This window comes from Thermobia domestica, chromosome 4 (genome assembly GCF_964235325.1).
Source record: "Thermobia domestica chromosome 4, izTheDome1.hap1.1, whole genome shotgun sequence".
Lineage (NCBI taxonomy): Eukaryota > Metazoa > Arthropoda > Insecta > Zygentoma > Lepismatidae > Thermobia > Thermobia domestica.
Genome location: NC_137457.1, coordinates 192,060,689 through 192,132,777, shown reverse-complemented (window position 1 = coordinate 192,132,777; position 72,089 = coordinate 192,060,689). Strand labels below are relative to the sequence as shown.

The 72,089-nt window shown below is 35.3% G+C and overlaps 1 protein-coding gene across 2 annotated transcripts; it reads left to right on the top strand.

Moving 5' to 3' along the window:
- The first annotated feature begins 27,425 nt into the window (after positions 1-27,425).
- LOC145683837 (uncharacterized) lies at positions 27,426-56,106 on the top strand. 2 transcript variants are annotated; one of them, XM_081755431.1, is made up of 5 exons: positions 27,426-27,483; positions 43,486-43,634; positions 46,067-46,285; positions 49,458-49,614; positions 53,174-56,106. In XM_081755431.1, exons 2-5 carry the CDS (start codon positions 43,509-43,511, stop codon positions 53,641-53,643), a joined length of 972 nt encoding a protein of 323 aa, XP_081611557.1. In that variant the 5' UTR covers positions 27,426-27,483; positions 43,486-43,508; the 3' UTR covers positions 53,644-56,106. The 2 variants fall into 2 exon arrangements, with proteins under 2 accessions (XP_081611557.1, XP_081611556.1); XM_081755430.1 differs by lacking the exon at positions 27,426-27,483 and adding an exon at positions 31,097-35,229.
- Positions 56,107-72,089: the final 15,983 nt, after the last annotated feature.

Sequence of the window (72,089 nt, the reverse complement as noted above, 5' to 3'; positions counted from 1 at the left end):
AAGAACACTGGGACGAGGTATTAGTAATGTGCTGCCTCCCCAATCGCCGGACTTGAACCCAATCGAACATATCTGAGATGTGATTGAACGTAACGTCGTGAGGAAGATGGCCTACCTCCGCGGAATTTACGGTAATTTCGTAACCTATGTGTGCAATTGTGGTCACAACGCTTTCCAGCGACCCAACAAGGATCATTGCGTCCAGGCAAAGAGACGTAATCATTATTATCCGTGCCACAGGTGAACATACTGACAAGTAGGTAGGTAGTCAAAATGTTCTTGCTGATGTTTTCGTATATTGTAACTCGTATATTTTGTTTCGACTCAAATTTCAAGACTCTTGTCTCGAATTCGAGTCGAGTCGAGACATGAGTCAAAACAAATATATATTTTCGAGTCGAGAAACGAGTCGATGCATCGTTTTCTCCTGACGAGGTCGAGACAAGCTTACATCTCAACTCGACTCCAGTCGTGTGATCCCTATTAATAATTCTAACAGGGAGAGTTGAATAGCCAAAAAAGCGGAGAGAAAGTGTCTTAAATTTTTCGACACGCCTCATATATCGTATGACGCGTAAAATTATAAAATGACGGCGTGGCATTGTTAGATGTATCTGCGACTCACTTGCAAAGAATCCCGGGTTTGGTTCCCACCCTAGTCAACTTTTTGGTTTTGTTTCAACCAATAAAATACAAATTTGTAACTACAAGTCAAATATTAATTCACCATATGTTTATAAGAAATAAAACAATAGGAATTTTCAACAGTGTTCTATATCTGTTGCCGCTCTTCGAATTAAAAAAAGGGGGAATTGAAACCTCATTGGTAATACCGGATGTTGTCTTAACCAAAGGAGATTTTCCCCCATGTCAAAGAACTATGTTCTATGTAACTAAATTACTACGAGTTGTTCTCTGCTGTGTGTATGAAATAAATTATTTTGAAATGCAACAATAAGGTATTAATAATAAATGTGATCAGATGGGGATGTATTTTGAGAGAAAGAAACGAAACGGTAAACAAACATAACCGTATATTACTTTATAGAATCTAACTTAACCGATGGTAACTAACTATAATAATGTACGAAAGATTCAAGAAAGCAATTAATAATAATACATATCAACATATAGAAATATATTTTGAAAGATAAATGTTCCCCCAAAGTAACCTTGTGAATTTAGGAATTAGATTTCTAGGCTTTCGGTATCTAAGATCATTTAGCCTTTCGATTTGAGGGATGACGTCCCTGGGCGAGCACACTTTCTAGTGAAAGGGAAGGAAGGAAACGACCTGATACCTAAGGCATTTGCCTGGTGTGAATGTGGAAAAGCAAGGAAAACCTCATTCAGGGTGGCTGGCCTGTGAAACTTTTAAACTTTTTTGACCGAATGACCCCATCCGGAATCGAACACGGACCAAGAAGTATACATGTGTGTTTGTCTTTGCTCCAAACGAGAAAACAATGGTTAAATTTGCTGAAAATAATGGTTAGAAAGTGATAGAACTGGCATTAAGAAAAATTGTATTTCTATAACATGATTTTTATACCTAGATATAAACACGAGACCTCGGAATGAATTCTTATGAAACACTGATCTCGATGAATGGTTGAACATTGTACTTGAATCTGGAACAATGTCACAAAATATTTAAACTTGAATCGAAAAGAAAGCTGTTTGTAAGAATCATTTTTTACAGAAAAAAACTTTCGGTATTCCGTCTACTTTTAGGACAGTCCTCATCTGAAACATTAAACGCTGGTATACTTTCGAAAGCAAATAATTTATTTTTAGTTAATTAAATTTTAAACAATTTTAAAAACTGTGTTTGCGTTTTTGAGACAGGAGTCGGGACGAGCCACTTAACGAGACGACTTTTCTAGACTCGAAAACGAGATGGGACAAGTAGCCTTTCTCTCATCAAAGGGGTCTGTCTCGTCCCGTGGCAACTCTAGTTGAATGAAAAAAACAAACATGTAAATATACATATATGCCCATACACACGGATAAAGTAGTCATACATGTGTTTTAACCTTGTGATTACTTAACCCATATTTATTTGAGATAATCTATAAAAATTGCAAGAAAGCAATTAGTATTAAGAAGAAATATAAACATATAGAAATGTGTTTTGAAAGGGGAAAAAAGGAAACCATACCAGCTGTATATGAACCTGGGTTGCCCACCCAACAAACCGACGCCTTGCAGAATTATCAGCGGCGGAACTTCCGATGTGTGGTTTTGAAGCTTTATTTATACTGTGTGTGTTTCGTAACAACGTTACGAGATGTCATTACTGGTGCGACCATCTCTTTCAGGACTGGTGTTGTAGATTGATTCAGGAAAACAGAGTGATTTAATAAATGTACAAAACGGAACTTCTATATACAGGGCATAACAAAAATGTACGGCAGAATTACAGGGGTTGATTCCTTAAAGGTAAACAAGCAAAAAAGTTCAGATAATCATATATCGGGAGTGCATCGGTATGAAGTTACGTCCATTGAGCCGCCTAATGGTGTGAAATAGTCACATTCCAATGGTTCTTTAATGTGACTCAATTTAAACCTCAATAACGCAAACCGTAATTAACCTAGAAAGATAATTAAAGTAGGAATGTGTTCCCGAAAAATGAAGCTTTTCATTGATATGCACTTAGTATCCCTAATCACACCCCCAAAATCCTAATGCAAAAAACAAGAAATTACCCTACCTTGGCCGCAGTGGTGCTCTCCACATATATAAAATATATCTGCATAAAGCGTCGTCCTTCAGAAATGCATAGATACCAAAATTATCTTTCCAGCTTAATTAGGATCTGAGTTATTGAGGCTTAAATTGACTGACATTAAGTAGCGATCAGAATGTGACTATTCCACCATTAGACCGCCCAATGGCCGTAACTCTGTAAGGATGAATTTCCCGACCAGTGGTCATATGAATGGTTGTGCCTGTGTAACTATAAGGCATCCACCTCCGAAATCTTTTTGTTACACCTTTTGTATATGTGTGCATGGTGCAACAGTAAGTTCCATAGAATATTGATTAATTCATTCTTGATTTTAATATAGAGAACAAAGGCATTTTATGAAACCAAGGGATGTGCGAGCCAAAGATGGTTAAATGCCGTCAAGAAAATTAAAGTTCTGAATTGAAGAATATCCCATGTCCGCCGACGTATTTTTTTCATTTTTAGAAGAAAGACAAGAAGATTATACTTGAATAGGTATTCTTTTCAGCTTGAAATTTTTTTTATTTTTATAAAAGTTTTGATTTGAATTTACGTATTATGCAGGTGAATATCTCTAAACATAGGTGATAACATTAAAGATGGAAAACGAAAAATACGAAGATAAATTGTCGACTTGGGATGTTGCAATACAGGTCTTCAATTCAAAGTTCAAATGGAAATCGCAGAAAATGGCTGACTTAACAGCACGTTGAATAATACCGGGTATAATCGTTGATTTCATAACATACTCGATATACTTGATTCAAGAACTTACTTGGCTTGTGTAGCTAAGTAGACAGCGTGTATGACCGTCATTCTAAGGATCCTGTGCTCAAATCCCAGCCTGGATTAACCCTTTTGGGATCTTTTGCTTTTGGGCTATTTTTTAGACTTTCAGTCAAGCAGCTACTGCATCGTCACTATTTATGCTAGGATCATGGTTCATATCCCATTCTCTTCAGAATGGAGCTGGCTTTCAAGTAGTACCACGCTCATACCATATACCAGAAGCGGGAAAAAATGTCCAAGTGAAAATTTCGGAGGGAAATTTTTTTCCTCGAACTTTGGCCCCCCTGGACCCCCCCCCCTGTGTGAACGTAGCCATCTAAAAAATCTGATAAATAGTACTTGGTATACTGAATATGTGTGCCAAATTTCAAGTTTCTATCTTGAATACCAAGGACAAAAGAAATTTTATCAGGAATTCCCACCATGCCCCAAATTACCGTAAAACACTATGATCTCAGGTAAAAAATTTCCTGAGACATCCCTAAATAACCTAGGGCCATGTTTCGCCCATCATTCCCTTCAGAATAGAACTGCGGTATGACTCACGTGTCTCCATCATCTATCTAAGGCGGGAAAATGCTGAAAAACGGGATTTTTTGGGTCTAAATATGCCCCCTGGACCCCCCTGTTTTAACGCAGAGATCTGAAAAAAAAACTGGTAAATACTACACGGTGGGCTGAATGTTTATGCACAATTCCAATTTTCCAGGTGCAAAAGTAAGCCCGCCAAAAAAAATATACCGACAATGTCCAATATTCCCGTATACAGAGGGAAATTTTTAAACTTTCCCTGAGACATCACTAATTACCCTAGGGTCATGTCTCGCCCATCATTCTCTTCAGAATAGAACTGCCTTTCAGGCAGTACCATTCACTTGTCCCCATCGTGTATCTAAGGCCGGAAAATCCCGTGAAAAGGATTTTTTGGCAAAAACTTCCCTTTTTCAAGATTTAGCCCCTCTGTACTCCCTATTTTAAGGCAGAAATCTGATTAAAAAATCTGGTAGATACTACTCGGTAGACTGAATGTTTGTGCACAATTTCAATCTTCTACGTGCCAAAATAAACCCGTAAAAAATAATACCGAAAATGTCGAAAATTCCCCTGTACAGAAGTATATTTTCGTAAAAATTCCCTGACACTTCCCTAATTACCCTAGGGCCATGTGTCGCACATCATTCTCTTCATAATAGAAATGCCTTTCAGGCGGTACCATTCACATGTCTCCATCATGTATCTAAGGCGGGAAAATGAGGAAAAACGGGATTTTTGGGTAAAAATATTCCTTTTTTCAAGTTTTTGACCCTCTGGATCCCCCCTGTTTAAACGCAGAAATCTGAAAAAAAAATCTGGTAAATACTACTCAGTGGACTGCATGTTTGTGCAAAATTTCAATCTTCTACGTGCAAAAATAAGCCCGCCAAAAATACTTTACATAAAGCCCCCAAAAGTATTACACGAAAATATAAATTTTAGACTTATGATGTCATCACCTCCTATGTCTCGACGCAGGAAGGTGTGAAACCATACGTAATGCCTTCTACAATGACTCTGGGCTTGAAAAACAAAAAAAAAAAAAAAATACCGGACGAAAAACCTCAAATAGGAGAGGTATAACGCAATGTACATGAAACAGACCGTATGGTACAAAATGTACCATAAGATCCCCAAGGGGTTAAGAGTTACTCTTTGGAAGGAAATGAAATATTGTAAATGAGGTTCGCGATTGATATTCAAAGAGACTCATCCCTTAAAGGTAGAAAAACACAATAAAGACGCAGAGGAGAAACGCAGACTGTTTTCCTTAGATGTTACAATTTATTTTTCTCGGTGTTTTTCACTCTTTCAAATCCCTCTTTCCTTCTTTTCTCATTTTTTAGCTCTTAACACCAACACAACTTACACCTACACTGAAAAAGATCCTCGAACTCATCTTAGTTCAGCGTGTACATACTCACTTCTACCACAATCAAATTCTTCTACACCAAACTGGTTTTCGTCCTAACTACAGTCTCTATGATAATCTATTTAAACTTACCACTATTCTTACCAATCATTTCAATAGCATCCAACCTTCCTGTTTATAATTATTTAACTTGGAAAAGACATTGGTTTCTGTTTGTCACGATTTGTTACTTTACAAACTCCATCTTTTACGACTACCATTCGCATATATCAGACTAAGTTATTACTAAATTACCAATCGCATAGAATATGTGTGTGCATTAATTAATCTTTATCTTTTCCTATTTTCCCACTTAGTGGTGTACTCCAAGGGTCAGCGTTATCGCCACTCCTATACTATATATTCGAGATTTGCCTGTTCCTCCGACCCTATCGTCCCATTTACCTTTGCAGGTGATACTGCGTACATTGCCTGTAGAAAATATATTCAGCATATCAATACTATACTTTGAGAGGCAATAAATAGGTTGTGTGACTGGTGTAATACATGGAGACTCCGAATCAGCTCAACCAAAGCACAGACACTTGTCGTCATACCATCTGGAAACACCAGTCCGATTCGACGCAATATATATATTTTACATCTTACTATAGCTGGTACACGCATTTCCGTAACACGTACGGAGAGTAATTTGGGCGTTACCTTTGATTACCGTCTTTCATGGTGTGGACATCTAGTTCATCTCATAACACATAGAAAATAGAAACAAATAGAAACAACGCTTCGGGAAGGTTTTTTTTAGCGTTTTTGAAAACTTAGGTCTGATGCACTTATTCCCTTCTTCCAATCAGTGATTCAATTTACGCATTTGGAACGAGTAAATGGAGTCTACGTTATCAGTACTTTTGTGCGCTATTTCCTACAAGTTACGATGCTTAGGGAAAAAATATGTATGTAGCTGAGAAAAAAGTTTGCTGGATTGTTTTTCAGTCTTCCTTTCGTTAATTTCGTCCCTGACTGACTGAAAGCATTTCATTATACCATGGTGAAAAAAAAAACTATGCATAAGGACAATGATACAGTCAAAGCGTGTATTCCTATTGTTTCACCATGGCTTTTTCACAGCAGATTTAACTGGAATACACAATGCTAACTGCTCCAGAGGCATATTTAAATGCAGTCAAATACAGGTCTCGCCATTTCTTTATCTGATTTCTCCATGTTTGCCGCGGTAAATGTCTAGCAGCTGCTGGAATTATAACATTCATTTTCTTTTTCATTTTTCCATTGCACTTGAGTTTTAACATGACCAGTAATGGTGTAGCTCCATTATTACTGTCATTATTTATAGTGTCATAAGTTTCATAAGTTTTGACGTCCTTTTTATCTGGAAAAACAAGAAGAAAATATACGTAAAACTGACAAGAGCAATTAACATTCCCCATAATATTGAACAGTCATTCTATTGACGTTCCTAAAAATCACCGTAGTTTACGTACGTTTTTCCCGCAATTTTTTTCTCAATGCAGCCATCAAGGGAGTGATCTCGAAGGCATCACAAATGTACACTAAGGAAGAAGGAAACTTTTTCTTCCCCGAGTCTAAATTCAGTACAGTGTACTGGTACTGGTGTTTCCATGGAACAGTGTTCTGTCAATCAAAAAAATGTACAAAATTTAGCGTCATCAAGTACTGCGCTCAGCAAAAAATTGCTTTAGGAAAATCAACTTTAAGTATTAGTGCGTCACCCAAGTCAAAGGTGTCTATGTAAAAATACCCACGTTTTTCAAAATAAATTACTACTACTATTGCAATATCCTCTCACTGAACTTCCGGCGTTTCCCGGCGGGATGTCATGTGGTTCGTATTGCGTGTTAATGTGTAGGTTCCTTCTCATATACCGTCGCTGCTGGATGGACGTTAAACTCAAAACCATCTTAACTTCCGATGCAGTGAAGTAGACTAATATTCTTGCAATAAAGTACAAGTTTCTAGTAACCCTCCAGTGGACTGGAAGTTGCCGTTGCCATTAAAACTGTCGCAAAAATATTACTAATTTTAATATCTTCAAATCACTTCCTTCCAACTGGCCTCAGTAGCAGCGTACCAAGGCTTATGAGTGGGGTGTATGGTAACAATTAGTGAAGGCCACAAAAAAGAAAAAAAACAATAAACACAAAACAATTCCTCAAAAACTCACAAAATCATGTAATACTGAGGGGACAACTCCTTCATCTTCCCCTTTGAAACTTAACAATGTCCCAGACTCACTATAGATAGTTAACACTACTACTCCAGCTGCTTATATACATTCTCTAAATCAATCTCAGGTTAATAACAAAGCTATTAATGTTTCCGCAGATAGCTACACAAAGCTTTTTTTAGAGTAGCTGTAACAAGATTATATCGAGTAGTCACATTTTAAAAGATATTACTACCGTCGGGTGCTCAACTAGCATTTTAAAAATATTTTATAGAAGTAGATATGTCTCAACAGCACATATACCTCAGGGATTTCAAACCTTCTAATGGACTAAAAACTTAGTATCGGTACAAGTTTCCTTAACTAACTACCACTAATCCATGATGAAAAATTTGAATTCCTCTTATAGCCATTAGTTCGTATATATCCGGCGCATTTTTACCAAAAATATTACTACTGGATACCCTAAAACTACTTCCTGGCAAAAAGTTCAACAAAAACAAATATAAGAAAACGATAACTAAAAACTCTTATCAAATCCCTCCGTGTGTAAATCACGTAGCACTACCCATCTTAAACCACAAAAGCAACGCTCCATCTTAACCTTACAGCAGTTGCGTCGCCTTGTGCAGCTCGCAAGAGTACGTGAACAACTAAATATCGTGCGCTGTATGTTACTCCTTAAAACATTTAATTATATTTAAAATATTTTATACTGTCGTTTCTACTCCTCACTTGTTTTACCGCTTGCGTATATGCATTTGATCATCACATCACGTTCACATCAAAGCAGCGAGCGTGTAAAACAGAAGGGAAAGGCGGGCAGTTGATGGGAGGAACTGCGATCTCCTGACGTTAAAGATTTGAACGACCAGCGTTGGAAGCTGCTGTAGACTTTCTTTCCGCAATGTGTCGCTTTAAACAGAGTAAGAGAATGAACTTCTGCGTTGTTGACTAATTTCCAGTAACGTGGCACTTTAAACAAAATAAGAGGGATAAACAGCAAATTAAAAAAGAAGAATATATTAGTAGTATATAACTAATTGTTTCTTTCCGTTATAGTCCTTTTCATGTCAAGTTCTTCTAATGAAAATACACTATTGGAACATAGAAAATCACGGCTTTTGAGGTCATACAAACGGGAATGGAAGGCTTTGAAACCTTACCTAGAGATTTTTAAGTTAACACAAAACAAAATTAAATTTACATTTATTACAAGGCTTTTTAAACGTTTATAATCTCTAATTTTTCTTTAGGTTACGGTTCTCCTGCCTAAATGAACTAAAACATTGTAGGAAAAACGAATTGGTTATCAAAGTACTTCGTAAAATTGATACAATGGTAAAAACCTTATTTTCTCAACTGTAGGAACCTACAGGAAATTTCGGAAATTATTTTTCTTCAACATTTAACTCATGCAAAATAAAAAGAGCACGTGTATTGGCATTTGCAGTGTAGTACGTAAAGCTGTTACACTTTTATAAACGCGGGAAGGCATTTTCTTTGGAGGAGGACGGAACTTACTTCGGAGATCGTACTTTATGCAAAGGAACATTATTCTCTCAGTTTATTTCCAAGTGGAAAAAATGAAAACATCTAAGTGATTTATAAATGTGTATGCAAGTATTCATTATTTGCTGTCCATAATTTCCATAAGCTATGTACTGCTAGAATGTTTGATTGGAATACTCTCGACAATTTACAAAGCTATAGCTTATATTCATCCTTATGCCTCCATTACATCACTGAATTAAGGTGAGCTGCTGAACTATATTATATGCTGAATTATATGCTGAACTATATAAAAATAAGTGAATATATTCCGCATACTATCACATACCTTCCTCGATCGGTTTCTAGTGTTAGGTTCCTAAAATATCTTCTCGTTACTAGTGAATCTAAGGCCTGTTCAATACGGAAGCATTTTGGGGAAGATTTCTTCTAAGAAAAAATATCTGTATGGGGCCATTCCATGTCAAGTGGACCAATGGTCCCCACTTCATCATCTCCAATTTGTTTGAAATTTTGCACAGATATTACCTATCATCAACAATGAAGAATGGGCAAATTTGAGTTGAGGATCTGCATTCGTTTTCAAAATGGCTCCTGTCTCAGAAACAGCGAGTAGCAAACGTCTTCTCCCATTTTGAGGTGCTTTCAATTTTGAACAGGAAGCTCTGACAACCTTCAGAATTTTTTTCCTAGAAAAACGTTTAGAGTAGAGAAACGCCAGTTCTTCACAAATTTCCTTGGAGGTTTAGAATTTGTACAATATATTAACAAATTTGGCTAAAAAGATTGTCCACCTTTAATGTGTGCCATAATTAGAGACCCTGAAGTTGTATGAAGTCAGATAAGTAGAATGATATTTGAAAGAGGGAAACCATAACATGTATTTCAGAATAGATAAAAAAAATAAACTTTAGCGCATATGGTTTAAGGAGTACGTGGCCTTAGAAATGAAATTTAAATTTGCAAAAAGATAAACGTCTCTTTTATTCCAAGCGTGACCATGTTGACAAGCTTGCACCAGATTGTAATCATAATCAATGCAAAGAGCATATGTTGATATAGTTATGAATGAATTTTTGTATTGGTGCATTGTTTGGTTTCTGGATGGTTGTAACTTATATTCTATTTCAGTTCACATAATCACCATTGACTCAATTTCTATAGTATATCTATCCAAGTAGTAATTTTATTAAAAACTTGCTCTTTTGTTGTCAAGTTACATTAAGAAATTTTCTCTTCCAGATAATATGGCCACATCAAGAATTACTGGTTTTCCAGATAGTGCTATAGGCAAAAATGAAATTTCTGCATGCCAAATGTGTGCAGACTTTACAGAAGAATAGAGATAATTATTACTTATTCGAACAGGGTATTAAAATACTAGCAGATGATGCATCTATGCTTTCAGCATGAACAACTGCTACTGGTTAAATAAGAAAACCTGCAACCCCACTCTTGCAACCCGTTCGATTACCATATATCAACACTGCCCAAAAAATCACTATGAAGCATTGATACAAAAAAGCTTTTATGTTAGAAGAAATAAGTGGGAAAGATATTAAATCAGGACATAAACTGTGTGCAGGTTGTAGGCAGGTTGTGCAATGTACGTTCAGAATCGCTATGTGCGCGATTGTCAATAGTTTCATCTTCCGTACGTGCCCTCTCTTTCTATTAGTGATAAATGACCTACCGTCTTATATTCATTATTCTAATATTCTTCTATTCGCTGACGACCTTAAAATTTTCCCCAAAATTAATTCGTTTCAAGACTGTGCAAAACTGCAAATAGACTTATGAAATATTAAGAACTTGTGTGACAATAACAAGTTTAAGTTGAACGTAAATAAATGCAAAACTCTGTCCTATACCCACAAAGAAACCACCATTAAATAGAACTATTCTATTGTAACAATTATTCTGACCTGAAATTATTTTTTCTTCTCATATTGTAACATTTTTGAATAATTCGTACATAAATAATGGCTTTGTTATTATGGATAGGTAAGGTGTTTCAAAACGATGCTACGTTCATAAAACTTTACTTTCGTTTTGTGGGATCGCAATTAGAATATGTGACTCGTTATTGGTAACCAAAACAACAAAAGTAGATATGATTGAAAGAATACAATCAAAATTCTTGAGATTGCTTGCTTATAGAAAGATGTCATCTATCCAGAATACGAGTCGTGTTCAGAAATACTCGTAGTACAAAATGAACACTTTGAGAACGGAGAGAACATACGAATCTTCTATTTTTACACAAATTAGTACATGGTAAAATTGACGGTCACAATCACACTTTGAAGCTTCAATTGTATGTCGAATCAGGTAAAACCCGCGTAGGAAATAGCAGAATGTTTTACTGCAGAAAGGATAGAACAAATATCCTCGCTTAGTATCGTATATGAAGAATGAATGGTTCCTACAATGCAATTCAAAGGATAATTGCTATAGAAATATCGGAAACAGTATAAAAAAAGCTTTAAAATATGTGATAGTGAAAATATTTAAATGTATAACCTTATTAATTTAACTATGGGTAAAGATATTTGAAAGGAACAGCAGTGCAACTATGCCTAGAACCAGTTGCGTTGAACAAATAAAATAAGAAAGCTGCAAAGATCGAATATTAATCGTCTTTGCACCTCGTAGAGTGCAACGGGGAAGAGAAGTTTTTGGAGCTATTACTATGAATTACTACCATACTATGAATACTTACCACATCTCATATACGCTGCCCCAAATGTGTCTCAGGGCGGTTTCATCGCATTACATGCTGATATAACGATGTAAAATCGTAATAGATATTTTCACTGTTTCTCACATACGAATGAGAGGTGATTTCGCGATGGATCAATTGTAGATAAATCACCTCCGCTACTTTGGGCCCTTGGTTCAATCCTAGCTCGCGCCTCTTAACTTAGTGGTGTACAAACACCGTGTTCGTGCAATTTCTCGGATTCTCCCGTTCCTCCAACTCATTTCGTTTCACCATTTCATTCATTGATCATACTCACCGTCTCCTTTGTCCTAACCGGCGTAAGCGTTGGACTTAAAACTGAAACGTTTCATATTCATGACGAACGAAATGATATGTACGAGTCCACCGTTTTTAGCAGCTCTTAGGCATAAGAAAATCGGTTGCACCAGTGCAATTTCCTTTAAGAAACTTTTACAATTCTACTTCTGTGCGTACATGATCATCCCAAGGGCACTCCAAAATCTCATACAAATTCACTTGTAGTGTTACGCCTAATGTTTTCAACGGAGCTTCGTCTGTCCGTACATTTTCGAGTATGTCATACATACCATGACTATTATCTACTACGGCATTACAGCTATTCTGAAAACAATGCTTACATCTGTGCCACTAATAGCCCCTTAAATTTTCAGAGCTTGGTATCCGTCAACATTATACCTTCCAAAAGTTTGTTTTCCATTCCGTCAAGGTTGCTGGATTTCTATAACCATTTCGTCTGCCATATATTTTAGCATTTTCATTCCTTTTTGTTTTTTGTAGGGACCGCAAACGTTGAATAAAAGTGATTCTTTCTTCTGGAAGATATGATTTTCGATACATTTAGATGGTTAAACTTGCAATCGTTGACGAAACAAGAAAATATTGTAATCCATTCGTTTTCACTTTAATAATACTTGGAAATTTGATAACTGTTTCTGTCAGAAATCTCACATTTTCGTAATAGTCCACCATATCAACGTGGCAAATTAAATTGCTCTCCCGATAGTAAACGTTCTTCGTGGCTAAACTCCAACCGCTTTCTTCAGTACTACTCGATTCAGGATCGAAGTAGTATATTGAGGGGGAACAGGTCAAAAGTCCCACAGCCAAAACCCTCATAATCAAGAAATGTCAAAACTCCCACACAAACGGTCATAACCCCCACACAAATGGACAAATCTCCCAAATACACGAACGGTCAAAACCGCCACAGCCAAAACTCCCACACTCAAGAAATGTGAAAACGCCCACACAATCGGTCATAACTCTCTCCCAAATGCACGAACGGTCATAACACCCACAGCCAAAGCCGCAGACTGGTAATCGGTCATAACCTCCAACGGTCGTAACTCCCACACATAGATACCAGCACGAACATAATCCCCACGTAAATGGACAAAAGCCCCACACAAGTGGACAAAACTCCCACATGCAGAAATTGTCACAACTGCCACACAACTAGACAAAACCCCCACACAATCGGACAAATCTCCACAACTCTGAAATTATCCTGGATGCATGTTTTGACCTTGTACTTTTTAATAACAATTTTATTTCACTTCAACTAATGTTGCAACTGTTCTTCTTGCACTTTTTTCTAATGACAGAAACACTAAAGAAGGCGTCATAAAGAGCCGCAACAAAGACGTGCAGTCACGATCATTTCAGACTGTGTGGGATTTGTCCGATTGTGTGGGGGTTTTGTCCATTTGTGTTGCAGTTGTAACAATTTCTGCAAGTGGGAGTTTTGACCATTTGTGTGGGAGATTTATCCATTTATCTAGGGATTATGACCGTTGCTATGTGTGGCTGTTTTGACCATTTGTGTGGGAGTTATGACCGATTATGGGAGTTTTGACATTTCTTGAGTGTGGGAGGTTTGGCTGTGGGAATTTTGACCGTTCTTGCGATTTGGAGATTTGTCTATTTGTGTGGGAGTTATGACTGATCGTGTGGGCGTTTCGACATTTGACAGCTTAACCACAAGAAATAATTGGGTTTCACGAAAAATGAATTTACTTCCAATAGATACACTGAACATCTATCAATCTTGAATTAATATTTTGGAACAACATTTTGGGACTTAATGAGAAATCTCAAACAAAATTAGTTGTCAAATCGACTACCATTATATGCCACTACGCAGATAGTGCAAAATGTTGTCTATCTAATAAAATATGCCTAATAAATTAATCAATGAACTTGAAAGAAAACGAGTGGTTACCATTTTCTTCAACACATGTATTACAAAGATAATCAATGTTTTAGTTTTTATGCATGCATGACATATGCCTAAAAAATACTAACACCACTTTATTTTTCCTTTCATAATGCTAATGTTCTGGTTTGAGCAGTTTCTCCACATCATAGACAATATAAAGGAAACCTCTTGATATGAGTTCTTTTCAGTTTCAGCACATAAAATGTGTTGCATTCTTGTACATGGTCACGACATGTACTGTAAAAGTATAACCCACATATGTGAGGCGATTTACTAGTTATTAAATAAAAAGCGGCTTTACAATTGGTGCAAACACTAACAAAGTCATACGCACTATTGTCAGCTTGATTAACTTTTAAGTGATTGTCAAAATATTCACACCAAATAATATATCTGTTGCATGTTTTACATTTTATTATATCCATATTAATATTTTTGTAATGGCTATGTGAGTAAGATGAATACATTAACTGAAACTTATACAAATGTTACAGAGGCTTGAAACCTATTAAGTAACTTAAAGAATAAATTTTATTTCTTGAAAATGAAAAGAAATAGTTCTAATTGGTTGAAAATGACCAATGTTTCCCCTTTTATCATAATAAATACGAATAGGATTTTTTATGCGTGATGCTACTCCTTGTTCTCGTGTTTTGGGGTAACGTACACTAAATTTACGAATCTCTTCAGGATATTTTTCACCAAATACAATCTGATAATATGATTTTGAAATGGATGGACATGGACATGGATGATTTTGAAATAAATCAACATCATTAGAATCGCACCCATTTTCCCTTCAACGATAACATCTGGACGTTTACAGAGAATATCACGTATACGTTTTAATATGAGGCGCGGTGGGTGTGCTAAGTGGCCTAAATAAATAATGGATTCCCTATGCTCAGCTATGCCCTAAGTGATACTCTTTGGCAAACATTGTCCGTTACGCTTCAAGGACGTTCTATCAACTACAAAAAAAAATCGTTCAGGGGTCAATATTTGTTCAATGAACAATTATTACTTCGACTTCTCCCAGCAACAAACATCGAACTTATCAGCAGAAAACAAAATAGGACTTCATTAAAAAAAAAGGAAATCTTCATTATTATATAAACTCCAGTAATGGAACTCCAGAACAACGTTTTTAATTCACAAGTCTTGTATGTTATATTAAACATTAAGCTGTATAACCTACTGACATAAGAAAAAACAACACTACAGGAAATACCAACATTGTACTATTAACACCTAAACATTAACTTATATACTGATTCATTCCTTTGTTTAACACAACCTCACTCGTGGTGCTTTAGTCAGCCATAAGTTTTCCATACAGTCTGGCGGCGCTGGTGTCGCTTTACGCGCGAACATCGTCAAACCAGATACGCGACACAATTAGCTAAACGAATGCAATGTTTTACGTAATATCGGCCAGGTAGTAGCACTTTCGCATTAATGTTAAAGAAACGATTTCCGCTTACATTAAAGTAATTGCTGACGACGTCCCTTCGTTAATTGTTTTGCATTTCTTTACTTGTAAAATTTATTTGATTATAACAATCTATATTAAATGCAACTCATTATTTTATTAAAATGTTACACTTGCTGATCAGTTAAATATTTTGACAGCGGGAAAGTGGTTTTAAAGGAGCGATAAGCGCAGACATGAACGCGTTTTAAGTGGTTAGACCGGAGTTTACAGATTAACATGCAAAACAAACTACTTTTTATATATATTACATACTTGTTAATTTACATATTTAATAAACAATTTTAATGAAAATTTTTACCTATTACAATTTTTAATTTTAAACTTCATAACATATACTTAAGCATTAAAATCAAATTTTCGTTTTTGAAAATTGTGCCTATTAGTTTCATATGTGCATGAATCTAGTTCATTATTATTCTTTACCAAGTAATGATCAAATTTTAAAAACACATTTCTTCACATGTTTGTAACTTCCCTTTGATGGATCGAATACTATTTTTAATATTTCATATTATTCACACTAATACTATTCCAACATTGTTTGGATATAACATATGATTCTTTTTGTGAGAAAACTGTTAATTCAGTGGTTTGCTTGCATAGCACATCACCGCTAATATGTAAGTTTTTCATTCCTTATGGAAACTCTGTTTATTTCTTTCCAGTCCAGGAAGAACTTCTTTCTTCATTACTTGATCTTTCGTATTATTTACAATGATACTTTTAGAGAAACATCGTTGCAATTGTTTTATTCATACGGTACATTACATGAAACTATTTCAATTGAATCTTATGTTAAAGTTTAACAGAAAAGATATTTGAATATATCATAAGAACGTATCCACGTTTTTTGTTTTTGAATCTCATTTATTCGGAAAGTACAATCTCACATTTTGTGAATGTTTGAGTTCAATAATGTATTTTTTCTGACAAAAAATATTTGTGTGTTTATTTATTTATCATTTGCTGTTTAGTATTCTTTTACAATTTCACTACCATTTTATTTAATTGTTAAAACTATATTTTTAACGGAAATAACGTTTTATTATACCAGAATATGTGCTGCTTTTCAATACATATAATATTAGATTTCGTTTAATCATAAAGACAATTTACAATTGTATTTCTTATTTTCATTCATTTCATTTCATTACATGAAAATCTTTATTTCAAAATGTAACTGAAAAACGTGATATTGAAATATTAACATTATGCTCCTCATTATTTAAAAATAATTTATTTTGTTTATTGTATATAATACAATAAAATTATTTTCTATTTTCACACATGGGTTTTCTCGGGGAATCGGCCGTGACTCAATTCAACGAATTGGACAAGATTTATTTGGTGGTTGTTATAGAGACACGAAAACACGGAGGCACTAGAGAAAGCTGAATTCCCTGCAAGCAGGAAGTAGTTGACTGCTTTCTTTTCTCATAATACGAAATAATGTTGATACTGGATGACTTTTTTATTTACATTCTCAATGACACGCATCAACAAGTAAGCCTAGAAAACAAATTATTCATTTTGTTATTTATATTTATAAACATGATAAGCACATCAGTATGAAATATTAAAAATAATTATAAACAAAAGTTTAATAGTCGTATTTGTAAAATAATGAAAATAGCAAAAGATTGCTGTCAATTGTTAGATATTAAATGATTATTGCAAAATATCATTTGATATGATGTCTTTCGAAAACATCTTAGAGATCATTACAAAGTCACTTACTCTTGGCGCAGATAACTGGCTTTCGGATCTCTTCAGTACAAGTTCCAAAAACATAATTTCGACATTTGAAGCGTATATAAGCTGTTTTGTTCCTTTCACACAATCGCACTTAACATTGTTTTCGATTGCGTTTTCGAAGAAATTCCTCATTTTCAGATACACTGTCACCCTCAGCAATGACACCATCGACTCTTCGACCAAACGTTCGAGATATTCTAGCCTACTGATTTTCTTTCCGGTATCTTCTCTGTATATTGTCCAGAAATTAAAAAAGAACAGATAATCACGTTGAGAGAACGTACATTGGAACCGTCTAAATGCACATCTCACTGTATATTTCTTCACCATTTAGACCAAGATGTCTACAACAAATATGTTTTAGTTCCGGGTTATTCTTTGGTGTCGCGGAAATTGACACTGATTCATGAATAGAATTCAACACGCAAACACTTTTGTTACAGTGATACAGGTCCTTGTCTTCATGGGATGCACAACTTTTAGGAAGCTCTCTTCTGTTATGCTTTTGTTCCAAATAAATCAGAACTTTTATCCCTAAAGGATTCAGCTAGTTTCCTTGTGAAGAAGTTGTATCATGTCACATTTATTCCCTTTTAAGTAAAAGAATTTATCACACTAGACACTAGAAATTCACCTAACTGTGTCCCAGCGGGACGTTCCAAATCGTTGCTCAGGTATGAAGAGCCATTGACAACAGAGTAACCAGAAATTGACGCCTAATTTATCGGGTTTATTTGGTATATATTGCAGAAATCGACATCTGACATTCGTAGGGTAGACTTGTTCGTCAGCGGTCAGGTTGTGATGTGGTTTGTAGCATTTTTCGAAGTTCTCAATAAACGCATCCCAAAGTTTCGAATCGAGTGCGAATTTGTCCGTTTGAAGTCTTGTAGATCTTTCTGGTTTTTGATCAAATCTCAAGTACCGTTTTATTTAACAGGACCTATCCCTACTCAAAGTTTTCCTCTAAATTGGTGGGCCACTTCTTTTTTAGGGTATTTCTAAAACACCGGTAACATCTCGGTAATTAATATGGGACAAATAAGGTTGTAATTCTAAAAGAGTTAAAGTCCTTTATGTTGACTTCAGTTGCCTACGTGCTTCAATAAGGGTGAACTTTAGGATATGCTTCATCATTGATTCTTCAAATAGTAAATGGAAATCACTACAACATTGTTACTCAGACACTCAAGCTTTGATAAAAGTTATCGGTCCTGGAGCTTCGAGAACAATATTATGCTTAGATGTACGGGCAACGTCACCTTGTCACAAAAACAATGTTGTCCCTTGTCCCAAACCCACCCACATTTTTCCGTCTGGAGCAATAAACTGTCACCATAGTGGCGTAATCTTCTGCATCACTGTATTCCTATTCTTCATTATTTCTATATAAAACGCTCTCTTCAGGTTCTGATACACTCCTGCTTTTATTCTTTTCACTCTAATCCTACAAATGGCCGTTATTTTCTACACACTCTTTCTCTGAGAAAGCTTGTAAAACTCGAAGTATTTCTTGGTGTCTCATTGTAAAATGTCACATGTACACGGTTCACCTCAACCAACTACGCGTACATACCAACATGCAGATGGCCACTGTGAATGAACTAATTTGTTTGCCAACCTTAAAACTTCAATATATCACGAAGTTATTGTTCGAACTAGATAGCATAATATAGCTAATAAGGAGTAAGTTATCTTAACTTATTGGTATAATTGCAATCAATAAAGTTTTCAATTTTTCTTTTGTCTAGAAATAACAAGCGTTTGATGCTACAATCTGTAAATCACAAACAGAAACACTACTTTTCCATACTCTTTATATAAGGCAGTCAACATGGCTGCTTCGTGCTTCAAGGTATAACTGACATTAGCGCACCTGTAAAAAGGCACATAAACGTATTATTAATACTCTCGAGAAATGGGTACAAAAATGTTAAAAGTCAAGAAACGGAAAAGCTTTAGCAATAACATTAGAGAAGTGATACGAAATTATATATCGTGAAGCAGTCAAAAAGACTGCTGCTTCTAGTGTTAAAGACAGGATACCAAGAAAGATGTTTTGGCGGCTTGGTGGCTCATCAATTATAAGAATGGTCAGGGACTGGTTGGTAACCGAGAGGTATGATAGGTTGCCAGGTTCTCATTCCTGTATATATCAAAACGATCAGCCCCTGATGTTGAAAAACTGAATGTCAAGCGCGGAAATCGTTCATTTGTTCTTGCACGGATTCTTCCGTGAACAAGTCTTGTAAAAATGGGCGCATGATTTGTTTGTACTTTCAAATTATTTTCAGCTTGGACAGCTTGATAGGATAAATGTAGCAGAGGTATCTGATTTTTGTAATTACAGAATGCGAACAATAATGTGGTGCCATTTGTTACTCATAATTCTGTAACTCCGGCCTTTTAAAAAATTCAAGTATTGGAAATTACACTTCAAGAAGAACAACTTGATTTAATTGATGAAATTATTATAAAGCAATTACCTTTAGATACAGATTGTGCGAATATCTGTCAAAAATCCGTTTGTTTTTGTTATTCGCGACGAACTTTGAACATCTGGTTGTGTGGAAGCGTTGTTTAATGAACTATGTAAGAATGGATAAAGTCATGTGAATTGTATATGATGAAGTAGATTCAAGTGTTCAAGATTCACGAGACTCCCGGGATTACGTTAGGGTCTCTCCACAGCCTGAAACGTTCGGCTATGTCACTATTGCGCAACGTAGCGCTCAGAGAGAAACTCGAAATACAAGAGAAGGTACCTTTAAAGTTGTAGGCGAAAACAGATAGTTTCACTACGTTTAACTTAGTGGAATATGAAATTATTGTAAGGCCAAAGGTAAGTCATGAAATCAAAAATGTTACGGCTTGTCAGGAGATGTTGATGAACTTCGCACTCAATAACGTGCTTGTGGTTGATTCTTATAATAGTAGGAATAACAAAGCATTTTATGTTCCATGGAGACGCAGCAAAGATATTTCAGCACAAACAAAATTATCTTCCATTACTAGAGTTTATATGATAATGAAGATTTCCTTTTTGTTAATGAAGTCCTATTTTGTATTCTGCTGATAAGTTCGATGTTTGTTGCTGGGAGAAGTCGAAGTAATAATTGTTCATTGAACAAATATTGACCCCTGAACGAATTTTTTTTCAGTATTTGATAGAACGTCCTTGAAGCGAAACGGACAATGTTTGCCAAAGAGTATCACTTAGGGCATAGCTAAGCATAGGGAATCCATTATTTATTTAGGCCACTTAGCACACCTACTGCGCCTCATATTAAAACGTATATTTAATATTCTCTGTAAACGTCCAGATGTTATCGTTGAAGGGAAAATGGGTGCGATTCTAATGATGTGGATTTATTTCAAAATCATCCATGTCCATATTATCAGATTGTATTTGGTGAAAGATATCCTGAAGAGATTCGTAAATTTAGTGTACGTTACCCTAAAACACGAGAACAAGAAGTAGCATCACGCATACCAAATCCTATTCGTATTTATTATGATGAAAGGGGAAACTTTGGTCATTTTCAACCAATTAGAACTATTTTTACATTTTCAAGAAGTAAAATTAGTCTTTAAGTTGTTTAATAGGTTTCAAGCCTCTGTAACATTTGTATAAGTTTCAGTTAATGTGTTCATCTTGCGCACATAGCCATGGCAAAAATATTAATATCGATATAATAAAATGTAATGCATGCAACAGATAAATTATTTGGTGTGAATATTTTTACAAACACTTAAAAGGTAATAAAACTGAAAGAGTGTGTGTGACTTTATTAATGTTTGCACCAATTATAATGCTGCTTATGATTTAATAACTAATAAATCGAATCACATATATGGGGAATACTTCTACAGTACATGGGGAATACTTCTACAGTACACTTCTAAATGGTACACCTTAGCCGTAAATCTCCATATGGCTGTACCATTTAGAAGTGTCCCCCGCTGTACAAGAATGCAACACATTTAATGTGCTGAAACTGAAAAGAACTCATATCAAGAGGTTTCCTTTATATTGTCTATAATGTGGAGAAACTGCTCAACCCAGAACGTAAGCATTATAAAAGGAAAACTGAAGTGTTGTTAGTATGTTTTAGGCATGTGCCATGCATGCATGAATCTAAAACATTGATTATCTTTGTAATACATGTGTTGAAGAAAACTGTAACCGCTCGTTTTCTTTCAAATTCCATGATAAAATTATTAGGCATATTTTATTAGATAGACAATATTTTGCACTATCTGCGTAGTAGAATATAATGGTAGCCACCTTGACAACTTATTTTGTTTGATATTATTCATTAAGTCCCAAACTGTTGTTCCAAATGTTAATTCAGGGTCGATAGATGTTCAGTGTATCTATTGGAAATAAAATCATTTTACGTGAAACCCATTTATTTCTTATGGTTAAGCTGTCCAATGTCGAAACGCCCACACGATCAGTCATAACTCCCACACAAATGGACAAATCTCCCAAACGCACGGACGGTCAAAACTCCCAGACCCCTAAACTCCCACACTCAAGAAATGTCAAAACGCCCACACAATCGATCATAACTCCCACACAAATGGACAAATCTCAAAAAAGCACGAACGGTCAAAACCCCCACAGCCAAAACTCCCACACTCAAGAAATGTCAAAACATCCATAATCGGTCATAGCTCCCACACAAATGGTCAAAACAGCCACACATAGCAACGGTCATAATCCCTATATAAATGTATAATACTCCCACACAAATGGTCAAAACTCCCACATGCAGAAATTGTCACAACTGCAACACAAATGGACAAAACCCCCACACAATCGGACAAATCCCACACAGTCTGAAATGATCGTGACTGCACGTGTTTGTTGCGGCTCTTTATGACACCTACTTTAGTGTTTCTGTTATTAGGAAAAAAGTGCAAGAAGAACAGTTGCAACATTAGTTGAAGTGGAATAAAATTGTTATTAAAAAGTACAAGGCGAGACATGCATCCAGGACCATTTCAGAGTTGTGGAGATTTGTCCGAATGTTGTGGGGTTTTTGTCCAGTTGTGTGGCAGTTGTGACAAGTTATGCATGTGGGGGTTTTGTTTACTTGTGTGGGGCTTTTGTCCATTTATGTGGGGATTGTGTTCGTGTTTGTGTCTATGTGTGGGAGTTACGACCGTTGGAGGTTATGACCGATTACCAGTGTGGGGTTTTGGCTGTGGGTGTTATGACCGTTTGGGGGTTTGGGAGATTTGTCCGTTTGTGTGGGAGTTATGACCGATTGTGTGGGAGTTTTCACATTTCTTGAGTGTGGGAGTTTTGGCTGTGGCGGTTATGACGGTTCGTGTATTTGGGAGATTTGTCCATTTGAGTGGGGGTTATGACCGTTTTTGTGGGAGTTTTGACATTTCTTGATTATGATGGTTTTGGCTGTGGGACTTTTGACCTGTTCCCCCTCAATATACTACTTCGATCCTGAATCGAGTAGTACTGAAGAAAGCGGTTGGAGTCTAGCCACGAAGAACGTTTATTATCGGAAGAGCAATTTAATTTGCCACGTTGATATGCTGGACTATTACGAAAATGTTAGTTTTCTCACAGAAACAGTTATAAAATTTCCTAGTATTATTAAAGTGAAAACGAGCGGATTACAATATTTTCTTGTTTCGTCAACGATTGCAAGTTTAACCATCTAAATGTATCGATAATCAAAAAACAAAAAGGAATGAAAATGCTAAAATATGTGGCAGACGAAATGGTTATAGAAATCCAGCAACCTTGACGGAATGGAAAACAAACTTTTGGAAGGTATAATGTTGACGGATACCAAGCTCTGAAAATTTAAGGGGCTATTAGTGGCACAGATGTAAGCATTGTTTTCAGAATAGCTGTAATGCCGTAGTAGATAATACTCATGGTATGTATAACATATTCGAAAATGTACGTACAGACGAAACTCCGTTGAAAATATTTGACGAAACTCTACAAGTGAATTTGTATGAGATTTTTGAGTGCCATTGGGATGATCATGTACGCACAGAAGTAGAATTGTAAAAGTTTCTTAAAGAAAATTGCACTGGTGCAACCGATTTTCTTATGATTAAGAGCTGCTAGAAACGGAGGACTCGTACAAATCATTTCGTTCGTCATGAAAATGAAATGTTTCAGTTTTAAGTCCAACGCTTACGCCGGTTAGGACAAAGGAGATGGTGAGTATGATCAATGAATGAAATGGTGAAACGAAATGAGTTGGAGGAACGGGAGAACCCGAGAAATTGCACGAACACGGTGTTTGTACACCAGTAAGTCAAGAGGAGCTAGGATTGACCAAGGACACAAGGCAGCGGAGGTGAATTATCTACAATTGACCCATCGCGAAATCACCTCTCATTCGTATGTGAGAGACAGTGAAAATATCTATTACGATTTTACATCGTAATTTCAGCATGTTATGCGATGAAATCGCCCTGAGATACATTTGGGGCAGCGTATATGAGATGTAAGTATTTATAGTATGGTAGTAATTAATAGTAATAGCTCCGAAAACTTCTCTTCCCCGTTGCACTCTACGAGGTGCAAAGACGATTAATATTCGATCTTTGCAGCTTTCTTATTTTATTTGTTCAACGCAACAGGTTCTAGGCATAGTTGCACTGCTTTTCCTTACAAATACTTTTACCCATAGTTATATTAACAAGGTTATACATTTAAATATTTTCCCTATCATATAGTTTAAAGCTTTTTTAGTATACTGTTTCCGATATTTCTTTAGCAATTATAGTTTGAATTGCATTGTAGGAACCATTCATTCCCCATATACGAGACTAAGCGAGGAAAATTGTTCTATTCTTTCTGCAGTAAAACATTCTGCTATTTCCTACGCGGGTTTTACCTGATTCGACATACAATTGAAGCTTCAAAGTGTGACTGTGACCGTCAATTTTACCATGTACTAATTTGTGTAAAAATAGAAGATGCGTATGTTCTCTCCGTTCTCAACGTGTTCATATTGAAATTTTGTACTACGAGTACTTCTGAACACGACTCGTATTCTGGATAGATGACATCTTTCTATAAGCAAGCAATCTCAAGAATTTTGATTGTATTCTTTCAATCATATCTACTTTTGTTGTTTTGGTTACCAATAACGAGTCACATATTCTAATTGCGATCCCACAAAACAAAAGTTAAGATTTATGAACGTAGCATCGTTTTGAAACACCTTACCTATCCATAATAACAAAGCCATTATTTATGTATCAATTATTCAAAAATGTTACAATATGAGAAGAAAAAATAATTTCAGTTCAGATAGCACTCATACATTTTTAATTAAAGAGGGTGCCTCTAGAATAGTTGTTACAATAGAATAGTTCTATTTAATGGTGGTTTCTTTGTGGGTATAGGACAGAGTTTTGCATTTATTTACGTTCAACTTAAACTTGTTATTGTCACACAAGTTCTTAATATTTCATAAGTCTATTTGCAGTTTTGCACAGTCTTGAAACGAATTAATTTTGGGGAAAATTTTAAGGTCGTCAGCGAATAGAAGAATATTAGAATAATGAATATAAGACGGTAGGTCATTTATCACTAATAGAAAGAGAGGGCACGTACGGAAGATGAAACTATTGACAATCGCGCACATAGCGATTCTGAACGTACATTGCACAACCTGCCTACAACCTGCACACAGCTTATGTCCTGATTTAATATCTTTCCCACTTATTTCTTCTAACATAAAAGCTTTTTTGTATCAATGCTTCTTAGTGATTTTTGGGGCAGTGTTGATATATGGTAATCGAAAGGGTTGCAAGGGTGGGGTTGCAGGTTTTCGTATTTAATCAGTAGCAGTTGTTCATGGTGAAAGCATAGATGCATCATCTGGTGCTATTTTAATACCCTGTTCGAATAAGTAATGATTATCTCTATTCTTCTGTAAAGTCTGCACACATTTGGCATGCAGAAATTTCATTTTTGCCTATAGTACTATCTGGAAAACCAGTATCTCTTGATGTGGCCATATTATCTGGAAGAGAAAATTTCTTAATGTAACTTGACAACAAAGAGGAAGTTTTTAATAAAATTACTACTTGGATAGATATACTATAGAAATTGAGTCAGTGGTGATTATGTGAAGAGAAAAAGAATATAAGTTAGAACCATCCAGAAACCAAACAAGGCACCAATACAAAAAATCATTCATAACTATATCAGTATATGGTCTTTGCATTGGTTATGGTTACAATCTTGTGCAAGCTTGTCAACATGGTCACGGTTGGAATAAAAAAGATGTTTATTTTTTGCAAATTTAAATTTCATTTCTAAGGCCACATACCCCTTAAATTATATGCGCTAAAGTTTAATTTTTTTTATTTATTCTGAAATACATGTTATGGTTTCCCTATTTCAAATATCATTCCACTTATTTCACTTCATACAATTTTAGGGACTCGTAATATGGCACACATTAAAGATGGACAAACTTTTTAGCCAAATTTGTTAATATATTGTACATATTCTAAACCTCCAAGGAAATTTCTGAAGAACTGGCCTTTGTCAGGTTGTCAGAGCTTCCTGTTCAAAATTGAAAGCACCTCAAAATGGGAGAAGACGTTTGCTACTCGCTGTTTCTGAGACAGGAGCCATTTTGAAAACGAATACAGATCCTCAACTCAAATTTGCCCATTCTTCATTGTTGATGATAGGTAATATCTGTGCAAAATTTAAAACAAATCGGAGATGATGAAGTGGAGACCATTGGTCCACTTGATATGGAATGGCCCCATACAAATACTTTTTCTTAGAAGAAATCTTCCCCAAATTGCTTCCGTATTGAACAGGCCTTAGATTCACTAGTAACGAGAAGATATTTTAGGAACCTAACACTACAAACCGATCGAGGATGGTATGTGATAATATGCGGAATATATTCACTTATTTTTTATATAGTTCAGCATATAATTCAGCATATAATATAGTTCAGCAGCTCACCTTAATTCAGTGATGTAATGGAGGCATAAGGATGAATATAAGCTATAGCTTTGTAAATTGTCGAGAGTATTCCAATCAAACATTCTAGCAGTACATAGCTTATGGAAATAATGGACAACAAATAATGAATACTTGCATACACATTTATAAATCACTTAGATGTTTTCATTTTTTCCACTTGGATATAAACTGAGAGAATAATGTTCCTTTGAATAAAGTACGATCTTCGAATTAAGATCCGTCCTCCTCCAAAGAAAATGCCTTCCCACGTTTATAAAAGTGTAACAGCTTTACGTACTTCACCGCAAATTCCAACACACGTGCTTTTTTTATTTTGCATGAGTTAAATGTTGAAGAAAAATAATTTCCGAAATTTCCTGTAGGTTCCTACAGTTGAGAAAATAAGGTTTTACCATTGTATCAATTTTACGGAGTACTTTGATAAGCAATTCGCTTTTCCTACAATGTTTTAGTTCATTTAGGCAGGAAAACCGTAACCTAAAGAAAAATTAGAGATTATAAATATTTAAAAAGCCTTGTAATAAATGTAAATTTAATTTTGTTTTGTGTTAACTTAAAAATCTCTAGGTAAGGGTTCAAAGCCTTCCATTCCCCTTTGTATGACCTCAAAAGCCGTGATTTTCTATGCTCCAATAGTGTATTTTCATTAGAAGAAATTGACATGAAAAGGCCTATAACGGAAAGAAAGAATGAGTTATATACTACTAATATATTCTTCTATTTTAATTTGTGGTTTATTCCTCTTATTCTGTTTAAAGTGCCACGTTACTGGAAATTAGTCAACAACGCAGAAGTTCATTCTCTTACTCTGTTTAAAGCGACACATTGCGGGAAGAAAGTTTACAGCAGCTGTCAACGCTGGTCGTTCAAATCTTTAACGTTGTGAGCGTGTGGCCCCCCTCACTCCCATTCCATTTTAAAATTCCCTATTCAATCTCATCTGAAGTGAAATTAGGCTCTGTACTCTGTACGCTGACGCACACTTTATAAAATGGTACTATCTGTTTCAAGGTGCTGGCAATACTGCACTATGGTGATTTGCGTTACATGCTTGTGATGCATTGGAAAGGGTGAAGTGTTTGTTCTTTGAAAGAAATAGTCCTGCGAACTATAAAGTAATCAATATTTTACTTTGCCTTTCTTAGTACTTTGTATTAATGTATGTTGTATTAATGGCCAATGGATGCGGTAGTCTTTAATGCATATATTGAAGATTTTGCATTAATTTCTTAATATTTTCTTTTGTTACTAACGGGCGTAAGTACACAGACGCTCGGTAAGACGGCGGGAAGAAAGGTATTCAGGTAGACATCATGCAGTGAATGAAGAAAAAAGGCAATATCTGTTAAACATGAATCGTTGAGTAAAATTACCATCTTCGGGAATATTATGAATTGAGAAGCATTAATGACTTCATAGTAGTGAACAGAGTTTTGAAATGCATATGGTTAGAAGAAAACAAGTGTAAAAGTGTTATATTTATACAAATTGCTTAAGGTGATGTCTGTACACGCCGCAAAAACTCGTTCAGTGGGTTCAAGATTTTTTAAATAATTTTATTTTTACATTTGAAAATATTAGTTTTCATCTCAAGAAGTCCCCGGCAAGCAGAAAGAACAAATCTACATAAAACATTTGAAGTTTGTCGAATGTTTGGCAATTTGTTCTTAAACTTTGCAGTGCAGTGTGCAAGTCAAAGCATGTTATAAAGAGCCTCCCATTCTTCTCTAAAATAAGAAGTGGAAAATCAAAGTCTATTTCATCGTAACCACGCTAAATTTTCCCTGAAAACCCCCAACCATCAAAGAATGTAGTGAAGTGAATTGTGTTACAAATCAACGTGTGTTAGAAGGTCCTCGTTACTTTTTTTTATTTTTTTATTAGAATATAACAAGGGCTAAAAGCTAGTAAAGCCGTATAAAAGATTCATTAATAGAAATATATTCAAAAAGTGTACGTAAGTAATTTCATGTGTGAGTTACTTTTTGATCTAATAAATTCCATTCCATATATATGTTTGTTTCCAATTGTCGTTTCAGTATGAATCACTACCGTGTAAATTGTTACAATTTGGAGGGTATTACATTCAGGTATTTACTTTCACTCTATGAATGTTGATGGGCGTATCGAAGACGGCGGGTACGCGCAAGAGCAACCTCAGTCCATATTCATATTAGTTCGTGATCCAATTAGAGGTTTGCTTCCCCCTAATTTTGGCCATTGCCAATAGCGGAGTGAAATTCTTGTTCCCTCTAACCACTAAAACCACCATAAGAAAGGCGTACCGGACAAGATACGAACCCAGACCGATCATAAGAATGTCTACCCAAACAGGAAAAGGCAGGAATCGAAACCCTTCCGGTCATAACGTCAGGAGATCGCAGTTCCTCCCATCAGCTGCCCGCCTTTCCCTTCTGTTTTACACGCTCGCTGCTTTGATGTGAACGTGATGTGATGATCAAATGCATATACGCAAGCGGTAAAACAAGTGAGGAGTAGAAACGACAGTATAAAATATTTTAGATATAATTAAATGTTTTAAGGAGTAACATACAGCGCACGATATTTAGTTGTTCACGTACTCTTGCGAGCTGCACAAGGCGACGAAACTGCTGTAAGGTTAAGATGGAGCGTTGCTTTTGTGGTTTAAGATGGGTAGTGCTACGTGATTTACACACGGAGGGATTTGATAAGAGTTTTTAGTTATCGTTTTCTTATATTTGTTTTTGTTGAACTTTTTGCCAGGAAATAGTTTTAGGGTATCCAGTAGTAATATTTTTGGTAAAAATGCGCCGGATATATACGAACTAATGGCTATAAGAGGAATTCAAATTTTTCATCATGGATTAGTGGTAGTTAGTTAAGGAAACTTGTACCGATACTAAGTTTTTAATCCATTAGAAGGTTTGAAATCCCTGAGGTATATGTGCTGTTGAGGCATATCTACTTCTATAAAATATTTCTAAAATGCTAGTTGAGCACTCGACGGTAGTAATATCTTTCAAAATGTGACTACTCGATATAATCTTTTAACAGCTACTCTTAAAAAAAGCTTTGTGTAGCTATCTGCGGAAACATTAATAGCTTTGTTATTAACCTGAAATTGATTTAGAGAATGTATATAAGCAGCTGGAGTAGTAGTGTTAACTATCTATAGTGAGTCTGGGACATTGTTAAGTTTCAAAGGGGAAGATGAAGGAGTTGTCCCCTCAGTATTACATGATTTTGTGAGTTTTTGAGGAATTGTTTTGTGTTTATTGTTTTTTTTCTTTTTTGTGGCCTTCACTAATTGTTACCATACACCCCACTCATAAGCCTTGGTACGCTGCTACTGAGGCCAGTTGGAAGGAAGTGATTTGAAGATATTAAAATTAGTAATATTTTTGCGACAGTTTTAATGGCAACGGCAACTTCCAGTCCACTGGAGGGTTACTAGAAACTTGTACGTTATTGCAAGAATATTAGTCTACTTCACTGCATCGGAAGTTAAGATGGTTTTGAGTTTAACGTCCATCCAGCAGCGAGGGTATATGAGAAGGGACCTACACATTAACACGCAATACGAACCACATGCCATCCCGCCGGGAAACGCCGGAAGTTCAGTGAGAGGATATTGCAATAGTAGTAGTAATTTATTTTGAAAAACGTGGGTATTTTTACATAGACAGCTTTGACTTGGGTGACGCACTAATACTTGAAGTTGATTTTCCTAAAGCTATTTTTTGCTGAGCGCAGTACTTGATGACGCTAAATTTTGTATATTTTTTTGATTGACAGAACACTGTTCCATGGAAACACCAGTACCAGTACACTGTACTGAATTTAGACTCGGGGAAGAAAAAGTTTCCTTCTTCCTTAGTGTACGTTTGTGATGCCTTCGAGATCACTCCCTTGATGCCTACATTGAGAAAAAATTGCGGGTAAAAAGTACGTAAACTACGGTGATTTTTAGGAACGTCAATAGAATGACTGTTCAATACTATGGGGAATGTTAATTGCTCTTGTCAGCTTTACGTATATTTTCTTCTTGTTTTTCCAGATAAAAAAGACGTCGAAACTTATCAAACTTATGACACTATAAATAATGACAGTAATAATGGAGCTACACCATTACTGGTCATGTTAAAACTCAAGTGCAATGGAAAAATGAGAAGAAAATGAATGTTATAATTCCAGCAGTTGCTAGACATTCACCGCGGCAAACATGGAGAAATCAGATAAAGAAATGGCGAGACCTGTATTTGACTGCATTTAAATATGCCTCTGGAGCAGTTAGCATTGTGTATTCCAGTTAAATCTGCTGTGAAAAAGCCATGGTGAAACAATAGGAATACACGCTTTGACTGTATCATTGTCCTTATGCATAGTTTTTTTCACCATGGTATAATGAAATGCTTTCAGTCAGTCAGGAACGAAATTAACGAAAGGAAGACTGAAAAACAATCCAGCAAACTTTTTTCTCAGCTGCATACATATTTTTTCCCCAAGCATCGTAACTTGTAGGAAATAGCGCACAAAAGTACTGATAACGTAGACTCCATTTACTCGTTCGAAATGCGTAAATTGTAGGCACCCGTTTGGAAGCAGCTACCGAGCCGATCGTTTTTTTTTTGTTTTGTTTATTACAATTAAAAAACCAATAGAAGGGAATACCTCCTTTTGGGAGTGGAGTTATGCGTAAGGGAATAAAGGATGAATTTTATGGAGAAAGAGGTTTAATTTCATTTATTTATTAATTATCATTATTTATTAATAACTGGGATCTCTATTCTTCAATTGATCAGGAATCCCTATTCATTGTACGTTTATTATCTATCAATATGTATGTGTGATGCGATGAAAGATGAGGTGCAAGTTAAACGCCAGAACACAGTGATATTGTTACTTAGATAAGTGAAGAGTTATCTTCTTGTGCCGAGGCGACTAGACACATGATGTGAGACAAAATGATGTCCTTGTTAGTGCGAATTAAAGTGCAGAGGGTGAATACATTTTTGGTGGTAAGTGTGGTGGTTGATATGCTAATGGAAATTCATCTATTTGTTCGTCCAACGGGTAGTGATGTACCTGGTTCGTAGTGTTTGTAAATGACGAAGTTGTGAAAATCGAATACACTCATAAAGTACCGTGTAGGGCTAGGCTGTTTCATGCATGCAATGATCTGGAGACGGGTGTAGAATTTGTTACTGTTACTAAGCCATACGATGTGTCCATGGAGTATACACGGTCGCAAGAAGACTTTGTGTTTAACATAGTCTCTTGATGAAGACTTCAGGAAGTGGGAACTAATCTTTTCAGAAGATTTAGTTTATTTTGTTTAGATTTAGTTTAGAGTTATGAGATGAAGTAGACGTCCACACCATGAAAGACGGTCATCAAAGGTAACGCCCAAATTACTCTCCGTACGTGTTACGGAAATGCGTGTACCAGCTATAGTAAGATGTAAAATATATATGTTGCGTCGAATCGGACTGGTGTGTCAAGATGGTATGACGACAAGTGTCTGTGCTTTGGTTGAGCTGATTCGGACTCTCCATGTATTACACCAGTCACACAACCTATTTATTGCCTCTCAAAGTATAGTATTGATATGCTGAATATATTTTCTACAGGCAATGTACGCAGTATCACCTGCAAAGGTAAATGGGACGATAGGGTCGGAGGAACAGGCAAATCTCGAACATATAGTATAGGAGTGGCGATAACGCTGACCCTTGGAGTACACCACTAAGTGGGAAAATAGGAAAAGATAAAGATTAATTAATGCACACACATATGCTATGCGATTGGTAATTTAGTAATAACAGTCTGATATATGCGAATGGTAGTCGTAAAAGATGGAGTTTGTAAAGTAACAAATCGTGACAAACAGAAACCAATGCCTTTTCCAAGTCAAATAATTATAAACAGGAAGGTTGGATGCTATTGAAATGATTGGTAAGAATAGTGGTAAGTTTAAATAGATTATCAAAGAGACTGTAGTTAGGACGAAAACCAGTTTCGTGTAGAAGAATTTGATTGTGGTAGAAGTGAGTATGTACACGCTGAACTAAGATGAGTTCGAGGATCTTTCCCAGTGTAGGTGTAAGTTATGTTGGTGTTAAGAGCTAAAAAATGAGAAAAGAAGGAAAGAGGGATTTGAAAGAGTGAAAAACAACGGGAAAAATAAATTGTAACATCTAAGGAAAACAGTCTGCGTTTTTCCTCTGCGTCTGTATTGTGTTTTTCTACCTTTAAGGGATGAATCTCTTCGAATATCAATCGCGAGCCTCATTTAGAATATTTCATTTTCTTCAAAAGAGTAACTCTTAATCTAGGCTGGGATTTGAGCACATAAACCTTAGAATGACGGTCATACACGCTGTCTACTTAGCTACACAAGCCAAGTAAGTTCTTGAATCAAGTGTATTGAGTATGTTATGAAATCAACCATTATACCCGATATTATTCAACGTGCGGTTAAATCAGCCATTTTCTGCGATTTCCATTTGAAGTTTGAATTGAAAACCTGTATTACAACATTCCAAGTCGGCACTTAATCTTCGTATTTTTCGTTTTCCATCTTTTATGTTATCACCTATGTTTAGAGATATTCACCTGCATAATACGTAAATCGAAATCAAAACTTTTATAAAAATAAAAATAATTTCAAGCTGAAAAGAATACCTATTCAAGTATAATCTTCTTGTCTTTCTTCTAGAAATGAAAAAGTACTTCGGCGGACTTGGGATATTCTTCAATTCAGAACTTTAATTTTCTTGACGGCATTTAACCATCTTTGGCTCGCACGGCCCTTGGTTTCATAAAATGCCTTTGTTCTCTATATTAAAATCAAGAATGAATTAATAATATTCTATGGAACTTACTGTTGCACCAACACACATATACACAAGGTGTAACAAAAAGATTTCGGGGGTGGATTCCTTATGGTTACACAGGCACAATCGTTCATATAACCATGGGTCGGGAAATTCATCCTTACAGAGTTCCGGCCATTGGGCGGTCTAATGGTGAAAATAGTCACATTCTGATCGCTACTTAATGTGAGTCAATTTAAGCCTCAATAACTCAGATCCTAATTAAGCTGGAAAGATAATTTTGGTATCTATGCATTTCTGAAGGACGACGATTTATGCAGATATATATTGTATATATGTGGAAAGCACCACTGCGGCCAAGGTAGGGTAATTTCTTGTTTTTTGCATTAGGATTTTGGGGGTGTGATTAGGGATACTAAGTGCATATCAGTGGAAACCTTCATTTTTCGGGAACACATTCCTACTTTAATTATCTTTCTAGGTTAATTACGGTTTGCGTTATTGAGGTTTAAATTGAGTCACATTAAAGAACCATTGGAATGTGACTATTTCACACCATTAGGCGGCTCAATGGCCGTAGCTTCACACCGATGCACTCCCGATATATGATTATCTGAACTTTTTTGCTTGTTTACCTTTAAGGAATCAACCCCTGTAATTCTGCCGTACATTTTTGATATACCGTGTATATAGAAGTTCCGTTTTGTACATTTACGAAATCACTCTGTTTTCCTGAATCAATCTACAAAACCGGTCCTGAAAGAGATGGTCGCCCCAGTAATGACATTTCGTAGCGTTGTTACGAAACACACACAGTATAAATAAAGCTTCAAAACCACACATCGGAAGTTCTGCTGCTGATAATTCTGCAAGGTGTCTGTTTGTTGGGTGGGCAACCCAGGTTCATATACAGCTGGTATGGTTTCCTTTTTTCCCCTTTCAAAACACATTTCTATATGTTTATATTTCTTCTTAATACTAATTGCTTTCTTGCAATTTTTATAGATTATCCTAAATAAGTATGGGTTAGGTAATCACAAGGTTAAAACACATGTATGACTACTTTATCCGTGTGTATGGGCATATATGTATATTTACATATTTGTTTCTTTCATTCAACTAGAGTTGCCACGGGACGAGACAGACCCCTTTGATGAGAGAAAGGCTACTTGTCCCATCTCGTTTTCGAGTCTAGAAAAGTCGTCTCGTTAAGTGGCTCGTCCCGACTCCTGTCTCAAAAACGCAAACACAGTTTTTAAAATTGTTTAAAATTTAATTAACTAAAAATAAATTATTTGCTTTCGAAAGTATACCAGCGTTTAATGTTTCAGATGAGGACTGTCCTAAAAGTAGACGGAATACCGAAAGTTTTTTGGTAAAAAAATGATTCATACAAACAGCTTTCCTTTCGATTTTCTGTTCCAGATTCAAGTACAATGTTCAACCATTCATCGAGACCAGTGTTTCATAAGAATTCATTCCGAGGTCTCGTGTTTATATCTATGTATAAAAATCATGTTATAGAAATACAATTTTTCTTAATGCCACACTGAGAAAATGGAGGGTTTGCTAAGCCAGGGTTAAATGAAAACTCGTTTGACAGTAGCCGAATTTCTGTTAAAAATACTCTCATTGAAGAAATTCTCTGGGTTATTGTAACCTAGCAGTGTTCGGTTAAATCATACTTTGCTGTTTTAACCTAATTCTAGGCTACTAATTTTGAAAAATGACATCTAACTAATTTACTCGGCTACTTCAAATAAGGAGAGATCGGTAAACACGCAATGCATTTGATAATTACCGAGTACGTGTGGTATTTTAGACAATGAAATTGCCGTTGCAGGGAAATTGGCGCTCTGCTTTATGATAAAGAAAAAACAACATCGCTGTTCTGTCGCGGTTATCTGTAAGGCGGCATATGTGTATGCAATAGTGTAATCAGAGGAAAGTGGTGTAATATTTCCGTTAAATCGATTAAGATGCAGGAAACAAGAACATTATTAACAACATGGAAATTGGAACAATATATACCATTATTCGAAGGTAAGTTTGTGTTGATCATGTATGTATGTATAGTTACACCCGGCTCATAGACCTTCGAAAAATAGCAGTGTCTTGCTAGTTGTTAACATAAACTGAAACGTAGCTTTCACTTTACGTCTGTACGAAACACCTCACACATAAATTTGCTGTGATAATGCTGTTGAATTGTGCGTACAGGTTTACTTTTGGCGCACCACTAGGAAGGATGGGTTAAGTTTAAAGGTTCTCCTCCGTTAAAAAAAAAAAAAAAAAAAAAATACAGGAGAGAAATTAAGTAAGAAATGATTTGGAGTTCTTAGGTGATATTTATGTGTGTAATCTTGGCAGTAAAGTTATGTTTAATAGGCTAGAGTATTAGAAAGTGGGTTTTGGCAAGGGTACGAATTTCATTAACACAGAGAAAATGCATGTAGAAGTTATACTATTTGCAATACGATGAATGTTCCGATGATCGAGGAGCATGGTAGTCGTATAGGATGGTGAATCGGTACGTAGAATACCATATTTCCGCTTTGACTTTTACAGAATTACACAAGAAAATAGAATATACGAGGGCTATCCAGAAAGTAGATTACGTTTTGGAATAAAAAATCAACAAAGTATAGGAAACAAATTTTATTATATACAGATGAAAGCCACACACAAATACTACTTTTCGACATAGTCACCATTCAAATTAAGGCATTTATCGTAGCGATGTACGAGCTTGGAAATTCCTTCGTCGAAAAATTCGGCCGCCTGCGACTTCAACCACTTCGTTACCTCTTCTTGCAGCTGTTCGTCGTCATCAAAACGCTGCATAGCCAGCCACTTCTTCATTGCTGGGAATAGGTGGAAGTCGCTCGGTGCCAGGTCGGGACTGTACGGCGGATGAGGAAACAACTCCCACTGAAAAGATTCAAGAACTTCACGCGTGACATTTGCCGTGTGGGGCCGGGCGTTGTCGTGAATCAACACGATCTTAGAGCTCAACATTCCTCTGCGCTTGTTTTGAATTGCTCTTCTGAGGTTTTGCAGAGTTTGGCAATACCTTTGAGCGTTTATTGTAGTGCCTCTTTCCAGGAACTCCACCAAAATCACACCTTTTCTGTCCCAAAAAACAGTCGCCATCATCTTCCTTGCCGACATTGTTTGCATGCATTTCTTGGGTTTTTGGGGAGAACCTGTGTGCCCCCACTGCATTGATTGCAATTTCGTTTCACAGTTCACGTGTTTCACCCATGTTTCGTCACCAGTAACGATGCGATCGAGTAAAGAGTCACCATCCTTATTGTAGGCGTCCAAAAAGTGCAACGCTGCAGCCATTCGCTGATTTTTGTGGTCCTCTGTCAAGATTTTTGGAATCCATCTTGCACAAAACTTGTGGTAACCAAGCTTTTCGCTGATGATTTCGTGCAACAAACTTCGCGAAATTTGTGGAAAACTCAAAGAAAGTTCCGTTATTGTGAACTTTCGATTTTCACGGACTTTAACATCGACTTTTTCGACAAGTTCGGCAGTCACTTTGCTGGGTCTCCCACTTCGATCTTCGTCGTGAACATTGGTTCGGCCATTTTTAAATCTTATGACCCACTGTCGCACTCCACCTTCAGTGATAATGTTGTCCCCATACACTTCACACAGCTGCCGATAGATTTCTATCGGTTTACAGTTTTTTGCTGTCAGAAACCTTATTACTGCACGCACCTCGCAGCTCGCGGGATTTTCAATTAACGCAGACATTTCAAACCGCCACAGTATCTTAACGGAGCACAGCACGAACCTCTCACTAGCACGGCTAGATGCCGACTGAGCTGCGCAACGCTCTGACCCCAAGATGGCCGCGCTAGCCCCGCCCCTAGCGGACACAGACGAAAACGTAATCTACTTTCTGGATAGCCCTCGTATTATGAAATGAAAACCAACTTCTATGAAAAGCGGCTAAAATCACAGTTCTAGTGTAAGTAAAGTATTACCGGGAACACTAAACTAACCTAATCGAACAATCATTAATGGTTTAACTGCATTTTTGAAGGTTTGAAACTGGACGTAAGCCGAAAGAATTGTTGGAAAATTAAAATTCTTTCACTAGTTTTCTTCTTATTGTGTCCTAAAAGGATTCTACTGGGCAGCATAAAAATATTTCATGTGACATAGATAAAATTCAAGGAGCCAAACAAAAGAGTTCTTAAAAAATTACAATTATTTTACAAGTTGTGCATAAATACAGCTTTCGGATGTGTAACGTAAAGACTATAGTGCACAAAACAAACCAACCTATGATAGGTGGCCACTAAAAGCACGAATCGTATCTAACCGATTGACGGAAGGGCGAAGCTAACTCGCCGTCGCATTAGCGCGGGTTCAATCCGAAGGGACGGCGCGTCGGCGATGGTGAGTATACGCGAAGGCTAGGGTAGTAGAAGGCCAGGATACAAGTTTCTTTAACACTTGTCATGGTTTCATACTAGTATAATGCTCCACTTTTAAACATAAAATACAGGATCTGTACACTGTGGAGAAATATGCAGCCGGTGGAAAATAGGAACTTCAATTATTTTATCGGTCGTAAAGAACTTGTAACGCTATTACACTTGTAAACCTGAAATATAGTCGTATTATTTTGTTTCATTCTGTAGCCTGCAGAAATTTCATCCTGATAAATGTGTCTTTTCATGAAAAGTATTAAAAATTTGCCTGTAAATCTTTCAAAATGTGGTGCTCCAAAACTACTACAGCACCGAATTGTGGCTTATTTTGTTGGCTTCATGACAGTGACGGCGAATATGGTATTTAATGCAGTATGTAATGCCGAAAGTCACGGCATGTTACAAACTGAATTTCCCTTTGATATCTAGGCACTATTTCATTTCTTTTATATACGATGTGTAAATGAATTTGATTACTGATAGTATTTGCAATGCCTATTTTTGTGTTTCTTTTATATAGTAGATGTAGCTTAGTATTTCAATTTAATTGGTATGTATGTTTATGTATCTTTTACCCTGACGAGTCTTCTTCACCAGCACAAATTCGTGCAATATGCATGATTATAAAGACGAAAGAAAGTGAATGATTGAATTTAACCAGAATAACAATTAATTGAGAAATAGTTGGTGTAACTGAATGACAAGATTTATAATTTGCAAAAGCAATGCAAGGGAGGTATCATAGTGTTGAAAAATGAAATGTATCAGCACAAGTGAGGCTGTTCGTAAAAACTAGCGAAATTTTTAAGATCCTTTCCGGCATTATTGAAATGAATTGAAATGAAATCTTTGTTTTACGTCCCACGATTATGCCGGTTAGGCTAAAGGAGACGGTGATGATGAGTAATGAATGAAATGGTGGAATGAAGAATGTGGGAGGAAACGGGAGAACCCCGAGAAAACCCACGCACACGGTGTTGTCCACCACAAAGTTAACTTTGCGGGGGCTGGGATCGAACCCAGGACCTCAAGCACCAGAGGTGAACGCTCTACCACTGAGCCACCGCGGCCCCTTCCGGCATTATTATTGAGTGACGCTTGGATTTGAAACTTCAAATTTTGACAGTACATATGATTTGTGACGTAGGATACCGCTAAGGAAGAAATTTTGGAAATTTGACGGCTTAGGTGTGGAAAAGAGGGTGGAAATTATTTTAATAAGATGTCCATATCTCTGAATCCCTTAAGCTTAGAAACTTGAAGTTGTTTGTTTCGACTTCTTATTTAAAATAAGTTGACACGTGTTTAATTGTTTTGATATTTTAGTGAAAAGGAGGAGAAAAGAGGCGGAAAGAACAAAATCTAGTCTATTTGAAGAGGCATTTAGCTATGCTAATTTACGAAAACCTAAAATATAGTTGATTTGATGAAGCTCTTTTGCCATTTTTTCCCTTTTTTATTAGCCGTTAAATTAATTCTAAAAATACTGTTTCTTTGAAAATAAAGTGTAAAAATAAAAAGAGAAGAATATTTGTCATTATATACAATCGCATTAATTGATTTCCCATGAAAGGGTGTTTTATTACGCAACAAACTCTTAATTTTTCTTCTTCTCTCCTCCTACCTACAGCTTTACAGGCACTTAACAATAATTGTCGACTGAGAAATAATTTTAATATCGCTCCCGTAACGGTCAAGTGCTTTTAAATTATTTTAAATTTCGCATTTCATTGCAAGAATGAGAGTTTCCTCATACAAATTTATTAACTTTTTCGGTTCTTCATGCTACGGAGATTGTTTTAGTTTATTAAAGGAAACAAATAGGACTTCTAATTAGCTTGAAAACACTCAATGCAACCATGATGATTCGTGTGGGTCTGCGGAAAAATTATACTGTTGTAAGGACTATATCTGTCGAAAGAAATACTACTGAAAATTGGGAGAATGGCAGCCTACACAAAGAAAAAAAAAATCTTTGAGTTTTACGACCCACAAATATGCCGCGCCGCATAGGTTAAAACAACTGGTTATGAGAAATGAATGAAATGGTGGAATCTAGAAAGTGGGAGGATACTGAGAAAACCCACGCACACGGTGTTTGTCCAACACAAACCCTACTTGGTACGAGCTAAGATCAAACCAGAGGCTACGCGCATGCTCTGCCACTAAACCATGGCGCCCTCCAGCCTACACAACCAATACGCAATCCAACGACGGTGCATCCAGTTCCACACCTCTGCTAGCTGCGACGTCATCTATGATTTATTTATATTCGACTGATAATTCTGGCTGTCTACTTTCACAAAGTAATTTGTTATTGAGAGTCATATATGTTACCTGTTAGTCTTCACTGAATAAAATTCAACATTTCAAATTTTACTATAACTTACTTTTAATCCCACACACAAAAAGGCATTTAGAATCTATAATTTAGGTTAGCAGCTCAAAATCTAGTTATATATATATATATATATATATTGCATAAAAAAGCTTACTTGTTAGGGCCATCTAGCCTTTTTTCTTCAGAGGTTGTTAGCACACTGATGGTGGAAGGAGCTCTTTTGTTTGACGCAGCGAATCGAGTACGTTCAGCTAATATATATATCTTTGTGTTGTAAAGTGTCAATTTTGGTTAGGAGTTGTTTTATTCTTGCTTTTAATATGAAAAGAAAGCGAATATAGAAGAGGCCCATAATGTGAATCTGTTCGTTTACTGATAGAAAGTCTCAGGTTTTGTATTTTCTCCCCTTTTGCTTTGAGTCCTTTCCTCTCCTCCGTGTTTATTAAATAAAAATTAGTGTTAGTGTACGATGTTGCAGCTCTGATAATTAACCGTGTCCATGAAATGTTCAATAGCTTATGCATCTTTATGAGATTCTAGTAAGTGCAAGTGAAAAGTTGTTGTGACTTAAATATAAAATACCGGTAGTAAATCTACAATGAGTTAACCAGTGTATATGTTATCAAAAGTTGCATCCTCTCACGTTCCAAGATGCTAAAACGCTACGACTGGACCGAGAGCGCGGAGAGTCTGAAGCTTTCTGTCAATAGTCTATTTGCTTAGGTATAATGTGGGTGTTGAAATGAAATATAAATAAACAGAGAATGCGAAAGTAAAAGTAATGAAAATAAATAATATAAGTTACCTTCTCCAACGGTATAGATATAAAAATAATAAATATTGTAGAAATTGAATATGTTATTATGTGTTCTCCGCAGATTTTTAATTGGATATGATACATTCACGACTAGCCTCCATAGTAGCTGTTTCCTTTTATTAATATTAAAATTAAGGAATCAGTAAATAGCCGCAAAATTGTAATAACAGAGCTTTTACTACATGTATAATGAAGAGTCAAATCGCTGCGCAAAAAAAAAAAAAAAAAATCTTTTGTAATGCTTACAGTAATCATTTAGAAAAATTTAGATAAAAGGTTTCATGTAACAAATTCAGTTTATACACCGATTTCTTCAAATGTTTTCTGATAGCTTAAAGAATGGTTGTTCAAAAACAAGATTTTCTAACGAATAACTCGCACTCGAAGGAGCAAAGAAGAAGGAAGTGGGGTGAGATCATGTGATAAAATTTGTTTCTTTGAATTTGTCCTACTTGTCTGCAGGGCAATGTTAGTCTTCTAATAATTTAATATTACTTTTCTTAAATCTTAATTGGAAGATCAACAAGTGTAAATTTAATCACAACTAAATTTTATCACAATTTGAATTTTTAATAAATGCTAAACGACATGAAGTTGAAAGTTGTCTTTAGGATCTAGTAATGTTAAATGTGTTAATACAATGTATTTTATTGTTATTTAACTATTATACGTACTATACGTCTTAAGATGGTAGAAATTAGGCATAAAGTCTTTCAGTAAGTCATACTATAGTTTTAGAGTGTGAATATTGAAAGTATCTTAAAAAAAAGATATTTTTGTTTTCTACTAAGGTCAAAGTGTTCAGTGCTGCATGCTCCTTTCAGATATTGAACTTACTCCGTATTTGATTTCCGGTATTTAAAAAAGTTAAATTTAAATAAGTGAAAGTTTAAATAGATTTTATTAAAATCTTGTTGTGGCTGTGTCTTAGTCAAAATAATAACCAGAGGACAAAGTTAATAGTGCAAGACCACAAGTCCCCACTGTGGTTCATTTGTTCGATGCTCGATAATGGTAGTTATTGGCTTTTGCTGTAAGTGCTTGAGACGCAGCACTCATTACCAGCGGAAGTAGTACAAATTCATAGCCTTCAACTTAGTTTATTCGATTTTGAAATTATTACAAATTTTAAGGCTGTGTACATACAACATTCTTTATAATGGAGAGTGATTTTTTAAACGATTCCCTTATACTATATGGTGATACAATTACTTTATACGAAAGCTAATATTAATTTGGATTAAAACCAACCTCTTTTGAAGTATGGTGCCATCGTGCAATGGGTCAATATCAGATCTTTATGTATAAAATGCAAAATCTTGAGTGACTGATTGAATGAATGACTGACCGTCGCACAAGCCAAACCGCTTAGGCTAGAAACTTGAAATTTGGTCAGTACATAGGGTTTGTGACGTAGGGTAGTACTAAAGAAGGATTTCTGGAAATTCGGCGGGTATGTGGGAAAGGGGGGTGGGAAATATTGTAAAGATGGCCGTATCTCCTAATTCTTTAAGGTTAGAAACTTGACGAATTGTATTTGGACTTCTGATTTAAACAGTTTGACACGTGTTTCAGTTTTTTATTATATTTTATAAAAAATGGGAACAAAAAAAAATGAAGAGAGGTGTGTGTTTGTAAGTATTATAGTAAAATATCGATATGTCGAAACATTGAAGGTTAAAAACATGGAATTTGGGGTTTGGACTTCTCATTTAAAATAATTAGACACGTGCTTCGGGTTTTTTTTTGACACATTGCCTAGAAGAAAATAAAAGGATGGCAGGGGGAAAATGGGGTTGGAAATATTTTAATAAGATGGAAATTGCTTAACTTAGAAACTTGAAGGGACGTAGGATTCGTGACATAGAGTATCTCTAAGGAATGATTTATGGAAATTCGACGAGGAAGAGGGGAAAGTATTTTAATAAGATGGGCATATCTCCCAATCATTAGCATTCTTCGGAATACCCTTTTGGGCCATTAAGTTAGAAATTTTGAAGTTGTGTATTTGGAATTCTGATTTTAAATAATTTGACACGTGTTTCAGTGGTTTTTGATATCTTAGTAAACATGGGAATTTCGAAAATTCTGTTTACTAGGGTGGAATTGTTGGTCAGACGCAGCGAAGTGGGTATGTGAAGCTACTATTATATATAGGGTGAGGCATTTAAAACTCTATCTGGAAATATCTGAAAAACTAAGACAGAAAACGTTGAAATTTTGCACCATTCAAACATCGGCAGAGATGATTAATAAACTTTATAATAAACACAAATACAGAAAATTTATAATAAATACAAATACAGAAAGCTTATTACAAAATAATTACAAATATTATTTAGAAAGTAGTTAACAAGGAACCAGTACATGATAAGTCATCAAATATCCTTGAGTTCTTTCTTCTAGTCCTGCCTTAACCTAGATTTTTGGGTAATTCATATTCTGGCCACACTGTAATTTCTATGGATGGCAACACTGAAAATTCTTCCGATTCATATTTCGGGTGTAGAATAACATTATCTATTATTGTGGTAAGTTACATTTCATTATCTCTTTCCACTTACGAGAAACAGGCAGAAGAAAATATGTTAGCTTTTGTATCATTTTTAGTAGTCTGCCCCCGTAATCACATCACACCTTGCAGTATTATTTTGTCCTACAGAAGTGTAATTATTTAATATATTTTCCAGAGAATGAAATTACTAGCAACATAATGGCCATGCTCCAAGGCGAAGACATAAATTCTCTGTTTCCAAAAGTGGGACACAGAGCATTGTTCAGGAAACATTGGAACATGTGGAAGAAAGATATGCATCCACTAGTAGACTGTGATTCTGCGGTTAGTTGTATATTTTACTTATTCGTAGTTTTATCATTACTAACATATCTGAAGTATATAAATGACAAAGCTTCCGAAGTATTTAAAGGTATCGTATAGTTATATTACACTTCCAAACGATGCTATGCATAAGTGTAAGAACAGGGTTCCTACTTCTCAGAGGGAACTGAGAGAAAATGTTGCAGGTCAGGGGAAAAGACTGGAAATCAGGGAAAGTCAGGGAAATTTTATAAAATATATTTTTCTAACATTAATTGTACACCAATTTCAGCTTAGCCAACCATTATAATACCTATTTGGTTTTTATTTCTATTTTTTGTTGTACGTATGAGCAATTGATTACTATTTGTCTCTATAGAATAAATGTTCTTATATCTAAATATTCACCGTTATTTATTCCTTATTTATATGCCAGCGTTATCTGACAGCAGTCATGAAAGGTCAGGTCAGGAAAAGTCAGCGAGAAGTCAGGGAAATAGATTTTTCCAGATCTGTAGAAACTCTGAAGAAGTGTTATAGAACGGCTGTCTGTCTATCAAGAGGTATCACAGCTAAAACGATAAGAGCTATCGAGAAGCGGTTTTCGTCAATGGATTCAGCACCCCAAGTATTCGTTCCCCCTTTTTGAAGAACCTCCAAGTTAAACCGGAAGTGGTAGAAGTCGATCATTTCCGGTTTCAACAGTAAGTCATAACTCTGAAGCGGTCATAGCTAGCTACAGGCGGTTTCCGAAAACCGATTCGGGATTTTATGAACTTGCGTAGTTTAGAAGTGTACTGTAGTTTCATACTGTGGAACGACACTCTCTTGTATATATACAATTACGTTCATAGAGATACTAGCTATACAGGATGGGTCCTTTATCTTGTTACGACGTCGTAACTTTTGAACTAATAGACAACTAAACTCCGAAATGTTACACCATTGAAATATCGGCAGGACATTGTTTGGCATAATAGCTAACACCACCAAACTAACATTGTTGCCAACCGAATGTGTTCTCCTTTACAATGTTAGAAGTCTTGCAACCATAAACGTCTCATCCCCATCCCAACGAAATTAGCTAAATAAATACTTGTACGTTAAGTAGTACACAACTAAAGATTGTGGATAAGTCAATGCATGTTCCTGTAAAACATATGGCAGGTCGTTTCTTTCCTCCAGTTGGACCTCCGCTGGGTCTAGTGGCTAGCACACTTGCATTTGATGCGCGTGGACTCTGGTACGATTTCCAGTGGGGTACTGTTAAACGAAAAAGTAGTTCGGATTCCACTATAATCAGTAGGGCTGTCTCCTTTAGCCAACATGGCATAATGTGGGACGCTAAACTCAAAACCTAACCTAACCTTTCCACCAGATATATATATATATATATATATATATATATATATATATAATCTTAAAAGATACAGTGGGTTTTTAAAATGTAAAAATCAAGGAAAGAAAAGTATTGCGAAAACTATCGTAGAATTTTGAAGCTTTCGTCTACTGTAGGTTTCGTCGGCACAAGAAGAGATAATTCAATGCGAACAAAATTTTAAACAAGCACTGCTCATAAATTGTCTCAATTTTTTTTTACACCTTTATGTGCTTTGTATTCTTTAACTAACTCTATGGCCTATGGAACCCGGAGGTTCAATGCCGCGTTCACAAAAGCTCTCCACTGACTTCCATCCTTAGCTAACTGCATCCAGTTTCTACTTTGTATTCCAATCTCTGCGAGATCCATCTTAATATTGTCCTCCCATCTGCGCCTAGGTCTTCCTAATGGTCGTTTTCCGATTGGTCTTCCAGTCAAGACTTTGAAAGCGTTTCTACTTTCTTCCATTCTAGCTACATGACCCGCCCACCTAAGCCTCCTAGACTTGACGACTCTAACAATTTACAAAAGCCTTTGTATTCTTTAGTTTTGCGATATTTATAGTTTCTTTCTAAGTGTCTAAAGTGAAATTCAATACTTTGTAGGGCCGCGGTGGCTCAGTGGTAGAGCGTTCACCTCTGGTGCATGGGGTCCTGGGTTCAAATCCTGCTCCCGCCAAGTGAACTTTGTGGTGGACAAACACCGTGTGCGTGGGTTTTCTCGTTTCCTCTCACTTTCTTCATTCCACCATTTCATTCATTACTCATCATTACCGTCTCCTTTAGCCTAACCGGCATAACCGTGAGACGTAAAACTCAAGAATTTCATTTTCAATACTTTGTAACTCAATAATAGTTAAATGAATGACATAATGTTGATTTTGATTGAATGCATGCTTCATATAATTGTTTGGATACAATAAAAACATACCAAGTTTTACCTACTTATATTGTAGTATTATATAATTATACGTGTTCTAAATAGTATCTTTTAGCGCGATGTCAAAATAAAGTTCTCGTGTTAGTGAAGAAATATGTCTTATGTACAATTTCAACCAAATTACATATTACAGGAAGTGGAGATTACTGATATTGAACCATCATCAGAAGACGTGCTCAAGTTTGACAGTGCTGATATAGTTGTAATACCCACTTCAGATGTATCTACAAAATCACAGGGAGACACCAGTTGTATGCCAGAGAATAGCATTTCTGATTCAGCAACAGATTGTAGCCTTAATAAACATATACAGGGCAATATGGATGAACAACTGAATACGAAAGAAAACTTGGTAATTGTTTTACCTGCATATACTGATTTAAATATAAGAATTGTTGTTACTATTGATACGTTAGGTTAAAAACTTAGAAAGGTTATATAATTTAAAATAAGTACAGATGGTAATAAATATGTTTGAAACTTCAAAGATATGAAACAAAGTTTAAATATGGGGTTTGATTACTGTTATTTATTTACACCAGGAATGCAGCTTTAAAAAGCAAATTTCATAATAGAGTTAAGGATACCATATTCTGAAAAAAATTACATCTTACAAACTAGTAAATATTCGCGATGTTTTCCCCTCTTTCCTCTCTCACACAAGTTACACGTGTTCTGATTGGAGAACGGGGTATCCATTCTAAACTCTCGTAATAAGAGTGACAGTTCGGGGGATTTAAACACTGCGGGCCCCAACTGAATATCAGTCGTCGTTTGGTAAATATCCCCTTCATTTTTAACATGATGGCACATCCGGTGAAGCAACGATTAGAATAATTATAAAATTAAGATTGAACCTGTGCTCCTATAGCATTGTCCGAATATAAAGCAAAAAGAATAATTCTACTTACAGGCTTCTGTAATTCCTGAATCTTTAAATTTTCAAGCTTTCGAATCTCCCCTGGAGTCTTGATCACGGTGGTTAAAAACAGAAAGAAAAAGAACAGAAACATCAAGGAATGAAAAGAAACGGACTTACCAAGGGGAAGAGCTATGTGGAAACCACGTTGTCAAGTACGTCAGCGATCTGCATATGTTCTTGAAGCAAACTAAAATATGGCGGAGTCAGTTTGTTAGTCAGAATGGCGGAGTGAGAATGTTAGTTCCGATTAACCTGAAACCGACATGAAGGATAAGGGATGGGTATGATTGCCTATTTTTCCTAGACTGACCTCTGCACTAAATAGAATCAACACGTAATACGGTTTACGTACAGTCTTTAAACCACCTAAAACTCTAGAAAATAATATCGTCCAATTTAAGTTATTGCACAGATTCCAATGAGAAAGCAGGTATTAACGAAAAAAAAAATGCAGTTGCCAAGAGAGTTACATAGGCAAAACGAAAAGAAATTTAGAAGTCCGAGTAGAAGAACACATTACGAATTCGAAAGCGAAAAATCCGGTGTCAGGTTTATCGAAACATTTAAAAGTAACGCAACACAGGGTAGGAGATTGAAAAATTTTATTTGGAGCTAGAAATGAAGTAGAGAGACCGGTTGTTGAAAATGTATTTATTCTGTTGAAAACAAAAACAAAATTAAATCTAGACAAGGGATGGGTGAGTGACGAATGGGAGGAGGGTATCACAAAAGTTTCCCAGCATTAGCATGATAATACAAATATCATGAGTTAGCAACCTTCCAACAGAAACAGTAAAGACGCATAAACTGACTCCGCCATATTTTAGTTTGCTTCAAGAACATCTGCAGATCGCTGATGCATTTGACAACGCGTTTTCTACACAGCTCTTCCCCTTGGTAAGTCTGTTCCTTTTTATTCCTTGACGGTTTTGTTCTTTTTCTTCCTGTTTTTAAGCACCGTGACCAAGACTCTAAAGAAGAGTTGAAAGCTTGGAAATATGAAGATTGAAGAATTACAGAAACCTGCAAGTAGAATGATAGTTACAATTCCTCAGCGTGGTTTTGCAATGTAAAAAGTATAAGTCGGTTTCATTATCTTGTGAAAGCTTTTGATTTTCAATTAATGATAAACCGGGACAAGGCAAAAAACTTCAGGACACCGGGACGTGTCCTGGTAAAACTGGGACGTATGGGAGCCTTAAATAGAGTGCTCGTAGGCCTTAGTGCCTGAAGTTCCAATTTATAGAGTCATGAAACGCTCGCAAATGTTGATTCCTTTAGAGAATGTATTGAAGTTGCTGGTTGTAGGGATACATTTCTCTTTGTAGGCATTCTGATAATTGAACCAAAGTATTTATGAGAACAATAATCGGTAAAGTGATTAGATACAATACATCTGTAATGTTAAATCATGTAATTATACAGGGTACAGAAGCGTTCATAGTAGGATATTAACCTTTAATTACTTCTGATTTGAAATATAGTTAACTAATAACTCTGATTGCACAATACTATTCCATTTGTGATAAATTACCTAATACATATGTTCCAGTAGTGATGACCTGCGCACATAGGCTATTTTTGTCATAATAACTTTTACATAATGGCATTTTGGGATATTAAATTGCAACAAAGGTGTTTGTGACTAAATATAGGTTTAGAAATTATTATTGTAAACCTAATAAAATATAGTACCAGAGAGCAAGGAGCATACGTGCTACCCTAAAGATGTTCTCATTTCCCCGTTAATGATTGTTAGACGAGACATTCCCATTGGCGAATAACTGTTCCCTTTTAGTCGTAACAGCAGAAATCAAACAGGCTCCTTATATAAACAGTTACTTTGAAACAGAGTTGCATAAAATTCAACTATGATACCTCCCGCTTCTCTGCCGATCACAGTATACAGTAAGCACAACAGAAAATAATAGCATAAATGACCACACACAGGGAAGCATAAATGACCACACACAGGGAAGCATAAATGACCACACGTCTTCCTTCTATTTGACATCCACGACAAACGGGATAAGTTGATATTAGAATACCTTGAGGTTTTTGGACTTATATTTAATATTGAATGTATTTAATGCCTTAAGATCTTAATTTTAAAAATGTAATAGAAAATGATGCATAAAAGAACATTTGTTAACAGAAGTAACCATACACTTTTCATTTGGTCTTGGAAATATATCAAGGTATTCTTCTCGTGTTATAACATCTACTTTCTGTTGTTCGCTATCAGTATTTCTCGCAGGATTGCTCATTGGAATAAATTTCATATCTATCTCATTTAGATTTTGGATGCATGCTTACTAACATCATTAAATGTTTCTTATTGTCGAACTAGTAAATGTGGAAAGATATACAATATTCACTCAATGGCAGGCCTTTTGTTGTAAGCAAGAAAGAATCAAACATACTAGTATTCTGTATTTTAACGAAGTAGGCGTAATTTCTTCAGGCACGTTTCTTTAACTAGCTCAGGTACTGGCAGCGAAACACCGTAATGATAATATATCTTAATGTCTTTGTAAGTAATATTAATTTATATTGCAATTAGCTACTACAATAATGAAAATAATTACTTTTTTCTTTCCAGCTCCTTAAGGACTATGAGTACATGTACTCAGACAACACAATCAGCTTATTTGAAATTTTCCCAGTATTAAAATCAAAACTTTTTGACGTTGCCACGAAAAAGAAGAAACCACGAAACTCTGATGGTCGACTGTTTCATTTCCTACAGTACAAGAACGGTACGTAACTTTTCCCTGTGTAAAAGTATGTAACAAAGCAGAACCTTTAAACAGTGACCCCAAAAAAGGGTATTACTATGCTTTGACAATTAGCGTAAGTGTGCATCCAGAGTAAAATTAACTGATGAAATTGTTTCATTAATTCTATTGAAGTAAGTTCATGGAAATCCTGAAACGAATTGCTTAAGGAAAGAAAAGTTTCTACGCTAAAGATGGACTTTCTTCTTTTACATATCATTTAGGAAAATATGAAAAAAGATTAGAAAAATATCTGTACTAACTAGAAAGCAAGTTCTATGGTTTAAACCAGGTTTTTAGAGTTGAAGTAAGTTTTTTTTTATATATAAAGAGAGTTTTAAAGTTTTTTTTTTTTTTTTTTTTTTTTGTCTGTCACAGCAAAAACTGTGAGAATTATTGACAAACGGCTTTCGGAAATCGATTCAGCATCCAAAGAATTGGTTGCATCTCCTTCAACAACCATTCACTTATACCGAAAATGGTGGAAATGGACCATTTTTGGTTTCAATACTAATGGTCATAACTCAAAAATGGTAATGCCTAGCGACAAACGGTTTCCGGAAATCGATTAACGATTTCAAGAAAATAAACCATCTCTACTCTTGCGTTTATACTAAATCCGAAAACGGTAGAAATTCACTACTACTTCCGGTTTCAACATTAATGGTCATAAATAAGAAATGGTCAGTGGTATCGACAAGCGGCTTTTGGGAATTGATTTAGCATCGCAAGATTAGATCCCATTTCCTTGAACCGGAAGTGGTAGAAATCTACTACCTCCTGTTTCAACAGTAAGGACTACAACTCAAAAACGGTAATAGTAGCTCAAACAGTTTTCGCAAATTGATTCAGGGTTTTACTATTGCATTTGTATATTTGAAGTATACTGTACCTTTAAATTGTGGAATAATACTTACTTGTTTACATTATGTAATTCGTCACTTCTGTCTCTGCTTGAAAAATATGGCTATAGATAACGTTGATATAAGAATTTAGAAGCTTCATTGGTGCAACTTCATTTTCATGTAACGTGATCTACGAGGGTCAGCTGAACATTTCGAGGCGTAAAATGAAAGAATGTAATTGCGTCTTTGAAGTACTTTTATTTCTCAACGCATCTGCCACCCATGCGGCATTTGGGTAGGTCGAGCGTGGGAACGAACCCTAGCCTGCTCTGATCGCCCTCAGCTATTCCAGATAAATGCCTGGGTAGTACCTTATCTGAGGGCAGGCGAACTTCGTTCCCCCGTCTTAGCCTCACTTTAAGGGCTGATGAGACTTAGTAGTTGGATGCCCGAACCCCTCCTTATGTCCTTTCCTTAAATAAATAAATAAATAATAATAATAATAACAATAATAATAATAATAATAATAATAATTTTACATATCAAGTAATGTGGTCTTCTTTAGCTACAATAAACACAATTCAGTCGGATCTCAATGCTTATATAATATCCAGAACATACGTTTCTAGAAAGTCCCGAAAAGCAGGAATCTTCTGTGGTTTTCCGATCATTAGCTGATTAAAAGCCCTGTCCAGTAAGATTTTTTCGCTTTTAACTTTGGGAACAAGTTGACTGGAAGACATGGGAAAGAGTATTGTTCTTCAGTCGCGGTACGGCAAAAGTAGATCTGCTGGATAATCGTTTACTTCTCTGGTTCAAATTCCAGCAGTTCTATATGCTTTGTATTGGACAAGTATTTTGTGTATATCTGGTTTTGCTGAGTAACCAATTGTTTATTAATGGTGTGTATAGGTTTCTTCATGGTACTTCAATTTCCTCTTACTCTCCTTCCAGCAAGTCTATTATTATCATTCATCTGTTCTTTTCACTCAACCTACAGTCACAACAGCAGGAAATTAAACTAGATCAAGGCATCTAGTTCCTGCATGAGAAACATATTTCTTCAATAGCTATTATGCTATCTTTATTTCTGTCGACAGGGTCACTGTTCAATCCCTTGGTAAGATCTTCAGGCAGGTTTGTCTATAGATGTACCAAACAAATTATGGGACAATACCAGCAAAGATGGTTCAGAACGATACTTCCCAGCCCTACTTTGCCTCTGCAGGGCAGACCTTTTAGTCATTGGGGTTTTAACTCTTAACTGGATAAATACTTATATAGTTGTACTTTCTTAAACAAAGTCCTTAAAAAAACTTTTTTTTTTTTTTTAATTCATCTGATTTAAACCTCAACCCTGAACATAGCTAGATCCCTCCCAAAAAGAACAATTTGATTCTAACTTGCTACCTACTTTCATGTTGTTAAAGGCCTTTACACATTCAATCCGAAACAATAATTTCTACGGTGTGCTGGGATGCGGGAAAAGGACATGGGTGGGGGGAAAACGTTGAACATTTCACAAAGTGTAGCATGTTCACATCTCGCTGATTTTTTGTTTTAAAAATGTCTTTCCGGTTAAAAGCGCTTGAAATATTATGGAAATTGCATTAGTTTTTTTTTTTTTTTTCATTCAGTCAACATGTTCTGCTCACAACTTAATTTGGACTTTTTCATTCTAAATTGAAATATGGTATTATATTCTCGGGATCTACTGCACTGCTAAATTCCATATTCGTTTTACAAAAGAGAGCTTTAAGGTTTATGACCGGAAGTAAACTTCGAACTTCTTGTAAACCTCTATTTAAATTTCTTGAAATCTTACCTCTTCCATGTTTATATATATATGAACTTCTAAAATTTGTAAGAAAAGATATACAGATAGATACAAGCTGCTTTCGGTTGAACTCAGATATTCATATGCATAATACAAGACAAGCGTCTGACCTTCATGTAGAGTCCTCACGTTTAAAAGTACATAAGAATAGTACATTTCCTATGGCAGTGAATATTTATAACAAGCTTCCTTCCACTTTAAAAAACAAAACATCTGGTTTCAATAAAGCAGTCAAGACCTACCTACTCGAGCACTGTTTCTATTCTGTAGAAGAATATCTCGCCTGTAGTAAATAATGTTTAAAGTATACATATTTTGTATATCTATAATGTAAGGTTTTATTAACTGTTATGTTGTTTTATATCGATGTATGTAAATTAGAATAATGAAAAATTGTATCTTTTTTTTTTTATACATAAATTCACATTATTTTAATATTGCATGTAGATTTAAATCTATACATATGTACACATTCAGTGTTCTTATGACGTGTCCAACTCATACGTTCACGTTGTGAACAATTTGTATGAAAAAGGATGAAAATAAATACAATACAATACAATTATAATTAGTAGCAACTGAGAAAATTTCATTCGTGACACGGCAATAATAAAGCCGAGTTATGCAGGGAATTCGTACAGTTTCAGTAGCTGAGTGTTACAGCGCTCACATTGGTGCGTGGAGTCACTAGTTTGATCCCACTCATGCTAAGTGAAACTTGTAGGGGACAAATACTGTGTGTGAAGGTTTTGTCATTGTCGTCATCAAAGAATATTATATTTCTGCAATGGAACTAAATCTTATTTGTAAGAAATTCATTTATAAATTTATTTACTAGTATTTTTCAACTTTATTCCAGGTTCGGAAGAAGTATCAACATTAGCAGCTTTTCTACTCATACCCTACCTTATGAACGTAAATAGCATTCATGTGAAAACTTCGCAGAAGATTTGGAGACCAACTAAGGCCGAAGTACAAGAGGGCTTCATCTCAAGAATACAAACGTGTGCAGAACTAAAAGACAGCATAAGTGCAAGGCAGGCGAAGTTCAAAGATCTGCATTTAACAGTACAGCCATACGTCATGGTTGTAGGAAGAGAGCTGAATGAAGTAAGTGGCTTTCACGTAATAGTCGATGATGTGGTATATACGTTACCAAATATAATGAGTGCCGTGGACTGCTGTTTTAAGATTATATGGTCCTTAAATGCTAGTTATTCGGTAGAATCTCATGACGGGCATTTCTTCAAAGATCATGTTACCATTTATCGTCAACTTACGACAAGGAATCAACAGCCATCAACACTCTCCTTAGTGACATTGGAGTAGCTTAATATACATGTTCTATATTCTGACTTTTATCTTTTACGAAACAACAATTCTTAAATAATTACCATCCAAGTATATTTAGTTTCATAGCTTTTGTAATAATATGTATAAAAGTGTAACTTGAATGTAACAGTCATTAATTGTTATAATAACTTTTCAATATGAACGGTAAGCAATATGTGATACTTCGTTGTCACTTATAATTGTCTTCTTATTTCTCCTAGCCCAGGGATGGAAAACATGCGACCTCCACCCCTGGGCTGAGAGAAATAAGAAGCTAATAAATTCAGTTCCTTTGAGTTTTCACTCCCCTTCAGCAACAAGGCTCAATGAGACGTGGACCTACAGCTTATCGTAGCATCCCGATGGAAATCGAACCCGGGTGTCCCGCGCCAAAGGCTCGTATACTATTTACTTAGCCACGAGGAAGATCTCAAAGTGCGACCTTCAGTGTTTGTTATGAAAAATACTAAATTACAGTATGGCGTCGAAAATTCGAACTATTTGGGGCCATTTTCGGATTTTCGAAAATGACCAGAAGATAGCCATTAGACTTAAATATACTGTACGGTATGCACTTTTATCGATACAGTGTTATACAGTAATTACAATACCGTACGTAAGACTATTTACATTTAATGTTTCTAAAGAACCTGCTCGTATACTAAATTACACTGTTCTTGTAACACTCTTAAAATTATCTTTTATAGGCCTAAGGGAAAATAAAAATATGTATGCCAAATAATTACATATGAATGAGCTTTTGTAAAAACATTGACTTCACACAAAGAAAACTCAATTAATGTACTGTCACTAGCTTCTAGGGACCACGTTCTGATTTTTGGCGTCCGTATTATCGACGTCCTACTGTATATAAAAATATGAAATATATGAGAAATTTAATTTTGAAGTTAAATATATCAAATAGTTTCATACAGTTTCATGTACATTATTAATGTAATTGAGTTCCCTCCATGGCTAAGCGGGTGGCATATACGCCTTTTGAGTGGGAGACCCGAGTACGACTCCCGATGGGAGCTCATGTTGTTCGGATCCCAGATTAAGCTGTAGGTCCGCGTCGCATGTAGTCTTGTTGCTGGAACCTCCAAATAAAATAAAATCAAGATCTATTCAAAATTATCATATGCGACATTTCAGGAAAATGGTGTTCTCAGTAAGGCTTTCAAAACAAATTCCCCAGCCCTTTTGAAATGTAATTTTGAAAATGAAGGGGAAACGTTGTACTTACAATAACATTATGTTAAAATGTGAAGTTCATAAAGACGAAACTGTCCATATTTTAAAAGTTAACATTTATCAGTTTTATGTGTGGGTAGTCACGGCAGACACATGTCAGGAGATTTTTCTCGAGTGACTTTTCATTGAACGTGTTCAATAGTGCGTTTGAGAATTAATGTTCATTATTAGACAGTTGTTTTGTTTTACCTTTATATTCTTTAGGAAGACCTTCAAGTCTATATAAATGTTATGAATGTTATATTGATTTTTTTTTTATTAGTAAGTTTTCATAATTGGTAAACATGTTAATTATGATTGTACTCCGGAATTTTAGGTGTAAGTAAATAACTTTTCCAACTCTTTGTAATCGCTTGAAATGATGACATATCTAGTTCAACGTCCCACGTTTCTGCATTGATGCTAAGGGAGACGGTGATAATGAGCAATGAATGAAATGATATAATGAAGAAAAGGAGAGGAAAGGGATAACCCTGAAAGAACTCACAAACTTGGTGTTTGTCCACCAGAAAGCTCACTTGGCGCGAGTATGGATCGAACCATGGACCTCACGCTCTACCACTTAGCCAATGCCACCCAATTTGTACTCGCATTAAAAAAACTATGCTAAAGGAAAGTAACTAGTTCAGTGCTCTCCTATGCCATTGAGCGTCTTTTTAATCTTGAGTCTAGAACCAATACACACCCTACTTGGTCCAGTGGCTAGAATCCTTGCCCTCTGTGTGCGTGGTTCCTGATTCGATTACCGGTGGAGTACAGTTGAACGAAAAAGTGGTTCGGATTCATTATAATCAATAAGTTCACGCCTCTTTTAGCCATCAAAGTACAAACGTAGGACGTCAAACTACAACCAATCTCGAATCAATACGGCACAAAAAGAGAATAAGCTATAAGTGAGCATAGTTGGTCTGCAAAATTATTTACTTGCACTTACAAATTCGGCCTATATAAGATATATGTGTATGTTCAAATATTTTCTTTTTCTGTTAAAAGTTATAAGGGTACCAATGTAAATAATCAGGTACTTGTTTTCAAAGAGAGTATTGACTACCTAAAAATAACAAAGTAAACTTTGAATTATCTGTATTTCTCTTACGAAGAGAGATTTGTTTTGTTGAATCTTATCTATGTCATAAATGTGCTTCCCTTTGTTTTCTTTCTTCTCTACTTACTAGAATTCATGAAATAAAGTGTATTATGTAGCATAAATAATTGATTTTCTTTCAATAAGTAATACGTATTTCCCTCTTGCAATATCTGAGTGTCAGAAATTCCTAGAGTAAGCTACGGTTATGTTCCGTAAATATCAGGAAGACATTTTTCTACCCTTTTGCGTTTTTGTCATTTTCTGAACTGAAAATAGAACCGTAATCTTGTTTATTTCAGTTCAAATTAAATGTTTTCATATTTTGATTCCATATTTTATTTCATATTTGTTTTTATATTTTATTTCGTACGTCGCCTTACGTAAATGCGTATTGCTATTGACAGGAACTTCTGACAACACAGTGGCCGATCCAGAGCTCTTTTTTTTTTTTTTCCTTCTTTGGTTAGCGTTGCTAAGGTAGTTGGTATTTAAAACATCTCTGCTAGTTGATAACTGTTTATAAGGTAGTTGGTAAAATTATTATCTCTGCTACGATAATTCGTAAAATATTTTTCAGAACTATAACTCTTATCCGCACCATTCTAATCGCAAAAAGACGCGTTTCTCGACATAAATCTCCTTAAGGAAACAATCAAAACTTGAATTCACAATAATTTATGTACCTATCTTCTGTCAACAGATTTATGCTAAGAAACGTGTCTTTTGGAGATTAGAATGGCGCGGACAAGAGCTATAGATCTGGAAAATATTTTGAGAATTATCTTAGTGCAGAGGGTATTTTTACCAACTACCTTAATAACAGTAACCAACATGCTCAGTTAAATCAGCCGAGTTAGAAGGTTATTTTTACCAACTACCTTGGTAACAGTAACTAACATACTCAGTTAAATCAGCCGAGTTAGAAGGTTATTTTTACCAACTACCTTGGTAACAGTAACCAACATGCTCAGTTAAATCAGCCGAGTTAGAAGGTTATTTTTACCAACTACCTTGGTAACAGTAACCAACATGCTCAGTTAAATCAGCCGAGTTAGAAGGTCATTTTTACCAACTATCTTGGCAACAGTAACCAACATACTCAGTTAAATCAGCCGAGCATAGACGGTTATTTTTACCAAGTACCTTGGCAAGAATAAATAATACCCGGTTAAGGCAGCCGAGTACAGGGGGTTATTTTTACCAAGTACATTTGCTACATTAACGAATTTTGCTCGGTTATTTTTACCCTGTACTACTTGGTTGATTACCCCCTCGGTTGAATTAGCCAACTACTCGGTTAAATGCACGACAGTTAATTAACCGAGTAGCACTCGGTTGCAGTAACCGAGCTCTGGGCATGCTCTATATTGACAAAGCAACTTGGTTACTGGCAACCGAATTTTGGCTAATTTAACCCCAAAAATTTTCTCAGTGCAGTTCTATCACTTTCTAGCCATTATTTTCAGCAAATTTAACCATTGTTTTCTCGTTTGGAGCAAAGACAAACACACATGTATACTTCTTGGTGCGAACGTTCCCGTGTTCGATTCCGGATGGGGTCATTCGGTCAAAAAATTTAAAAGTTTTACAGGCCAGCCACCCTAAATGAGGTTTTCATTGTCTTTCCACATTCACACCAGGCAAATGCCAGGGTGTTACCTTAGGTATCAGGTCGTTTCCTTCCTTTAATTCGTACAAATGATTAGATATGCCTGCTTCCTAGTTTTCATTGTTTCATTTATCCAATAAATGTCTCTGGAATTTTAACATCGTTTTCACTGAACATATTAAACAAGTAATACGCTCATCTTTAACACTTCAGATGTGCTGTATGCATTTTTTTCATAAAGATAAGAAAGTACTAATTTCATTGGATTCGAACTGACGTCCTTTGGATTTATATTCTACAATTTATAACACATTGAACGATAGATGGAAAATATCAAAATTTACATGTATGCATAAGGCCTAGTAGTGCGCGAAGTGAGTTAAATAAAACAAGGATTTCATACAATATGTCACTGTTATATATGTAGCATTAACAAGCTAAGGGTTGACCATGTTTTAATGTTCCTGATAATTTTTACGTTCCAGATAATTTTTTGCTCTTCACCTTGGATGTAAAATATATTATTACCTATTATTCCTCTCTTCAACAGATATTTTTTCTTAGTCACTATTCCACTTTCATGCAGCCTCTTCGAATAACGTTTTCTATCGAATAGCAAAGGCGTTTAAAGTGTCGATTTTTTAAAGTTTAAAGCAAAAAAAAAAAAAAAAAAATACCCAGAAAATTTTAGCTTACAAGACATTGATAAGTTAATAAGTTTAGAATAATGCAGGCTATAGAAAAATATATAGTATGAAGGGGGAACTAGTGGAATGTAGACAGTAGTGTAGAACACGACTAGCGTCTTCAGAATATTATAAGAAATAACACGTGATATAGTATAAGACCCATGACGGGTTTCGAGAGAGTGACTGTGCCGTAGGAAAACGTGTTTTTTGTTAATGAAAAGGAGCATTAGTTAAATGAGGAGACAAATATTTAGTAAACAGCCACTAGATGGGCTCCTTCAAGCACAAAGAAACTTAAGTATGATATGAATGTGAGATACATTATAAGTTTTCTATATAAGAAAATAGGTTATTTTATTCGCTAAGTGCATAATACTTTAGATCAAAGATATAAATTTAGAGCATTTTAAACACTAAGTCATCTTTTTTTAATTACAGACCTTTACAAGCTTCTTTCACAAGAGTTTAACACCTATTTTTGCGAGAAAGCGTAGGAAGGTTTTATTGGGCTTCATATATGTTTATTGTGCTCCATTTATAAAAGATAGTAGTTTTAAGCTTGTCTGCCCTTACATCTTTCAGACTCAGCTGGAGCATAGTTATGGTGTTTTTCAAGTTAACATTTTTTTATTTGGACTTCAGAATCTTGTTTTCTTGTAAAGTGGGTTATTAGATCTGTGGGAGGCCGTAAAACTAGTGATGAGTAAATTCCAGGGAAATTATTTTTGGGGAATATTCCCTGGGCAAATTCCCGAAAAGATTCCCAAAAATGAGAATACTCCGGGAATTATTACTATTCTATTACTATATTATGATTTCAAAGATAAATTCGTTTCTTACCACCATACATTATTACATCATTAGCATACCATCATACATTATTAGCAGTGTATTCTTTAAAATTTGTATTCTGAACGGCATTATGTTATTTAATTATATGTAGACAGTACGCATAAATGTATATTAACATAAATATGTTCTATGCAAGTAAATACGAGGAAAAATTGATATAGTAAGGTCACATACTTTTACACCGTTAAAAACCTTAAATCTATATGTAAATGGATTGTCTAAACTTGGCTCTACTACTGATATTATAAACATATATTAGATTTATAAATGTCATAAACAAGTTAGGTTTGGTAACTGTCAGAAGACAAATGTTTCACCATGTCTTAGAAGAAACATTTGCCCATACATATTTATGTTGACAATATTTGCAAGATACTGACTTAGTTTTATAATTTAGCACGTAACATTGCCACACACGACCTTTCTTCTTACCTATTCTCGAAATTTCATGCGTTATTTCACATGTAAGAGAAGTCCGAGCACTTTTTCAGAAATTCAAGTCAGAGACAGGCCGACGTCTATTAGTAAAATTGATTCGGGGTGTGTTGATAGTTCTTCATCTCTACTTCTATATAATTTCTTTATTACTTTAAAACTGGTTCCTTTCTTTCATTTGTAAATTAGTACTTTGCTACCCTTTAGTGGAAATGGAACTTAAAATATCATATTATTAGTTGTATAAAGTACTGTCAACAAATTTGATTCTTTTAAAATCCAAATTATTTAAAACCTAGAAGTAAATTATAATAAATTAAAATAAAATAGTTAGTCACATGGTTCTTATAATTTGGAAGATAAAGTAAACAACAGGAAATAAATCCATTTCCGGGAATGTATATGCCAGGGAAAAAACGGGAATATTTCATTTTTTATTTTCCTTCCCACTGGGAATATTCCCATTGCTCATCACTAGGTAAAACGATGGTTTTATTTGCTTATGTAATTTTAGAGGGTCCGGAGCAAGGGGTGAATGTGCGAGAGAAAAAGTTTAGCTTTATTTTTGCCGGTATGGCAGGCAAAAATCAAAATTTTGCGAATCTAATATCATCGTTATTTGTTAATGAGGAATTTAAATTACAATTTCATGTGGATGGAGTGCTCAGTGCTAATCCTTGATTCATATATAATTTTACAAATTGTATTGGGCAAGTGAAAAAGTTAACTAACGTGTGAAATCACACGAGTTATAGCAATACAAGCAAACCCGCACATACTACTCAAGCACACGACAATATTGTTTCCTGAATAATTGAATATAATACAAAATTTGAAATATATATGTGTAGCAAAGTAATATTAATAACACGTTAATAATATCTTTTATTAAGAAGTTCTCGATAATTACTCGGATTTAAAACCCCGAGGCTACGAAGCACCCTGATTTTGCTGGGTGAAATTTAGGAGAAATGGTAATATGTTCATTTTTTACTATTACTGAAACGCTCTTTGATATTGGTCATTTCGGTGGTTTTCAAATATCCCTCTCCTTTCCCCATGTTGCGGGGCACAACATCGGAAGTATCATCTGAGCTGCCTCAAACACAAAGTATCACTTATCATCTCATCGACAAAAGAACTGTAGATTCGACAATGATATTGGTCATTTTCAATCATTTTCTAATCTCTTCGCCTCCTTTCAAATGTCTTTCCTCCTCCCTTAAGCTACACATCAAAGAGACATCACAAAAGCTTCTTAGATCCTAAGTTCATTTAGTTTGATGAAAATTCGACGAGATCGGTCAGGTGATTGAAAATTCGGTAACCTCTTTCTCCCCGTCTCCTACGTTGCATCGCCAACGTTAAAAGGTAAAAGTTCTCCCAGGCCCCAATATTATGTATATCGAACATTTGATTGATATCGATTTTGTGTTTTAACACTTAAGTTCTATTTATTTTATATATATTATTCTCCTCGACTCCTCCCCCTGTCATGGTTCGATGTCAAAATGAACATATTAAAAAGAAACTTCCAGGATCGAAAGTCATCTATGTTAAAAAATTGATCGATATCTTTCTGGTGGTTCAAGAGTTATTAAGTTTTGATTAATTTTAGATATCTCTCCCCTCTTCTCCTCTTACCATAAATTCTACACTTAAAGGAATATGATGAAAACCACCCCCGTTCCGAGCGTAATCCATGTTGGTAATTTGATTAAGATTGGTTTGGTGGTTTAAGCGTGATGAAGGCACAAAAACAGTAACTTTTTAAAATTGTTTTCAAATATATGTTCCTCCTCCCCTCCCCTAAATTGTGGAGTCAAAGTAAAATGACGGTTACTTCCCAGGTTGAAACCTTGTCCATGTTGAACGTTTGATGGAGATCAGTCTTTTGTTTCAACAGGTTACTTAGTTTTATTCATATTCATATATTTACCTTCTCACCTCCCCTCAACCTAATCTCAATCATCTAAATGAAATAACGATGAACTTTCCTTATTTGAATTTCATCTATGTTAAAAATTTAATTGGAATCGATCGTGTGGATCAACAGTTATTAACTAACGAACATTATCGTATATATTTATTGATTTTTCTATATGTCCACTTCTTCCCAATCCTTACGTTGTACCGCCTGAGTGAAAAGTTAAAATCCATCCCAGGAACGAACGTCATCAATGTTAAAAATTTGATCGAGATTGGTCTACGTTTTATTTTTTTTTATAAAATTCAACCTCATCCCCTCCGTCAAGTTGTATAGCTAAAAAAATTTCAGAAGAGAACTCCATCTACGCCAAAACGTTGATCGAGATCCGTAGAATTGTTCAAAAGATTAAGGGTCACGAACATAGTAACTTTCAATTTAAATCTGAAGATTTTGTTCACACACACTGCTATCAATATATAGATTGACAGCATAGCGGCCAGAGTTATATTGTATGCGAGCACAGGTTTTGTGATGCACAATGTGAATGCTATAAACATAAGAAAGCTCTGAAAGGGAAACTAACGGAAAAGGAAGAAAGTGGTCTTCATCATCATTATAGGTTGGCCAAGCGGAGTTTTATTTGAGGTAAGTAAACTCAATTTTTAGGCAAAAAATATATAATGCTTTAAAATCATGCATTTAATAGCTACAAATTAAGTGGTACAAATTCCATTACAGTTGCATATAGGTAAAGGTTTTTAAGTTTATTTTCCATTTTTGTACTATACTTTGTCCTTCTTTATATCGTACGGATGCGGTTCCAGTAAATTAAATAGGCCTACAGAGTTACTTCTTAATACAAAGTTATTAGCATATGCTAGTTTTTTTAAATGAAGTATTTTCCATAAGTACATTGGATTTTAAAGTCACAAAATGTTTCCTACACCATGTGTTTTAACGATTAATTTATTGTATATAACGAAAAATGCAAAACCACATTCTAGAGAAGAGGAGAAAATTGGAAATATGGTTTAATTGCATTGGAAAGTGTTTTATTTTATGCGATATTTTTTGTTTTGTTTTGTGAGCTATGAACTCTCCTTTAACTTCTTTTAGTGATGAAAACGCTTTCACTATTGGAAACTAATGTATTAATTTCTTTGGAGAATAACAGTACTAATGGTGTGTTTATAATGTTTTTAATCTATTTTAGGAAATGAATTAAGTTATTTTTATGCTAGGAAGAATTATGATTAGTTTGTAACGGCAACGGTTATCACTTACAGTTGCAATATTTATTACATTTTTTGTTATAAGACATAACTATGCTCTTTCATTATAGTGCAATTAGAATATTAGGACTTTATAAACTTAGTATTAATAATGCGAGCATTAGTGATTTATCCGAAATATTGAACGCAATTTAACACGTTAGCAAGCACGCAGAAGTTGGGATGTTAAGGACATTGCGTCGTTTGAATTAGAATTCCTGACGTCAATGTGGAAACTTAATGAAATGTTAGTATGAAGTATACAACAGTAACGAAAAAATATTAGTGCTAGCACTGAATTTATAAATAATGAGATTAGTTTAACTGCTTGAAAGCGGTTTGGACTAAATATATGTAGTTTTTTTGACATGTAGCAGGAGGAGAAGAAAGGATGATGAGAAAGTCATTTAAATTGGACATTTATACAACAAATTTTGTACATTTTAATCAGTTTGTAATTGGTTTTTAGGACTAACAATATTTTATAACAAGGGCTTTTAGTTTTATATTACTGTTATTCCGGCTGGTGTGCACTCCTACTGAACTTTATAGGATAGAATCGATATAATTAAATAGTTTCTTTTAGTTTTAAGTGCAGTAATGTCTGTCAGTGTGGGAATGTTTTATATACTTTTGTAGCTTTATTACTAAACTGAATGAATTTTTCCTGGACGCCACAACACGAGGTTCTGGTAGTGAACAGATTCATATATCTTCTGCTCCTGGGACTATTCAGGAACTGACGTAGGCAAGAGAGGCCCATCTTAGTAGGTATTTACTGTGCATATGATGGATATATGGAAGATGACAGATGACGTTATTGATATATAGCAAATAGTTCTGGGTCTCGGTCGGCAGGATATATTTGCAAGTGGTACAAAGAAAGATAGTGCTGGAGCGGAGAATCGACGTATCATGGTGGTGCATAATTGCCTCGGTCATAGCGTATTACGTCCTGAAGCATGGGTTGTTGTAAACCAAAACGTGTCGTAATATAAAGGATGCTAAGCTGTCCTAGATAGGTAAACAATGGCGGGAAATCTATGAGGTCATAGAGGAGCCTAGTTGGACTTGGTAATTTAATTCGATGTGCCTATCTGAAAATATATCGATCCATTATAGATAATTGTTTATAAAATTTTGTCGGGGACAGTGGCCCTAGCTGTATGGCCGTAAGTCAAATTAGTAGTCATAAAAGCTTTCTAACTATGGAGGATAGTAGGTGGTCGTAAACCCAGCTTGTTCCAGATAAGCGTTTAAGGAGATTTAATCTGTTCCTGGCTTGAGTAATAAGTCTTTTAAGATGTGGTGTCCAAGTGAGATTTGTGTCAAATATCACCCCAAGATAGGTAAGAGAAGATGAAAGAGGAACTGGCGTATTGTTCGCATGAATGTTTAATAGATTCGGATTGCAAAACACTCTGGATCGTCTAGCATTTCGTAGAAATAGAATAGATTGTGATTTTGCAGTGTTAATAGTGAGTTTCCATACGTCACTGCAGTGGACAAATGTTTCGATGGCTGGCTACATTGGTCTGTTGATACGCTGGATAGTGCGAGCCGTTGTCAGAAATGCTGTGTGGTCAGCGAATTGATGGACTTGGACGTGAGGAGTGAGTTTGAGATCAGCAACGTAAAGTAAGTACAGCAATGGAGACAAAGAAGAACCTTGATGTACGCCAGAGTGTAAGAAAATTGGATTTGATAGAGCGTTGTTAATAGAGGTGTATGAAATATGTCCAGTTAAGTAGACATTGACTAAGCGTGTATAAGATATGTTTAGCAGATAGTTATGTAATTTGTATATCAAAGCAGGATGCCAGACCTTATCGAATGCCTTTTCTAAATCAAATGTAACTAAACAAGAAGGAAATCCCTTACTGTATTGGTTATAAATAGCAGTTGCAAGCCATAATAATTGATTTAGTGTGCTGGAACGCAGTCGGAAACCAGCTTCATGGATTGGCAAAAGATTGTATGTAAGGAGGTGTTCCTGAAGCCGTCGAACGAGTATACGTTCGAATACTTTGCAAAGACAACTTGTCAAATTGATTGGACGATACGAATGGACGTCAGATGATGTTTTCTGTTGCTTAGGATATAAAGGAACTTTGGAGTATTTCCAATCGAGAGGAAAGAAATCAGTTCGAAGGATGAACGTATAAATATGACTGAGAACCAAAATGAAAGAAGGAGGTACATGTTTGATGAGAGAATATGTAATGGAGTCGAATCCAGGTGTCGTATTGCGTTTAGGTCCTAAAGTATTTCTGATGTCATCTGTGTTAGTGGATTATTAGGTTCCAGATCATGCTGGTCAGATTTTTTGTAAATGAGCAGATGTTGGATCAGCGTGACAGTTGATCGAAGATTGAAGGCGATGTAGTGGTAAGACATCTTGGAAAAATGCAGCAAAAAGATTCGCCTTGTCGGTGTCAGTATTAAGAGTTTGATTATATTGAATAGGAGGTGCTAGACATTTTGCCAGTGAGTTGATGTAATTTACGCCTATATTTGATGGGATGAGTTCCCGTGGTAAGGGTGTTACACGTTTGAATCCACTGTCTTTTTTGGTAGGCTATAATATAGTTGTGTGTTATTCATAGATACTGACGGTAAAAACGAAGTGCCTCCAAGTGTCCGCTTGTTCGATATTCTCGATAAGCAGAAATTAATGCAAGACACCTTGGCGTCAAGGTAGGTTTATGCGGATGGATATGAGCAGATGGAATGGAATAATCTGTTGCACCTTGAACTGCGTCAGTAAGTTCCGTGATGACGTTATCAAGACTATGTTGCAAGGTAGGTAGAGTGAGTGTGGTAATGGCATCATCGATGGTAGATCGATGTTGATCCCAATTAACCTTATGATAGAGATCAATTTTCATAGCAAGTAAGGGATTTGTTGGCTTTACTGTACATTGTAGTTCCAGTTTAATAGGAACATGATCACTGCCAATTGAGTCCATTACAGTTATGTTGATAAGAGGAGAAAAGGAATACGATGTTATTACTACTTCAGGATTCGTGTTACTACCTGGTCTCGTACGCTGTAGCAAATTGTGAAATTACCTGCTAGTGGAAAGTTGTATAAAATCAACTACTCTTCTCGTTGTGTTCGACTATGGAAATTTAAGTCAGCCATGATAATATAGTGTCTAGAATGTGTATCAATGAATCTAAAGAAATCGCAATTGATAATCTTTCCTGGGCGAACATAGATTGTAGTAAATGTGATTGTGCTACCGCGAAAGTAGATAGTTGCTATATTCTATTCAAGCAGATTGAAATCGTGAGGCATTGTACCACATTTTTCAAAAGTAAATCCCCACGTTAAACGGGTTTGCATATCCTGGCTCCTAACTATGAAAACATTTACGATCACCCTAACCCCAATCATTTCACAGATTCAACCTGTTGTATATAAGTTATTAGGACATAAAATTGAACATAATTTATATGAAAAAGACTTTTATGCATTATAAGACCTGCAACTGCCAAATATTCACCACAAACGTATAGTCCTTTCGACATAAACAAAAAAAAATGTGTAAAGCAGGAAACTACTTTACCCAAAAGTCAAAAGAGACTCACTGAAGACATACGAACTGGTCGAGCGGTTTGGGTTACTAGTCTATCAATTAGAAGTTTATATGTTCAAACCCTGAAGGGAGTATTCGTTCTTTTTGTTTTTTTTTTTTTTAAGTGTGTTCCTATTTTCATCAGGGGACTAAGAATATTTCTTTAAATAAATCTTTGGCAACTACTTTTCTCTCAAATTCCATTAGAAAGGAACATTATATGAATTGCAAATCTAAAATCCACAGCTGAGAACAAGATATTATGTTCAATATTTCATTCTTATCCTTTCATTTGTAATAAAAAACTAATTAAAAGCATTGACGATTTCAGAAGATTCTCCCACAGTCATGGTCAATATATGAATGAGAGAAAACTGACAAAACATTATCAGTCCACTTTGAGCATGATCGAGATAACGTATGGCCACGAAGGGGGAAATTTATGTCGACAGAGTCTCAAATTCTCCCACAGGTCATGCCCTGACATCATCAGTTTGAAAGGTATCCTTCACAAATAGAATATTACTTTTATTTCTCGTTCTACGTTTTGAAATGGAAAAATCATAATTTTAAAGTTAATTATAATACGATAAGGATAAAGATTTATAGAACTAATGAAGTAAATATTCTTGTGTAATTATCGATTTCAAATCAGATTAAAACTCGAATGTTCCTTTGAATCGCACTTTAAAGTAAATCCTCTCTATATATAATTCTTACTGGAAAGTATGTTTAACCCCAATTACTTAATCAATATTTTTAATAATATGTATTTCTTTGTAATCCTTTTACTATTCAATGTTCTATACACTTCATTTCCCAAAGCAATACCTCGCAAATGTATAGTAGACTAGTGAATATTATCAAATAAATTATCATTTTGTTTACATAAATACTCCATCGCCTCATTTGAAACTTCTTTGTCTCCATTGCTGTACTTACTTTACGTTGCTGATCTCAGACTCACTCCTCACGTCCAAGTCCATCAATTCGCTGACCACACAGCATTTCTAACAACGGCTCGCACTATCCAGAGTATCAACAGACCAATGTAGCCAGCCATCGAAACATTTGTCCACTGCAGTGACGTATGGAAACTCACTATTAACACTGCAAAATCACAATCTATTCTATTTCTACCAAATGGTAGACGATCCAGAGTGTTTCGCAATCCGAATCTATTAAACATTCATGCGAACAATACGCCAGTTCCTCTTTCATCTTCTCTTACCTATCTTGGGGTGATATTTGACACAAATCTCACTTGGACACCACATCTTAAAAGACTTATTACTCAAGCCAGGAACAGATTAAATCTCCTTAAACGCTTATCTGGAACAAGCTGGGTTTACGACCACCTACTATCCTCCATAGTTAGAAAGCTTTTATGACTACTAATTTGACTTACGGCCATACAGCTAGGGCCACTGTCCCCGACAAAATTTTATAAACAATTATCTATAATGGATCGATATATTTTCAGATAGGCACATCGAATTAAATTACCAAGTCCAACTAGGCTCCTCTATGACCTCATAGATTTCCCGCCATTGTTTACCTATCTAGGACAGCTTAGCATCCTTTATATTACGACACGTTTTGGCTTACAACAACGCATGCTTCAGGACGTAATACGCTATGACCGAGGCAATTATGCACCACCATGATACGTCGATTCTCCGCTCCAGCACTATCTTACTTTGTACCACTTGCAAATATATCCTGCCGACCGAGACCCAGAACTATTTGCTATATATCAATAACGTCATCTGTCATCTTCCATATATCCATCATATGCACAGTAAATACCTACTAAGATGGGCCTCTCTTGCCTACGTCAGTTCCTGAATAGTCCCAGGAGCAGAAGATATATGAATCTGTTCACTACCAGAACCTCGTGTTGTGGCGTCCAGGAAAAATTCATTCAGTTTACTAATAAAGCTACAAAAGTATATAAAACATTCCCACACTGACAGACATTACTGCACTTAAAACTAAAAGAAACTATTTAATTATATCGATTCTATCCTATAAAGTTCAGTAGGAGTGCACACCAGCCGGAATAACAGTAATATAAAACTAAAAGCCCTTGTTATAAAATATTGTTAGTCCTAAAAACCAATTACAAACTGATTAAAATGTACAAAATTTGTTGTATAAATGTCCAATTTAAATGACTTTCTCATCATCCTTTCTTCTCCTCCTGTTACATGTCAAAAAAACTACATATATTTAGTCCAAACCGCTTTCAAGCAGTTAAACTAATCTCATTATTTATAAATTCAGTGCTAGCACTAATATTTTTTCGTTACTGTTGTATACTTCATACTAACATTTCATTAAGTTTCCACATTGACGTCAGGAATTCTAATTCAAACGACGCAATGTCCTTAACATCCCAACTTCTGCGTGCTTGCTAACGTGTTAAATTGCGTTCAATATTACGGATAAATCACATACATTAGAAATAGTTCTTAATATTCCTATATAAAAGATTGTAATCAAAATTTAATGCTCGCATTACTAATACTAAGTTTATAAAGTCCTAATATTCTAATTGCACTATAATGAAAGAGCAAAGTTACGTCTTATAACAAAAAATGTAATAAATATTGCAACTGTAAGTGATAACCGTTGCCGTTGCAAACTAATCATAATTCTTCCTAGCATAAAAATAACTTAATTCATTTCCTAAAATACATTAAAAACATTATAAACACACCATTAGTACTGTTATTCTCCAAACAAATTAATACATTAGTTTCCAATAGTGAAAGCGTTTTCATCACTAAAAGAAGTTAAAGGAGAGTTCATAGCTCACAAAACAAAACAAAAAATATCGCATAAAATAAAACACTTTCCAGTGCAATTAAACCTTATTTCCAATTTTCTCCTCTTCTCTACTATGTGGTTTTGCATTTTTCGTTATATACAATAAATTAATCGTTAAAACACATGCAAAGAAACGAAATACATACCAGTCCGAAATACATGGCAAAACATTCTGCCTCACAGAATCCGCTCTCTCCCGAAAAGTGAGGGACCATATTGAGACCAAATTATTAAGCTATATAAATACTCTCTAATAGATTCGTATTCAGTTTTTTCTTCCTACAAATTTTTTTACATAAAGTATGCAGCAGTCTTGTAAATACACGTATATTTTTTTTTTTTACTGAAATAGAACTTTATTCTAAACAGAAAAACAATACACGGTGCGCCAACTGGTAAAGTGACTTAAACAAACCAAGGAAAGTGAAAAAGATATAAAAAAATTTCCGTTCTTAATACAAATTAAAACAGGAAAACCACCAAACTCATTTTATAATCATTTCCGAAGTTTTATCTGTTCTTAACACCAGTCTCGATTTTGTTTAGTCTGGATATTACGTTGTAATTCGCAGAGATAAAATGAATATTTTAGATTTTTTTTTATTTTGACTTTAACTTCCGTGATCAGCAGCCAGGTTACATGACAGGGGTATGTACTGATTAACGTGGAATCTGAACCACATGACATCGTGCAGTGAATCGAACCCGGGAATCCACTCCACTCCGTTGTAGCTGAAACGGGTCATCGCATCGGTCGCGTGATATAGATTGTCATATTGACCACCATTTGGTTGATCATTTGTGCCCTCAGTAACCCGGTGATTTCATTGTGACTTGGTAACAAGGGGGAGACAAAAGATTTTACTTATTTTCTTGTATTTACACAGTATTTCTATAATACGAATCAGAGTTGACTAGGAATGGATATGTTATCCATAAAGCAGGGAAAACACGAGGCTGAAATTCCCATTTAACTAGATATTCAAGTTATATAGTCAGACCTAACACTTCTAAACCACTAAACAGTTTAAATTTATATGTAAGTGGATTTGCTCAGCATGACTATATTACTGATATTATAAACACATTAAATTTATAAATGTTATAAACCAATTAGATTGGGTAAATGCCAGAAGATACATGTCTCACCAATTTGTCAACATTTCGCAAACAGATTTATGTTCACAAAATTTTCAAGATACTTACTTATCTTTATATTTTAGCACGTATCATTGCCATACACGACCTTTCATTCTACCTATTTCTCGAAATTCCATACGTTAATTCACATGTAAAAGAAGTCCGAGTACCTCTTCAGTGAGGAGACAGACCGACGTCTATTGCTAATTGTGGTTCAGGTTTTATTAATAGTACTTCATCTCTATTTCTACATAATTCTAAATTACTTTACAAAACAGTTCCTTTTCATCATTTGTAAATTAGTACTTTGCTAATTTTGACTGTTCTTTAGCATTGGGGGTCAGCTTTTGCTACTACTTTTTTGCGATATTCTATTTCGATGCTGTTGTTTTATGGTTTCATACGTTAAACTACGTTACTAACATTAAATTCAGACAGCATTGCAGAGCGAACGTTAGATAAGATAAGATAAGATAAGATATGCTTTATTGTCATTAAACAACATTTGTTTCAATAGACATTGTCAAATAACATATATATATATATATATATAGATATAGATAGATAGATAGATAGATAGATATTTACAAGTTTTATCACACTATCATGCAAGTTTTATCTATGTATCATTGTTCTTGCTTTCAACTCTTGATAACAGATTTTTTCAAATTCAGAGATACTATATACAGAATTGCTTATAAGGAAGGATTTACAAAAGTTTTTGAAGTTGTCGTGAGGTATTGTGCGTACATTTTGTGGTAATACATTAAATAATTTCATACCTGTATACTTATAACTCTTTTGAGTAGTGGTTAACCTAACTTGTGATATATTAAGGTCGCCTTTATGCCTAGTATTGTAGGAATGAACATCACTTCGGTGATTAAAATTATCTAAATTTTCTTTTATATACATGAAACATCGATAAATAAATGAAGAAGGCGCTGTCATAATTTGAATTTCCTTAAACACTTCCTTGCATGATGCGGTTTTAGGCAATTCCTTAATTATTCTTACTGCTTTTTTTTTTTTTTTTTTTTTGCCATTTGAAGACTTTCTGTGCACCAGAAGAATTACCCGAGAATATTATTCAATACTCCAAATGTGAATGAAAAAAAGCATTGTACGATGTTATAAGAGATTTCTCAGTAATTACAGTTTTTAATTTACGCAATAAAAACAATACTCTGGATAACTTTCTACATAAATTTTCTGTATGTTCATTCCAATTTAACTTTGAATCGACGTACATTCCTAACAGTTTTACAGATTTACGTGTACCTGAATGACTCGTAGAATTACTAAGATTAATGTACATAGTTTCCGTTTTATCCTGATTTACTGTAAGTCCGTTACATTTAAACCATATAGAAGACAACTCTAACAATTCGCTATTCCTACTTTGAATATCAATTATAATTTTGTCTGAATTTACAACAGTAATATCGTCAGCATACAAAACACAACTATTGGGCAAAAAACTTGGAAAATCGTTTATATATACAAGAAAAAGAAAGGGGCCCAATACACTACCTTGTGGAACACCATTTGTTACACACATGAAACTTGACTTTTCATTTCCAATGCGAACAGCTTGTTTTCTATTACTAAGATAAGATTCAATTAAAGATAATTGCAAGCCAGTAATACCATAATAGTGTAACTTCGCAATTAATATATTATGTGACACGGTATCGAATGCCTTACTCAAATCTAATAATGTAACCCCAACATGAAGATTGTTCTCCAAATTATCTAACACA

Excerpts from the sequence above, each read along its gene's own strand:
- LOC145683837 (XM_081755430.1), top strand. The coding sequence starts at position 35,166 with ATGCAGGAAACAAGAACATTATTAACAACATGGAAATTGGAACAATAT. Across the intron at positions 43,635-46,066 it reads TAGTAGACTGTGATTCTGCG|GAAGTGGAGATTACTGATAT; the intron begins GTTAGTTGTATA and ends TACATATTACAG. Across the intron at positions 46,286-49,457 it reads TGAATACGAAAGAAAACTTG|CTCCTTAAGGACTATGAGTA; the intron begins GTAATTGTTTTA and ends TTTTCTTTCCAG.